The 72,089-nt window shown below is 38.1% G+C and overlaps 2 protein-coding genes across 4 annotated transcripts in view; both read right to left on the reverse strand.

Annotated features, from left to right (window-relative positions):
* CFAP299 (cilia and flagella associated protein 299) overlaps positions 1-548 on the reverse strand; it is a 697,187-nt gene extending 696,639 nt beyond the window's left edge. The window contains exon 1 of the mRNA XM_055297202.2: positions 1-548. This exon is cut by the window's left edge and continues 1,884 nt beyond it. The gene's annotated coding sequence lies outside the window, so the exon portion shown is untranslated.
* A 6,301-nt stretch (positions 549-6,849) lies between these two features.
* FGF5 (fibroblast growth factor 5) lies at positions 6,850-35,757 on the reverse strand. 3 transcript variants are annotated; one of them, XR_008660753.2, is made up of 4 exons: positions 35,114-35,757; positions 27,261-27,364; positions 14,790-15,944; positions 6,850-11,752 (listed from the first exon to the last, which is right to left on the reverse strand). XR_008660753.2 is itself a non-coding variant. In XM_055297200.2 (3 exons), exons 1-3 carry the CDS (start codon positions 35,463-35,465, stop codon positions 15,597-15,599), a joined length of 804 nt encoding a protein of 267 aa, XP_055153175.2. In that variant the 5' UTR covers positions 35,466-35,757; the 3' UTR covers positions 6,850-15,596. The 3 variants fall into 3 exon arrangements, 2 of the variants coding, with proteins under 2 accessions (XP_055153175.2, XP_055153176.2); XM_055297200.2 differs by having other exon boundaries at positions 6,850-15,944; XM_055297201.2 differs by lacking the exons at positions 27,261-27,364; positions 35,114-35,757 and adding an exon at positions 16,644-16,854 and having other exon boundaries at positions 6,850-15,944.
* Between the last annotated feature and the right edge of the window lie 36,332 nt (positions 35,758-72,089).

The raw sequence follows: 72,089 nt of genomic DNA on the forward strand, positions 1-72,089 counted from the left end.
ATACTAGATAAAGAAAATGTGGTATATATACACCATGGAATACTATGCAGCCATTAAAAGGGATGGGATCATATCCTTTGCGTGGACATGGATGAAGCTGAAAGTCATCATTCTCAGCAAACTAACGCAGGAGCAGAAAACCAAACACTGCATTTTCTCACTCATAAGTGGGTATTAAAAAATGGGAACACATGGACATAGGGAGGGGAACGACACACACTGGGGCTAGTTGGGGGTTGGGGGCGAGGGGAGGGAGAGCAGTAGGACAAATAGCTAATGCATGCAAGACTTAAAACCCAGATGATGGGTTGATAGGTGCAGGGAACCACCATGGCACACATATACCTATGTAACAAGCCTATGTAAACAAACAAACATGTTCCGCACACAGGTATCCCAGAACTTAAAGTAAAATAAAAATAAATAAATAAATAAAATTAAAAAACAAACCTGGCCGGGTGCAGTGGCTCACGCCTGTAATCCCAGCACTTTCGGAGGCCAAGGCGGGCGGATCACGAGGTCAGAAGATCAAGGACCATACTGGCTAACACGGTGAAACCCCGTCTCTACTAAAAATACAAAAAATTAGCCGGGCGCGGTGGCGGGTGCCTGTAGTCCCAGCTACTCGGGAGGCTGAGGCAGGAGAATGGCGTGAACCTGGGAGGCGGAGCTTGCAGTGAGCCAAGATCGTGCCACTGCACTCCAGCCTGGGCAACAGAGCCAGACTCCGTTTCAAAAAACAAACAAACAAACCTTCTTCAGAGACATGGAAAAAAGGACAAGAGTCCAATAAAAAGTGCACATGGTTTTAAACAAGTTAAAAGTTTCAGAAATATACAAATACTATAATAAATAGGGCATCTTACCTTTAAAAGGGTCTGAAGTTTGCTTGTACTTAAGTTTCTAGTGTGTTCTGTGTAAAAGAAGAAGAGAAGAAATAAACTGAGAAAAAAAAGCTTCTATCATAAAGGAAAGATAAAGAGAAAAAGAAAAGAGAACAGAGAGGAAAAATTCAAAAAAGCTCAAAGAGAGGGACATCAATAGGAGGATGTATGCTGGGCTGCATGACTAGGATAGCAATAGAAAGGGTTGTGGCTTATGAAGTATCGTCAAGTGGTTTGTATTAGCCTTCCCAGGCTGCCATAACAAAATACCACAGACTAGGTGGGCTAAACAACAAATTTAATTTTTCAGTTCTGGAAGCTGGAAGTCCCAGATCAAAGTGCCAGCAGATTCAGATCCTGATGAGGGCTCTTTTACCAGCTTACAGAGGGTTGCCTTGTTGCTTTGTCCTCACTTACTGTTTTTCTGTGCATGAGGGGAAAGAGAGTCCAATGTCTCTTCATTTGTTTTTAAGGACCAGTCCTAATGGATTAGGGACTCATCCTTCTGACTTCATTTAACCTTAATTATCTCCTTAAAGCCCACATCTCCAAATACAGTTATATTAGGGGTGAGGACTTCAACATATGAATTTTAGGGGGAAACAATTTAGTCCACAACATGTTTGAAGGAGGGGTATCTGATGGAAAATTGTAATGCCAGGTATGAATAGGTATGGCTCATTGATCTCATGAGGTATGTGTATGTATGTATTGCGTATTCCCACATAGCTCAGTTCAGCTGAAATATCTAGTGTTTCTCACAGATGAAATTGCATATGAGTTAACACAAAATTTACATTATGCTCAAATTATTTCCTAATCTATCAATGGAGTTGGAACAAATTAGGGTTTTCAAAACAACTGTTGTAGCAAAATGAGTACTGACCGTACTCATTCATTCAATCAAGAAATATTACCTGAAACTATAAAACTACTGGAAGAAATGCTTCACAGCATAATTTTTATAGGAGAAACACTTCACGACATTGGGCTGGGCGAAAATTTTTTAAGTAAGACCTCAAAAGTGCAGGCAACAAAAGCAAAAATAGACAAACGGGATTACATAAAATGAAAAAGCTTTCATACAGCGAATGAAACAAGAGTGAAAATAAAACCTACAAGATAGGAGAAAATATTTGTAAACTATACATCTGACAAGGGGTTAATACCCAGTATATAAAGGGAACTCAAACCACGGCAAAAATAATAATAATAATAATAATAATCCAATTTGAAAGTGGGCAGAAGACCTTAGCAGACTTTGAAAACAAACAAATGGCCAACAGGTATATGAAAAAATGTTGAATGTCATTAGTCATTTATGCTAAATACAAATGAAAACCACAACAAAATACCACCTCACTCTAGTTAGAATGGCTATTATCAAAAAAAGGCAAAAGAAAGCTATTGGCAAGGATGAGAAAAGGGAACACTTACACATGGTTTTTGGGATTGTAAATTAGTACAGCAATTATGAAACACAGTAGGAAATTTCCCCAAAATATTAAAAACAAAACTACCCTATTATCCAGCAATCCCCCTACTAGGGATATATCCAACAGGAATATACATGTTGAAAACGTATCTGCACTCCCATGTTTATTGCAGCACTATTTACAATAGCTAAGATATGGAATCAAATTAGTGTCCAACGATGGATAAACACATGAAGAAAATGTGGTAAATATACACAATAAAATACTTTTCAGCCATAAAAGAAAATGAAACCCTGTCATTTGGACAACATGGATGAAACTGGAGGATATAATTTTATGTGAAATAAGTCAAACACAGAAAAACAAATATGAAAGTTGATACTGTAGAAGCAGGTAGTGGAACAGTAATTACCAGAGGCTGAGTGGGGAGGGGTAGGAGGAAGGAAAGATGGCGAGAGGTAGGTCAACAGGTACAAAGTTACAATTAGATAGAAGGAATAAGTTCTAGTGTTCTGTTGCACAATAGGGTGACTATGCTTAACAATAATGTATTGTATAATACAAAATATCTAGAAGAGAGGCTTGTGAATGTTCTCACCACAAAAAAATGATAAATACATGAGATGATGGAAATGCTAGCTGCCCTAATTTGATCATTATATAACATATATGTGTATTGAAACATCAAATTGTATCCCATAAATATGTACAATTATGTGTCGATTTAAAATGTTTTAATATTGGAAAAAAAGAAAGTATTATATTCACATTACTTTTGATGGATTATCCTAAAATTAATCAAAGAGTAGTTATGCATTTGTATATTTGTTGGTAAATGTCTCAGTTTTAGGCCATACAGATATTTATTAATATTAATATGCTATTTTGTGTTGATCATAAGGCAGATCCTTAGAATCTTGACCACATCCAGAAACAGCATAGATAAATTGTCTACGGGAGCTTGCAAACATGGTGATACCACATTAGGGTTTAAGACTTTCCTAATCCTTCTACAAAATTTACCTTACTGAAAAATTGGTAAATCGTTGTGAGGCTTTTCATTTTTGGCCAGAGAATTAATTGCACTTTCAGACAAACTTAGCATTCTAGTTGGATAGCTTATTAGAATTAAACTTGACTAATTATTCTGGCTAATTGTATAGTTCACTTACTTTCAACCCTCCAGACTTTTCTAGAATAGGGAATATTGTCATTTCAATAAATAAATAAATATCGAGTACCTCCTTTGCGGCAGGTCGACACCAGGCACCAGAAATCCTGCAGTGAAGAAGCCAAGCAAAGTGTCTTTACACAAGGTGTTTACATCCTACTGGGGGAAAACAGACTTACTTATATAACCCTGAGGAAATCAATAAACACAAAAGTATACAAGATAATTAAGGAGCATGAAAAATGCACTAACAAAAATAAGAAGGGGATGAGATGGAGTAAGTAGGGGAAGACACTTCAAACAGTAATCAGGGAAGGCATCTCTGAGGAGGGAAAGAGTAGAATAGCTGAACAACTGGGGGAAAGGCATTCCAGGCATTGGGTTAAAGCGGAGTTAGTGAGGTGGAAGAGACTAGGGGATGGAACAGGAGAGTGAGGAAAGGACTAGCTCCATCTTAGTGGGCTGGGAAGCCACTGAAGCGTTTTGAGCAGGAAAAAGTCGTGATTTCTGTTTTTAAAATTTCACTTTGACTTCTCTGTAAAATCCACTGTAGTGAGAAGAAGAGAGACCAGTTGAGAGGATATAGCAACAAGTCAAGCCAAAGATGAGATATAGAGTAGAGACAGAGAAAGGTGACAGAACTCAGAATTTGTTTAAACGTTTAGCCAAAAGGAGTCGCTGGTGTACTGGATGAGGGTTATGAGAGAAAGGAAAGGCACAAGAATGATTCTTAGATTTTTGGGTCGAGTCACTGAATAAATCATCATGCTGGTTATTAAACTGTAGAAGTCTGGAAGCTTAACTGGTTTGGGAACAAGAGTTGAGTTTTGAACATGTCAGGCTTCAGATGCCTGTTAGATATCCTGTAGCAATATAGAATTTCTACAACAGGCAGTTGGCTACGTGAACGTGAAATTCCGGGAGAGGTTGAGGCTGGAGATTTAAATGTGGAAGTTGTCAGCATACATCTGGTATGTAAGGCAGAGGTGAAATCACATAGGAAGTGAGTTTACAGAGAGAACACAAAAGAGGCAAAAACTGAGCCCTGGAGTCCTGCAAGGTTTACAGGTCAGGTAAAAGAGGAGCTAGCCAAAGAGACAGGAAGAAATAGCTGCTGAGGTAGCAGAAAGGCCAGGTGCATGTGGCACTTTGTAAAACATGTAAGAAATGTGTTTTATGAAGGAAGGGTGATCAACTTTTTGAGAGACTTTAAGAAATATCAGTAATAAGTCCCAAATTGATCACATGCTTTGCATAATTTAGAAAAAGACAGTCCATGTGCCTTAGTATTATAGGCACAAACACATACAGCTAACGTTTTGGGAGGCTGGAGCAAAGAATTAAGGCCTCCAGATCACGCTTTGGATAAAGAATATTTTAGGCTTTGTATAGGCACTGAAACTTTTGAATTTTGCCTTGCTTATGAGTATAAACTTCTTCATGCACCTGAGAATGTTGAAATATGCCCTCATCTCTGATTGCAGAAAGAGGATCCTCTTCTTATTCCCCTTACACTTTTCTTTGGCAGTCCAGGCCTTCCCTTGTGCTTCCTGACCACAATACCTTTTCCCAGAGAATGGATTCCCCAGCAACACTCTGAGGCTGAGAGTAGCACACAGCAGGTTCACAGGCAGTGATCTTCAGAGTTACGATTGTACGTAGTAGTGCCAGACCTAGCAAATAAAACTACAGGATACCTATACAATATTTGGAACATACTTACACAAAAAGTTATTAATTGTTTATCTAGAATTCAAAATTAACCGAGAGTATTGTCTTGTATCTGTGTCCCTGCCTGTAAGGAAATGAAAAAGGCAGGGTGGAGGGAGAAAATTATCTTCTCTATGTCGGCAACTGAGGCCTCAGCTGATCCTAGGGGTGCCTTGAAGCTGCTATGGCCCTTCATATTGATTAAAAATCGTGGCAAGGGGGTCAGGCCATTGTATTTCTGAATCAGCTAGTTATTGGCCTCAGGGTACCCTGGGAATGAATGTAACCTTGGCAGTTGCCTAAGGTAAGAGGCACAGCCTTGAGCAGCTGCATAGTCAGCAGCTGACTTACGAGCACTGAAGATGAAATCTGGACCAAGCATCAAGGTATCTTAGGTTTAAATGCTAACTTCTTAGAAGCCATTCATTTCCTTTTAGGTGGTTTACTTCTATATCTAATTAGATAAGGCAGCTAAATATATTCTGAATGCTTTAAGTGCTACATTAAAACTAAAAAGCGCTGTTCAAAAGTAAGGTGGCAGTACTTATTACAGTAGTCCAGCTCTGCTCCCATGGGATATATAGAGAATATTTTTTTAATTGTTCATCTTCTCATCTAGACTACAAGCTTCTTGAGGGAAGAAACCAGGTCTTATTTATCTCTACACCCATCACTTGTGGCATATTTGGCATATAGTAGGTACTCAAACAATGTCTATGGAAAACAGACAGGTAATAACTAAGCAAACCATCCAAATGATAACTAACAAGAGTTAGACCTACCCTCTGCGAGGGTGGAGGGAAAGTGATATTAGGCCCCAAAATCAACATGTGACGCATTTTTATTTTTCCTCTTATTTTCTTAAGCAAAGCAAAACTGGAACTCTTCCTGGCCTTTGAGTCTCTTTTTTAGGCAATTAATAAATCTTCACCAATCTCTGAATCATTCGGTTCACTAGCTGTTCACTCAGCCACTGAGTGCATTATTGTTTGGATGCATGATTCATGACATGTTTTAAAGAGCTAAGGAGACATGGATCCTTTCCCACTTGGGTCCCTTTAGGAACCTTTGGAAACTTCTGGAAACTTTGAGGGTCTCCTTCCTAAAGGGAAGAAGATATTCTACACTCTGGTGAGAAGAACAACAGGCTTCTATTTCTCTCTTAACCTGAAACCTCACCTCTTATGAATGTTTCCTTCTATTAACCCTTGAGTGAATCACACTGATGCTTAATGATAATCTTCTGATGGACATGCTTTCTCTCTTAGAATGAGTGTTAACATGAAATAGTCTCCAGATTCCCTAAAGCCAGACTAGTGATCCCAAATTTTAACCACATTGGATCTTGCCTGCAAATCCTGCCTCTGGCTGCACACCCACCTTTACGCCCACGGCATGAAGCTGTGACCACAGAGGCAGAAACTTGCAGGGTGGTCTTCTGAGCACACCCTAGGGGAAAGAGACATGAAATATTTATTGACTGCAGGCCAATGTTACAGGAACGCTGGCTGAAACCACTGCAAGGGTGCCTCTATAACTACCAAAGTAGACACAGCAACATTTGCCAGCCTCCTTAAATGTCCTGGGGGAGGTTTGTTTGCACTAATCCTAGCAGTCCAAAAAGCAGCAGCTGTTCTCAAAGGAAGTCTGATATATATATAATCCTTTATTTAAGACCAACAGTGGGAGGTGGTGTTTAATAAAAAAGGTGCTAAATTGTTAACAATGTTCTTGCTTCCAGCAAACAGGTAGAAAAAGAACTGAAATGTTAAGCAATACTCAGGACCATATTTAATAATACATCTTGATTTTTTAATTCATGCAATTGTTTCTGTGCTAATAGACATCTTTGTCTTGGGAAATAAATTTGGGAAGCACAGGTCAGCTTTTTTTCCAATTTCTGAGCAATCCTGGAATCAGATCGTATTGCTTTTCCAATCCCAGCTGTATGGTAAATGTTTGTTATAGCAGATGAATTAGAAAAGCCTACACACAATTTTCTTATGTTCTATTCGATCCCTAATTATTTTAAAATAAGCATAGAAACATCTTGCATCTTTGATAACATCCTGTAGGTTAATATTCAACAAAAAATGCTATAAATTCCCAAAGGGAGCATCAAAGAAACTTGCGAGTTACTTCTAAAATGTGTAATGTAAACTACAGTTTAAGGTTTTGGGTCTATTCTGGTAAACAGTGACCCAACATACTAAATTCCTTTGGCAAGAATAAGTGTCATTTTTAACCTACCAAGAACTGGATATCATATTCTAAAGCTATAGTTCACTTCCCTAATATTATCAGCAAGAAAGTAAATTTCCCTCAAACCAATGTGTTTAATTCTATTCCCAGAACCCCAGCATAATACCAGGTATAAGGGGTTAAATGAACACTGAATGCTTTTATTAGAAACTTATTAGTCGTTTCTGCCATAAATTATTAGCAATCAAGAAATCATTATTCTTTTAGTTTGCTTGGCTCCTTTGGACCTTGGAGTTTAGTAGACTGAGTTGATTTCGTGTCATTAAACATTAAACTCCCTTGACTAGTAGAGAAATCTTGTGGTTTGTGCTCTGCACCAGCAAGGTGGGATGCGTGTGTATTTTTCTCATTTGTTCGCTTGCTCACTAAATGGCAAAGGCTAAGAATCTTAGGCAATATGATATCTAAAGTGAAAACAAACTCTCTGTCAGAGCTGATCTGTTGTTTTACACAGTGATACAACTAATGTGGCAACATAAATAAATGGGCATGACTTTTCCTTCTAATCATAACTTACAGGAACTCCAGATCTCAGATAAAATTTATGGTAGTTATTGCCGTAACTGTTATTCTTTCATTACTTAAACAGAAAACATTTTTTTCTCTCCTTTGAAATGCGAAATAAAAAACAAGAATTGACTGAGAACATAAGCTTTTACACTACTTTCTGTTTCCAGAATTGAAACTCATTCTCTCACATACTCCATTAAGACGGTGACTGTTAGAGAAATCTTTGCATATTCTCCTTGTACAATTAATATTTTAGTATACAGGTATGCTTAATCTCAGACATTCTGTGTTAAGGCGAATGTAGGGCAACTAGCTAACTTTTAAAAGTGTAAATATATAACCAGTGTCAGAGTATAGAAACAAGTTATAGAATGCACACATCCTACAATGACAACCCTATCATAAAATGGAGTACTGTCGGGGAAGCTCAGCCATAATTGCACTCAGGAAAGTAAAAGACATTGGTGTTGCCTCCTCAGCAGAAATTCACCTCCCTGTACGAAAATCTGATAAATTGTCCAGTTTCCCGCAGAGGGAATGACAGAGAATTTAATGAGAAACACATTGGAGCTGGACCTGTCACTGTGTGATTATGCATTCACTAATCTCTCTGTAGGGTACAGAAAAATGTCAGTCTTCTCTGAGAGAGTTTATCTAGGGAAAGGGACAAACACATCTAGAAATAAATTACCAAAAAGAAATGTCTTTACTCTCCCACTGATACCTACTGGCATCCTACTAGACTGCTTGTTTGGCCTACAAATAGCAAAAGCACTGGGATTTGCATAGTAACCTATTTTTATGATTGCTAGTGAAATTGAAGTGGCATATGATGACATGTATTGATACTTAAATGCGGCTGCAAGTGCCTAATATTTTTAGTTTGGTCTAAAAATTTATGTTTGAGAACTTCAAGTACAGTAGGAGGGGCAGTGGATGTTCTTACTCTTATTGTAGGAAACATTTCATATTTAACATGAAATTCTCTTACTTGTCATCATTTTTGTCCAATAAATCTTATTTAGCACCTGTATACATCCTAAAAGCACTTCTGAGCAACTAACATCAGCCAGGAACCTATAATTATAATTATACACTAAGTTTTGTGAATAACTAGAATATCCAATAGCCTCTACAAAGTGTTTAAGCCAGAGGAACACATCATTCAAATCTGCTTTTTGCTGAGAGCATTTATTAAGTTATTTTACTAGCCTGATTTTAGGGTGGGAAATGTGCAATGAGGGCAGATATATTTTCTCCAGAAGTTCAACATGTGAGAGTACACTGATGCAAATATCCACAAAGAACTACTAAACAAGCACTGAGCAAGTCCAAGAATGTCTTGCTAGCTGAGTGCCTTGTGCAAGGAGGGATCTCAGAAAACACTTCCTGAATTTTGGGGAAAGTAAGGGAATGGTGACAGAAAATTGTGTCCTGAGCTATCCTTATTTGGAGGTGTGATGTCAAGAAGAAATTACTCATATTTCTTCAAGAATTTCTAGAAGGCTTCATGGAGAATGGGGAACTTTAATCACAAAAAAGCTGTTTTTAAAATTGCATGTTTAATTAAGTAGGGCTATTTATTATCAAAAATGATACCACTCTGACCATTTTCCCTCCAGGTTAATTCAAATTTTTTACATCCTTCATAAAATGCTAAGCCCAAAATCTATCCCAGCTTTGTAAATGTCTTGATCAAATCTCATACACTAACTCAGTGGATATTTTTTAAACTAAGAAAAGATCATTTGAAAAGATCTATGTTTATAACTTCATTGACAGCATTTTTTTTTCATGTGGTTGTCCAGTTTTATCTGGACATAAATTTAGTTTCATTAGAGAAGGAACCATGTCCCTTTTTCATAAATCTCATAGAACTTTCGACATTGTAAGGATCCTACAATCACTGGTAATAAATCTAGAAATCATGTTAGAGATCAAATGGTGAAGGGCAAAACAGGTGCTAGAGAGTGACTTGTGATATTTATGTCTAAATAAAGACAAAAACAATTTAATAAACTAAAACATAAATGAGAGTTCTTGGTTTATAATCTAATATTATTTTTATTGCATAAAATTGCTGAAACACTGATTGATGATGTGTAGGCCAGTTGACTGATTCAATGTCATAAAAATTCTTAGATGTCTACAATGACTTTCTTCACAGAATTGGAAAAAACTACTTTAAAGTTCATATGGAACCAAAAAAGAGCCTGCATTGCCAAGTCAATCCTAAGCCGAAAGAACAAAGCTGGAGACATCACGCTACCTGACTTCAAACTATACTACAAGGCTACAGTAACCAAAACAGCATGGTACTGGTACCAAAACAGAGATACAGACCAATGGAACAGAACAGAGCCCTCAGAAATAATGCCGCATATTTACAACTATCTGATCTTTGACAAACCTGACAAAAACAAGAAATGGGGAAAGGATTCCCTATTTAATAAGTGGTGCTGGGAAAACTGGCTAGCCATGTGTAGAAAGCTGAAACTGGATCCCTTCCTTACACCTTATACAAAAATTAATTCAAGATGGATTAAAGATTTAAATGTTAGACCTAAAACCATAAAAACCCTAGAAGAAAACCTAGGCAATACCATTCAGGACATAGGCATGGGCAAGGACTTCATGTCTAAAACACCAAAAGCAATGGCAACAAAAGCCAAAATTGACAAATGGGATCTAATTAAACTCAAGAGCTTCTGCACAGCAAAAGAAACTACCATCAGAGTGAACAGGCAACCTACAGAATGGGAGAAAATTTTTGCAATCTACCCATCTGACAAAGGACTAATATCCAGGATCTACAAAGAACTCAAATTTACAAGAAAAAACAAACAACCACATCAAAAAGTGGGCAAAGGATATGAACAGACACTTATCAAAAGAAGACATTTATGCAGCCCTGCTGGCAGCAGACACATGAAAAAATGCTCATCATCACTGGCCATCAAAGAAATGCAAATCAAAACCACAATGAGATACCATCTCACACCAGTTAGAATGGCCATCATTCAAAAGTCAGGAAACAACACATGCTGGAGAGGATGTGGAGAAATAGGAACACTTTTACACTGTTGGTGGGACTGTAAACTAGTTCAACCATTGTGGAAGACAGTGTGGCAATTCCTCAGGGATCTAGAACTAGAAATACCATTTGACTCAGCCATCCCATTACTGGGTATATACCCAAAGGATTATAAATCATGCTGCTATAAAGACACATGCAGACATATGTTTATTGCGGCACTATTCACAATAGCAAAGACTTGGAACCAACCCAAATGTCCAACAACAATAGACTGGATTAAGAAAATGTGGCACATATACACCATGGAATACTATGCAGCCATAAAAAACGATGAGTTCATGTCCTTTGTAGGGACATGGATGAAACTGGAAACCATCATTCTCAGCAAACTATCTCAAGGACAAAAAACCAAACACCGCATGTTCTCACTCATAGGTGGGAATTGAACAATGAGAACACAGGGGCACAGGAAGGGGAACATCACACACCGAGGACTGTTGTGGGGTGGGGGGAGGGGGGAGGGATAGCATTAGGAGATATACCTAATGCTGGATGACGGGTTTATGGGTGCAGCACACCAACATGGTACATGTGTGCATGTGTGACAGACCTGTGTGTTGTGCACATGTACCCTAGAACTTGAAGTATAATAATAATAAAATTTAAAAAAAAATTCTTAGATGTAAAGATGCCTTACCTGACTCCACTCAGGTTGGATCGGCATCTTGTTCCCTTCTCTCCCCTGAGACTTTCAAATAGGGCAGAGTAAGATGGAGGAGGTAACTCTTTGTCTCTGCTAATACCTAATCATATAATCTTATTTCAAAAATTGGCCAGTACAGTTAGATTGACTACAAAAAAAAATAGGCCTTGTCCATTTATCCAGAGGTTTCCTTCAAAACTTTTAAAAAATTTTATCACCTAAAATAGATTTTAAATTATCAGAATTTAGATGTAGCAATTAAGTAAATCTTAAAGGAGGTGTAGAATTCCTTTAAGAAGTTATTGTTTGCTTCCCATTGCAGCAATGTCTGCAATACTACTTTTTTTTTAATGAGCCCAGAAACAATTCTCTGCAACTGTAAAAATTATGCCAGAATGCAAGTTTTTGGTTAGTGCCATAGTTTCGTTTTGTTATTGAAAATGGGATACGTCATGATTTATTCCCTCCCTTCTATGGAAGGGTAAAAAAATGTTAATGGTAAGAAAATTATTACATTTTCTATTTCAAAATCGATTTAATAAGAAATTTACCTACCAGATTTACGATGTTTTATTTTTAGCTACAAGAAATAAAAGCTTAAAAATAACAGAAATAAAAGTCTTAGTTTTATATATGTAATTTTTATAATATATACACAAACTTGGAAATAACTTCTGTCAGTATCCCTTATTATTGTCACATGATTTTGAACTTCTGGACAGACATAATTCAGCTGAAAGAACCAAGAAAATTAATATACACCTGTACTCTCAACTTAGTCTCTTTAGAAGGAAGTGAAGAGAGACTATGAAAGAAAAATCACAGTGTTACTATATCTTATTGAAAGCTTCTATTTATCTCTATATATGTTCCATATAAAGAAATCTTAAATAATTAAACATAATATAATTGATAAAACCGACATGTTAGTCTGGAGATGTTTGTCACCTATAGGCAAAATAGACTCCTAAATATTAATATAAAAGTTATTGTTGTTTTTAGATGAACATAACCATAATCAAATAATTTTATTTGGTATTTGGTGGTTCTAGTTAATTAAAACAATAAAAAGCTACCTAAGCAAGAACCCTCTTAGAAAGTTGTAAGCATTAGTATAGACTTATATTTATACATGTTTTCTGTACATAAGTTCATTTAATTAATTGATGTAGGTAACTTTATGCTTCACTAAGCATTAATAAAACATCATTGTCCCTGTAATCCCAGCACTTTGGGGAGGCCGAGGGGGGCGGATCTTGAGGTCAGGACTATCAAGAGGCCAGGATCGAGACCATCCTGACCAACATGGTGAAACCCCATCTCTACTAAAACTACAAAAATTAGCTGGCGTGGTGGCACGTGCCTGTAATCCCAGCTACTTGGGAGGCTGAGGGAGGAGAATCGCTTGAACCAGGGAGTTGGAGGTTGCAGTGAGCCAAGATCATGCCACTGCACTCCAGCCTGGTGACAGAGTAAGATTCTGTCTAAAAAAAAAAAAAAAAAATCATTGTGTATGGCCAGTGAAGAGAAGTGTAATTGTGTAATTTAACATTTTCTTTTTAATTTATCATGGCTTTAAATTTTGAAATTAATGATTTCTGACTTGCATAATATATATTTAGTAGCTATCCTACTTTCACGTTCATATGCTAATCAAATCAAACCAGGAGTATAAGATAAACTATTACATTTGAGTTTAATGTAGCCTACAAGCAACATTTAGCCTATACAACTTATGCATTAACATGACTTGTTGTTGACCATCATTATTATCTTTCCCTTCACTAATTAGGAACATATGTTTACTAGTTTTGTTTGGCAACTAAAATTTTTCATGTGCCCTAAGAACTTGGTATATAGTGCACAATACTTAACAACAGATTAGAATAAACTAGAGTAATATTTTTAGCTTTATGCTAAAAACAACAGATTAGAATAAACTAGAGTAATATTTTTAGCTTTATGCTGTGTAAACAAGGTGATATGCCATTTGGATGAGAGTTGGAGATATTAAAAAATTTCATTTCTTCATTTAACCCAGAAATACGCTGAAGTATAAATTAGTTCAATTTTTTGTAGCATTTCATTTTATGCTATTTAAAAATTATGCATTAAGTGGAAATAATGTTTAATCAGATAATTGGCTTTACAATAAAACACTATACCAATGTATACATATAATGTTTTAGTTGATGGATGGGTTTTTTAATATACTATTTGTTGTATATATATGTGTGTACTGTTTCCCCATTAAATTAAAGCAATCTGCTTATATGGTAGCTAGTTCAATTTTGATAAGTTTCCACTTTGTATTTGTGCACCAAAATAAGTCGTAGTTTGCTTTAAGAAATAAATAGCTTATAAGCATATTTTAAACATGTTTAAATGCAAACCATGAAATTTCTACGAACTCTTTTGTTACTACTAAAGCTATACGTTTAACCATTGGCTATACCTTTTTTGCCACATTTCTGAATGTAAGATAAACATTTGTATTTTGCAGAACTTTATTAAAATGATTACCTGAGAATAAATTTTGTAAATTTTCTTAAGTTAAATTTTCTGTGATTTATGTCCAGCAGTCAGTATTTAGGTTGAAATTAAAAGCCATTTTCAACACATCGAATTCCCAAATTAAGTTACCTCTATCAAAAGGCCAGTTTTTTAAATAAACATCAGAAGTTTCCTTATAAAAGGGCACATCTATTCACTGGAATGGTTACCTTTAGGAAGGGAAGCTCAAAGAGTGTTTGACTGAGTAATAAGAATATTTCGGACAATGGGACTTGGCATGGATAACTGTTAAACCATTGATCTCCTTCAGTTCTCTATCATTTCTCTCTAAGTGTTTGCTCCCTGTGGATCTATACAGTGAGATAGCAGAGAGTCACAGAAGTATTTTTAAGCACTCCAATTTCATAGTGTATGCTTCACGGACAGAATAAAATGTATTCCTCCAGCTGTTCAAGAACAAGGGCAAGGGGGAGATAAAAAGAGAAATGAAGGCAAGACAGACTTAGATCTCAATAAATGTTGCAAACTTAGTGTACTTTTACCTCTAAATCCTTTTCCTTACCTCCCACATTTAATTCCATCAAAAAGTCCTTATATTTTCTCCTTGCTTTTAACCCATCATATCCCAGCCACCAAAGGTGCAGGACGCCACATAATGTCATGAATTTACATACACATACAAACAAATCCAAGCTGAGCCTTTGGTGCTGTGGAAGAGAATTTAAACATTTTAAAATGTAAAACTAAACATATTATCTGAGGTATGGCTAGAAATAAAAACAATAAAAAAGTGCAGTGAATAGGAAAAATGTAAAAGATTTCCACATTACAAATGAGCTATAAACACATTTATAATTCATAAACAGCATAAAATGATTGCTTATGTCTTATTAATTAAAATAATAAAAGTAAGAAAATATGCTCAATGCAGAAGTACTTTTAAGAAAACAAACAAAAAAACAAAAGTTAACAAAATATTTTATCTGCATCAAAATATTCTTTGGAAACCAAAAATAAAAATGTATCATGTATGTTCTTTCGGGTTGATCTGTAAAAGTCAGAAAAATACAGAGTCCGTGTTATTTAACTTTCCGAAAATACAAAGTTCTAAATATCCTTCAAGCATAAAGCAAAAGGCTTTATGTCTTGCTGAACTGAAGCAGTGTGCTCCCTGTATTAGTACAAAGAATTCCAGTTTCCTTCCTATCAAAAAACATTTTGTTTCAGTCACACTGAAACAAATGACCTGACTTCAATACAGTGTAAGTATAGCTGAAGCTGTGTCCAGAAATTTTTCTTCAGAACTCTGAAGACACCTATAGAAACTCCTGAGGGGAAAGAATGGTTTCTCACAAGGCCAAGAGGAATATTATCCAAAGCGAAACTTGAGTCTGTATTTCACTGAGTTGGTATTTTTCCGAGGTGTAGAAAGGGGAACCTTTGGCTTGATAGGGCTAGGTGGCTTTTTCTTTTCAGGAACAGTAACCGTGAAAGAAAGTTCTGGCTGCTCCGACTGCTTGAATCTTGGCAGAAAATGGGTAGAGATGTGCTGGGGTTTAACCCGGGGGCTGCACCCTCTTTTGGCTTTTCCTCTTTTATTCAGAGCCACATACCACTCCCGCCCTGTTTTTTCAGTTCTATGTATTGCTGAGGCATAGGTATTATAGCTGTTTTCTTGAAAACGCTCCCTGAACTTGCAGTCATCTGTGAACTTGGCCTAAGGTGGAGAAAAAAAGAGGAAATTTAAGTTGTGGCAATTTTTTCAGCATGTAATAAAATATAAGGTATTGTAGGAAAAAAAAACAATAATTTTGTTGATCTCGGTTCCTCCTACTCCATTCCTTTTTATAAAGGCATGTTTGCTTATTTTAAGGTTGCTTTAAAACTACTATTTTTCTTTCTATATTTCTACTTCATTTATCTTTGTAACACATTTCTGTTCCCTACTTACTTGGTGACATAATATCGATGAATATAAAAGTAACCAGAACTCTTGATACATTTAAACCCTGTTACTGTTGTTTAAATACTTTGAAATGTATAGTTACAAATATTTTAACATACTGTTTTTCCTCCTAACTCACCAAGAAAATACATAGAACTATATTACTAAGAAACAATTGCCTGGTAAAATATAAATTCCTGTTCACAGAAATGGGGTCAAAATTATTCCTTCGAAACAAGCTTGCATTTTTTCAATGTTATCAGTGTGATTGAGGCTGCTGAGAGAGAAGTAGCATATGGCCCCCATTAATATTGCAGGTGTTAGAGTTCTTTAGAAAAAAATAATGTATCTTTACTCAGGCATTACAGGAAAGTATATACGACTCCAAGAAGAAAAAAGTCACTCCAGTTACTAACTATACTTTGGCCAGATCTTACACACACGCAAAATATCTGCCCTTGAAATACTTACAGAATAGTGGACAAGTAGACATCCATTATGGTGCAGCTTGATAAATGGAATTATGACAGCGGTATGCAGAGGGTACAATGGCAGCATAGAGGAAGGGCATCTAAGAGGGTGGAGGTGGCCGAGAAGAGGGCAGAAAAGTCTTCCTATAAAAGGTGACATTTGAGCTGAGTCTTCAAGTACAACTAGGAATGTACTCTTACTAGCATTAGAGAGGCAGACAAAATCAGAAAGGATTTTCAGGGAGAAGGCACAGTGTGTTGAAAGGTCAACATGACACTTTCAAATACCTGTAAGTAGTTCAGCGTGACCTCTACCTAGGATGCATGTGGGAAGTAAGGAGATGAGCCTGACAATGTAGGTCAGCACCAGCTCTGAAAGGGCTTAGTTTGCCATATTGTGAAATTTGAAGGAATATGTGGAAGAATGGGGGAAGAGTGTGAACTTGGAGTCAGACATGCAATCAAAAACCAGTTCTGCCAATTAAGCTCTTAGCCTTAGCCTCCTCATCCATAACATTTACAACAATAGGGCTGTTATGAGAATCCAAAGGAGGATTCCGTAGCTTTCATTGAACTTGAAAGATTCCATAACTCCCAAAGAATTAAGAATTCCTGTACTAGTTCAGACTACCAGGTTTCATAATTTCAAGGAGTACTATTTACACAGAATTCCTGTGTTTGAGAATACCAAATATTTTGTCCCCTATATATAAAAACACTAAAAGCTACATACTTCTATATCAAACCAAGAAGTTTTATATGGGAATAAAATGGCCTTTTTTTTCCTTGTTCTTTCTAATAATGCCAAACTTTTCTTTGAAATACTGATCATAACACTGAAATCTAAAAATCTGAATATTGCAAGGCAATCTACATAGATCCACTGTTGAAGTCCACATGGAATTTTTGAGTAGTGCAAGGTACTGACAGTATTAGAAGCCAACCAATATCAGAGCATTTCCAACAGCACATTAATTTTATGTACAATAGTTTACTGGAGTTACTTATATTTAATTGTAGTTCAATCAACAAAGTTCTATTGGCGGGTTATGAAGCCATATATGTAGATCTTCCACAAGTCTGCTGGTGAATCTCTGGATATGATCTCCAGCAGGCTGAAGGCAGGTATTTTTTGTTTGTTTGTTTGTTTTTTGTTGTTGCTGTTGTTTGCTGTTGTTTGTTTTGTGAGACAGGTTCTTGCTCTGTTGGCCAGGCTGGAGTGCAGTGGCATGATCTCGGCTCACTGCAACCTCCGTCTCCCAGGCTCAAGCAATTCTCCTGCTTCAGCCTCCTGAGTAGCTGGGATTACAGATGTGTGCCACCACACCCAGCTAATTTTTGTATTTTTAGTAAAGACAGGGTTTCACCATATTGGACAGGTTTGTCTCGAACTCCTGACCTCAGGTAATCTGCCCGCCTCAGCTCCCAAACTCCTGGGATTACAGGTGTGAGCCACCGCACCCAGCCAAAGGCAGGCATTTTAAACAATCACCACCTATGTATGGCACACCTTTCACCCTGTCTACGATACACCTTGCCAGCCTACGTTTAGGCCAGGACTGCTATGCTGACATCACTTTCGAAGATCACCATTGATTATTCCTATTTTTTATTAGAAAGACGTGCTTAGAAATTCATTGTAGATTTGTCTACAGCTGCTTAGCTCTTAAAATGGCTTTCCCATTTAATTAGATAATCCCAGTATTTTATTTCAAAATAAGAGCTATAGACAGCTAGAATGTTTCTGGCTCTATAAACAGATAATGAGAATTTTAGAAATGTGTGAAACATTTCATTAAAAAGAGTATCAAGTATATTTACCTTGTCTCAGGGTTTTTTTTTTCTTAAAATGCAGTTGAATGACATTTTTGAAAATGTGTAATACATTATGCCTTGACCTGACTTCTAGGTCTGTTTCACAAAAACAGCGGTGATTGCTTTACTCAATTTTGACAGAGTTAGGTTTTTAAAATGTACTACATTATTTAATATTTTCCCCCAACAGTGCCCAAGAAAATAAAGAAAGAGCATGTCATTTTTAATTGATGTAGATGACAGGCACACACACACATGCACAGGTGCATGTGCAGACACACACCACAGCATTTCTTTTTTTAAAACAGAAATCTGTATCATTTCCATTTTAGGGTCTTTCATATGAGTGAAACCCACCTGCCTCACCCCCTACAATTGTTTCATCTAAAATCTTTCTCTTTTCTTCCTCTCTTTTCCTCCTTTTTTCCTCAAGATTCATATTCTAAAGTTCTTTCTTAAGAGGAGCCCTTTACGGAGATGGCTATTTGGACTTCAGATTTTTCAAAGGTCACCTAACTGTTACCCAGGGTAGAAGTGTGTGGAGTTCTCAGGACCCACACACTACACACAGCCCCTCAGCCGTCCGAATCCTACATTCTACATTAATACAGGAGTAAACGCAGTTAGACTGTTTTGGCTTTCTTAATTGACTTTTAATTTAATGTTTTGTCTGAAAAATTCTTCCAGCTGTGATGGAACACAGAATCATTTGAAACAAACATTTCAGTGAATTTATTCATCTTGAAGGATCGACTATTCCTGTTAGTATTCCCGCTTTGGCTAAAATAAGATGGTGACCCTAAGCAGTATATCTCTGTACATAATGTTGTGCATTATGTTATAGCAGTCATAGGTCTTAGCTAGAGGTACTAAAATACATACATTTACCATTAGAAAATTTTGGGCAATAAATTTTCCAGGCTGATTTTTATTTTTTAAATCTTTTTTTAATTATAAGAAGTCTTCTAATAAAACATACACTTTTAAAATGATAGAACTCCATTATTTTTCTAGAAAAAAACCCTGAAATTAACAGACTTTTTCTATAGTTAAAGAGTATGAGGTGAGAGGTGAATCAAATTTCAGATAAGTTGCTGAAATCAAGACTCCTTCATCTAATTGCCTTACCACCATCAGCCACTACAATGAAAGCAATTGTTTAAATATTTGTTTAAAAAATGTTTCATACTCATTTTTCACTAATTTATTCCACAGATATCACATGCTAGGCACTGTGCTAAGTGCCACTTTTACAGTGGAAAACAGTATTAACACGGTCCTGCCCATGTTTTCGTTGACTTAGATTACATTAAAATCTCTTTAATTTCTCCTTGATCTGGCAAGAATAATAACAGGTTACATTCAACAAACCATAAGTGCAAAATAAAATGAAATGTTTAAAATCAGCATTTTTTGTAGTTTAGTGTATACTCCTAATTGACAAAAAAAAAAAAAAAAAAACTTTAAACAACTCGAACTATTTTTTCTTGAATATCCAAATTATTACAAGGAGAGGAAACACACTACTATTAAGAGAAATAAGAACTTTCTACTGGGCACGGTGGCTCACATCTGTAATCACAGCAATTTGGGAGGCCAAGGCGGGTGGATCATTTGAGAGCAGGAGTTCGAGACCAGCCTAACCAACATGGTGAAACCCCGTCTGTACTAAAAATACAAAATCAGCCAGGTGTGGTGGTGCACGCCTGTAATCCCAGCTACTCAGGAGACCGAGGCAGGAGAATCGCTTGAACCCGGGGGGTGGAGGTTGCAGTGAGCTGGGATCCTACCACTCAGCCTGGGCAACAAGAGCAAAACTCTGTCTCAAGAAAAAAAAAAAAAAAAATAGAACTTTTTCACTAGAAGAAAACTGTGGCTCTACTCATCCCTTCTCACAGTGAAGGATCCATTTTAAACAACAGATATTTTTTAAAAGGTCAAATTGAATTCAAAGAAAGCACAACTCCGATTAACTACAATATTCCAGAAATGACTAATTCTGCCAAACCAAAATTAAATAGGTCAATTAAACCAAATAAATTATTTCCAAAATGATATTGTTTAAAAAAAAAACTCTCTAAAATCTCTTCTTGTGGTTTTGTTCCTTCATAAATATCATGATCTATGATGATTGAGTACCTTGTATAGTGTGAATTAAAGCTGTGCAAATACCAACTCTCATGTGCAACTATAGAAGTAAATATGTAGTATATGAGATACGGAAATAGGAGTGAATTTGAACAAACACCAGTATAAACCTTGGAGTTTGTGTGTATTTAATCAATTTTAATGATTTATTTCAGCTTGTTTTCTTTGATTTGCCTCTTTCTCCTGAAAAACCTTATAAAGTTAACCAAAAAAAGCCAAATCTAAATAATTAAAATGTTGTTATAGACTAATATTATTAAATAACAAAAAGGTTATCATAGACTGTAATAAAAACAACTATAGACCAAATTTTGCTCTAAACTAAGTTTCCTTGCCACATGCATCACTTCCAGTTCCCCTCCCTCCTTTTAGAGCTGCTTGGTGCCCATCCCTTCCTTCCACCAATGGAGCTACCTGGGACAGGTACCCTAAACTCAGTTCATTTTTTATACTTGTGCCCAGTTCATTTTTATAGCAGGCACCCAGAGGGCTACTTCTTACTCTTTACTATATAAGCTGTGTGTGGGTCAGCTGTAGCCTTGCCATGCTATCTCCCAGGCATGGCCATATCTCCTGCTTGATACTGGACATTCGTTCCTTCTATATCTCAGTTCTTCATACTGAGCAACCAACAAAATATATAAGTTGGCTTTAATATCACCCAACCTGAGATAATGTAGTAAAGAATATCAACTACAGGATCTCTTTTCTTCACTTACGTAATTTGCCTTAAAATTACTCAGAGAGCAGGCTCAAATGCAGCTCCTCAAGCCCTGTCTCCAGGGACTGTGTTTTTCTAAGTCTGAGGTGAGACCCTGGACTTAATGTATCATTAACCAGTATCCCATGTGGTTCTGATACCCTTGAAGTAAGGACCACACCAGGCAAAACATGGTATAGCATGACTTTCTTTCTGCGGCCCTTAATAACTCCATATAGCTGGACTATTGGAGACTACTGTGTGTCAGGTGGTTTACATATATAATTTAACTCACAGTAATTCCATGGCTGCTATTAGGATAGTAGTATCTGATTTTTTTCAGGCAGAGAAGTAAAGAAAATGATCCATCTATCACCCTGCATTTATTAAGTGCCAGAATAGATCTGTGATCTAAATTCCATCTTCTGATTCCTAGACTAAGCGTCTTTCCATAACACTATACAAACCAAAGCTATCTCGTAGGCTTAGCTTATACAGTCTTACTTGCTCTGAAGTTGTTTCCTGTTAAAATATTGATGAAAGACAAGTGTCACTCTTCAAATAATCAAAGAAATATATTACCATCTCTCACTTTCTGCTAAAATGGATTTCTGAATCTACAAGGCAATCACATCCAGATTTCCTCAATAAAATAGGTCTTTTAACTAGACCTCCACAGTGCAAACTTGAGGGTAAACTGGCCTTTACTGCAAAGGCAGAGTTTGAACCCATTTTTGTGCCTGAATAGCTAGACATTCAATTTTATTGTATATTGAAAGCCCTTAGAGGGCAAAAAAAAATTCTTTTCAAATGCCTTGATCTAGCTCATGCGTGGTCTTGACTGGCAGAATGGAGTGCTTAGTAAGTTATTTTTTTATGAGGATGATAAGTATTGCTCAAGCCTCCATTTCCCCTTTCAGTAAATATGCTCAGCTTTCAGAGCTGCCGACTCCTCTTCACTCTGCCTGCAGTGCAGACAGTCCAGTCCGGAGTCTCATACCAGGCAAGCCAGCTGGTACCCTCTGAAACCAGGAAAGGAGGATGTTCTAGTCCTTGCTTAGGACTGATCAAGCACACATTCCATGCCTGTTTTGCAAACTCTGCAATTAGCTTTCCTTTCAAACATGATCCCCTAAAACCCTGAGAAACAAAAATAATTCCACCACATGCTTCTCTCTGGATCTTTAAAATAAGCTAACATGTTTTTCCCCAATAAGCAATGAGCTTTCTGCATACTTTATGAAAAGACTGAAGAATACATGATAACCACCTTTTCCAAGATTTATATTTTTTAGGGAAAAATCAAGATGGACAACAGAGCTATGAAAAAATTCACAAGATTATAACCATAGGAAATCCATGCCTCTTTAAGAGGTTGAGCTTGGAAATTTTGCTTTGAAATTAAGTTCCTTGGAGAAAGGAAAACCTAGTAGATAAGGGACACCTATAAGCACGCAAAGTTTGGATGTGAAGAAGAAAAGATCAGTGATAAATAGGAGTTGGGGGCTGGCCTGAACAATTTAAGTGTCACAGCTGCCTGACCCCAAAATCAGAAAGAAAGAGATTAAGGATTGTCAAACAGCTGCCTGAGAGCAAATTCAGGAAAATCTGTTTAAACATTGCGTGGAACACTTTTCAGGCAGTACTCTAAGTGTTTTACATGTATTATCTTGTTTAAAATACTTAACTATCCCAATAGATTGTGACTTTAATTTTCCTTCTTTTGTAGTTGATAAAACCAAGGAATAGAGGATGAAGTAAAATGACACAGTTAGGAAGTGGTAGAGTAGGATTCAGCCTGGGGCAATTTAACTATGTCTTCACCATCACACTCAAGGCCTTTCACTCCTAGTCTGGACCCACCTCAGATAAATCTAGAAAGGCTCTCTAGGGGACTTTCAGTAAGGATGCCCACCTGAGGAGGGAGCAGGGACAGACAGACAGATAAAGGCAGAAAGAGTGCTCAGTCTCAGAAGCTACCTTAGCAAGGGAATGTGTTGAGAAAGAGGGTACAGGCCACAGCTGTGGCTTGGAGTAGCCCTCATGGCTCTTTGGAAAGTAATTATCTCCTCCTGCTGTTGATGATTCTTGATACATTTGGACAAAGAGAAGACCATACATCCTCATCCTTGTAAAGAATGCTGAAAAATCTACACGATAAGAATGTGGTTGCACTGCATATTTATAGTATACCAATAAAGGTTTGAAGGAGAGCTGCCTGTAGATCAGGGGCTTGAATGAGTCCAGGGAGCCCACATTTAGATGGCTGAAGCTCAAATAAAACTTCTCCGATGGGATTAACAAATTTAGCACAAAAATGGAACCAGCATCAATGCTGCCTGCCTGAATCTGCTCTGGCCTACCCTTTCAGTTTGTCATATTTGTGTCTATGGCTGTAAAATATTTACTAAATGAAGATTTCTGTGAGCAAAACAGATCTCTTTTCTGTTCTGAAAGCTTAACTTGGGAGGCAGGAGTTTCCTATGCAACTCGTCATTGACAATGAATAACCAACATTTGTAAAATTCTGTGGCAGACACATCCCCTCTTCTCTAGATTCTAAAGTGAAGTACTGGAGACACAGGAGTAGACGGGGGAAATGCCAGTTCAAAAAAGGTGACATGAATCAAAGAGAAAAAGAGGTACCTAGAATGGGGAAATTTGCAATTTTAACTATAAGCCTCAAATTGCCTGTTTATTTGCCTATTAGAGTGCTATAAATATTCTAATGATGTGCTACAGTATTCATTTTTATATGTAATACGAAAATATTTTCATGCACATATTAATTTCTATACACTAAGAGGTGAAAACAATGTAACTGGTTCCAAACAAAATTTAATATCTTCTTTGAAGCTAACTTTTATCTACCAAGCACTACAGCGTTTAAAGAGAAAGAGAAAATTCTAAGAGGATATAGTTCTGGTTCAATCACTTGTTAACTGTGTAACCTTGGGAAAATGATTTAACATCTATGAGACTCTTTCATCACCTCATTATCTAATGAGATAATGTGAGCAAAAGGGCTTTTAAAGAACTATGAAAGTACATTATCTCTGCCTAGTAGCTAATTTTTAGTACTCTGATTATTATTACAAAAACTGAGTTGAATATTTACAAGTATCCATGAATATTTCTCAGTACAGTGGGGGATTACTTTTCCCAGAATTCTATTAATATTTTATATTTTTAGTTTACATTTGCTTTGTAGATAGAACTCTAAAAGTACCCTTTAAACGCCTCTGCAAAATTTTTAATTTAAAGCAACTCACAAATTACAAGTTTAATCCTAAAAGTCTATGAGTTTTTAACCTTTTTTGGGGATGATGTAAAGTTGTAAAAATCAGAACTCTTAACTAAATCAAATAATCATATTTAGAATTACAAAAACAATTTCCAAGCATGTTTAACTAGAATGTGAAAACAGGAAAGAAATCAACTGGGCATAAAACTGGTAATTGCTAGCGTTAATACTATTTCTAAATTCAACATCTTTAAAAAAATAAATCACTTTTTAATTTAATTAGGTTTTCACCTAGAGGAAAAGTGCTAATAAATGCTCAGATATGAGAAAGTGGGCTTGGATAATTGATTTAAAAAGAATCCACATGATCATAGGGCTTAATATTTTTATCTACAATTTAGCTCAAAGTCATCAGAATGACTTTTATATCAAAGAGCTTCAGTGAGTGACAAGAGCAAGACTTGCTTTGTACTGTTTAAAAGTCATTATTCTGTTAAATAACTTCAGCCTGCCAAGATGAGAAAGAATAACAGATGCTGTTTTTGCATTATCTGCATTATTTCAACCAGCCATCCTTAGACATTTGGGTCAAATTTCTAGAAATTTGTTACTTGCATTTGACAGAGGAATCATGTATCTTAACCTCTCAGTCTGACCTTTCTAATTGGCTTCCATTTGTAATATGTTACTTTCTGTAGCAATTATCCTTAAGCTGTTCCAAGTTTAGTCTATTTTTTCGCATGTACTATGGCATAAATCAGAATATTTTGAAAGTTAAGATTTTCACTCAAAACAAACCAGTCAGAGAAAGTTTCTTTGCATGCACTGTGTATTATTATGAGGTTAGATTTTGAAGGTGTTTTAATCTTTTATAAACTTAAGGTAGACTGAGGAAAAGTTATTCCATTCAGATGTGTTTAATCGTTGTTTTCTATTCTGTATGTGGATTTTTTTTTTTTTTACTTTTTTTTTTCCAGCCCTCATGAGAACTCATCTGTCTGTGGATTTTAAATAATATTTTAAAATAAAATTAAATGCCCTGAGAATGATACATTGGACTTTGGGAACTCACGGGGAAAAGGGAGGGGGCTGGGGGTAAAAGACAACACATTGGGTACAGTGTACACTACTGGGGTGATGGGTGCACCTAAATCTCAGAAATCACCACTAAAAAACTTTTTCGTGTAACCAAATACCACCTGCTCCTTAAAAACCTATTGAAATGAAAAATAAATTTAAAAAAGTAATACCCTACTTTTTTCACAGTGATGCAGAATGTTGTCCCTTAAATAAATGAAAAAATTAGAAAAATATATTTCTATGAATATTATACTATAGCTTTCTAGAGTATAGTAACCAGCTGAAAAAATGAAATGGTAAATTGTTTAATGGTTCTTGCAATGAGAGATTTAAGAGTTTAACAAAGGATTTCCATTGATATTACTAAAGTGAGATTTTAGTAATTTATTATATTTAGATTATATTTAGATTGTTACCCTATAATAATAGGCAATATTTATTGAGCACTTATAATACACCAAATAGTATTCTTAGCACACTGCATGTATTATCGAATCCTCAAATAACTATAGAAATTGTTCAAATTCTGTCTCTTCCAAAAGATATTAACAAATCACTTTAGATGTTAAGAAAAGTAAAATTATAGAAGTCTTACACATTAAACCAAGTGGTATTCTCACTGAATTTTTTAAAGATCTATAAAATCAAATCATATATGGTAAGTTTCAACTGACTGCTATCAATTGAAACTTTCTATAACTTTGAAAATGGAAAAAGTGATATTCCAATAATTTATTTAATAAAGACTATAAAGAATCAGGATTAAAGGACTAACTTTAAAGAATAATTGCTTTCAAAATGTTTTAATGTGAAGAAAATAAGTATGCCACTGAAAAAGCATAAAGCATCTTTAAGTGCAGTGTGTATATACTAATACAAATAAACAGAATCTGTGAGTGGGAAAACTAAGCTGAACATATTTTGTTATCTTTAAAATGTTTTAATACTTCCCAGGTAATGGGAACTTTCACAACAAAGCAAATAAATAGTTTGTGAATTGATTACAATATATAAAACTGGTCTGAATAAATTTTTGAGAATGCAAAATTAGTTTTCATAGTATTAAGAAGTCATTATTTTTGATGTGACAAAAATACAAGATAAAAATTCTTCAAATTAATTAAATAAAATTTGTCTATGAAAGTTAGAGTCTTCTAATTATTGTTTTTTCCCTCCCTACTTGTTAATATGAAAATACTTTACATTACTGAGACCCAATTTGGTATTATGAGTAGCCTGTAAAATTAAATAAGAACCTCATCTACTTAGCACAAATACAATCACTATAAACTTGTAAGTTTAAAATGTGATGAAATATATTATTGCCATATTTCTTCTTACGTGGGCCACTTCTAAGAAATAAGTGGGTGGCTACCCCTTTGAGAACTCTATTTTCAAATACACTTATGCTTAAACTTTTTATAGACTCTATAATATCTTTTAAGTAAATTAAATATTTAAATTATTACTTCTAGAAGCACACAAAATTATCTTGGTTAAATGTAAAAATACTTTCTAAAAGTTAAGTTCTTTGGGCAAATTTTCCTACCTACGAATTTGGAAAATTATTCTGTTTTACAAATGTAAAATCTTTATAGCACCTTTAACAAATATAAAGTGGTTCTACTTACACTTGCATGGAGTTTTCCTTTTTTTGACATCGCTAAAAATTTGTTGCTGAAAACTCCTCGTATTCCTACAATCCCCTGAGACACAGCAAATATTTCCAAAATACCTAGGATGACAGAAATCCCAAAATAAAACACAGGCTCTTCTTTATATCATTGTGAAGAATTAAATTTCTACATAGATTCTTTCCATTCTTTATTATTGTGATTTAAAAAAAGAACTTAGTATTTAACATCCTTATTGTTCATGACATTCACTATGTTAAAAACAAAGAAATCTAGGATTCAAGGGTTCATTTAAAATAATTTCAAGATTCAAAAATTTGATTCTACTTCATCAGTAATTATTTGGACAAATAAGTTGCTTTTAGTAAACAATGAGCATGAAGTTTTCTCAGGTTTTAAAGAAATTAAAAAGACATTTAAAAAATGTTTTTCAAAATAATTCTCCTCCATTGTTTCTTCATCAAAGATAATACACTACTTTGAATATTAAAGCACAAATCTGTGCTCAAGACTAGTATACTATTTGAAAGTCTGAAAAATAATACTTATTTACATTAAATCAATTCCTCTACTCTAATTATCAAAGTTATAATGGTAGTTACAAATAAACATATACCATACTCAGTCTTTTAGTGACTGCATTTAAAGACTACATATAAGATACTGAAAGCATTATAAATAACTTGAAATTATTGGTTCAATGAAATGTTTAATGGATTATGCTTTGAGACATCTTGCATTTTGAATCATTTCCTAGAAAAAATTAATGAGATAATTTATTACATTGTTGTTTATATTTTGTATTTTATAGTTAGCATTATGAAGTCAATGACCCTCTGTCTCCTACAGTAATTTCAAATTTCACATCCACTGGATCAAGAGAGTTACACACTACAGTTCATAGAGTAGTTTAATAAGATAAAATGCATAGTCTGCACTTAATTAGAAAGCATGCTTATTTAACATAAATTTATGTATTTTATATGAACATGAAAAAAGCATAATGTTTTTTATTAGTTGTCTATTTCAAAATTTTTAAAAAGAGATTTTTAGCTCAATAGAGCTAAAAAGGGACCTGTCTTAGAAAGGAAAAAGGGAAGCCAGGTGCAGTAGCTCACACCTGTAATTCCAGCACTTTGGGAGGCTGAGGCTGAAGGATTGCCTGATACCAGGAGTTCAAGACCATCCTGGTCAAAATAGTGACACCGCATCTCTACTTTTAAAAAGGAAAAGAAGGAAGGAAGGAAGAAAAGAAGGAAACAAAGAAGGGAGGGGAAGGAAAAAAGAATATCTCAATATTTCCATCTATAATATTCTGAGCATATATACTAATTAGGATATCTCAATAGGACTCTGCCAAATAGAGAAATTCATCAGATTTTCTTGAAATAGTGAAATAGCAAACTCTCCCAGCAGTATTTGAGGTACATATAAAATTAGTCTGTTTACCAAAAACAAGAAATATTTTATAAATACATGTGAGTAACTTGATTGAGCATTTATATTGTGCAATGTGAACTAACATCTATAATTCTAGCAAGCACTGCTGTTTATTTATTCAACTTGGTTTCTCAAAAAACTTGATTAGAAAGTTTATGTGAAAAAGGGGATAACTGAACAACTTATTTAAAAAATAGATGTTTTTAGCCCAAAGTAAATAAAACACACTTTAGGGAAACTGCAGGTACCAGTTCATTAATAGGTGTTTCTTTAAATTGAAAAACAGAAATCAATTATTGGAAACTACTTTTGCTTTTAGAAGGAAACTGAAAAAAAAAAAGACTCACTGGTGCTGTATAAATCCTTTCCTTCAAAATGTTTTTTAAATTCTATTTATAATAGAATTTATTATAAACATTATTTGAGTGTGCTTCTAAACATTTAGAAGCATTATCATTTTATCATATATTAACAAATCACACCAAATGCTTTGTAAAGTTACTCTACACAGATGTAATATGTTATAATATTATTACTAAAGCATGACTATAACAGTGATACAAAGTTAAATTTCTATCGGAAATACAGAATGATATTGAGAATAGCATTAATGATTTTAGATATTTGGGAGATGGGGGATGTGACTGTGAATATTTATGTAAACATGTGCTTTCAAAAATGAGAAAGAAAGAAAGTGAGAAATTGTATATGTGTGGAATGATAGATACAAAAGGGGCAACATGGAGTTGATAGAGGAGAGATTTGGTTGTATATTTCTTCCAATTTACTCATGGTGCTAGATTGTTAGAGGCTTTTAATTCCATTCTCTGGAAAATTATCCGGTTTTGAACATGCAGATATATTGTATATTAATGAAAAATACATGGTAGAATAAAAGATTAAAGTCTCATAAGTGTATGTGTTTGTATGCTAACTTTTAAGATGTTGAGATAAAAAGGCTTTATAAATATTTGCTTTAATAGAAATACTACTGCTTTGCTTAAATAAATAGTTTCTGATAATTAGCTTATTCTCTTTTTAAACAAAGACCCATTTAGATGCATTTAGCATGTATTTCAATACAGTGTACACTCTGTGTATATATTATGTACAATTTGCATGTGATGTATTTTAAATATGGGGAAGATGAAATAATATATGTGAAAGCGTTATTATTGTATTACATATTGCAGGGTTTCTTCTTAAAAGTTCCAGGATAAAAATGATATATTGCCTGAGAATTAAAAGATTTTATAACTTTAAGAAAATTATCTTTAACTGAAAGCTTAAAAATAAACTTTGCATCTATCATTCTATTTAATATTATAAAGAATGCAGGAGATGTAAGAGATGAGATTAGATGAATGAATTATTTTTCACATGAGTAACTTTGGTATTGATCTTCTAAATCTTACTATAATTATGACCTAATATTAAGAACACTGTTATGATCATAATTTCCAAAGTAATGTCAGCAGTGATTTCACAATGACTTGTTTTCTGGAGCAGATTCAATGAGTTTCACAGTTCAGTTTCCTGCCCTCCTCCCCAAAACATCACAGGCCTATTGATTTTACTATGACAAATCTCAGTAACTCATTCAGGAATTCTACATAATTTTTTAAACCCATATGCCTTAAATCACAAATATATAAATTTTAGAAAACATTTCTCTGACACTGATTTTTTTTAATTTCAGTAATTTTCTGACCTTTATCATCGGGAGTCACATATATTAAATTTGATGGAAACTTACAGTTCTCCTTATGGATGCCAAGGCAGTATTTCTAAGCAAAATTGTGGAAGGCCAAACTTGTCTCGTAGATGGTATATAGTCAATGACTGTTTGCTAAATTTCGCTGCCTTCTTTGATCCTCTCACTACCTCTCTTTTCTCTTGTCAGGACACCCCATGCATACACAAGTATGGACAAGTGTCTTAGTACTCTCCTGCTACTGTGGCCTTCTCCTGCTTGAGAAGGCACTGGGTGGAGGGATGGCTCAGTGTAAATAAATACACATTAAAGTGCTACTGATAGTGTGTTATTTTTCTTAAGGTGTTCCCATTTAAGAGGGTCAAAAGAAGAGGAGAATGCTTAACAGAAGGAATTATTCTCTCTTTGTGGAATTTCAGCATTGACACCTAGGCTGAAGAAGGCAAGAATGTCTTGGTGTCTCTCAGCTTATACACACAGTCTATTCCACTTACACATTATGATATAAGTTTACGTCCATAAAAAACACATATTTCTAGATTTTTTACTTAGTCCTCTGCAGATTTCTTAATATAATAGGGCTCTATTGATAGTGGTTGATAATAACTATACAAATTTTTCCTTTTTCTCTCTTTTGTTAATGAATAAAATATAGAAAAGCACAGATATTCCATTTATTCAGAAGCTTTCAACAACCCATCTGAAAATCCCCAGACAAAAATATTTTAAAACTGAAGTTTCTCTACTTGCATCCACAAAGTAACAGATATGCTGTGCCAAGTTATCAAATCTGAATCTTGAAATATTCAGTTTAGCAGTCTTCACTGATTAAATTAGCAACAGAAATTTTCTGCTTGATTTTTCTGCATAGTAGATATAGATTCTGATTCATCTATGCTTGGGGACTGTCTAGTGACTCCACATGACCCCAAAATTGGTAGTGAATTTAGATTTTTTTAAAAAGCAGTAACATTGACGATTCTATTAGCCAAAATATGTGCTTGGAATTTTCATATTTTATGTAAACGCTTTGAGTTTGTGTAGCCAAAGCCTTAAACTTTTCTTCCCTAAACTGACAACTACTTGATTGCCTATTCTTCAATGGCCCAAGGTAAGTCAACACAAGCACTGTATTGACATTAAACTTGAAGGCATATATATTAAAGCAAACCCTTTGTTTCCACGCAATAGTTGGGTCATCTATCTTGTCTTGTTCATATTTCTTCATTTTTCCACAGTATTTCCTCATAATAAAGATTTATATATAATCAGCTTGATTTCATTTTCTGTGTTCAAAACTTGGGATAACTATTGTGTAAGAGAAGCTAAGAATATATTAACTGGTCCATGTAAACTAAACAAATTATGTTTGAAAGTCCATGGTCATGGTGTACTTCTCACAGTGAAACCAGAAAACATTTGCAATTTGCAAAAAAAAAAAAAAAAGTTTACTTTCAAATAATATACGATTATCTGTTCTATCAGACAAATACTACAGAATATCATTAGGTTTAAAATAACTTGTTAGAATGCAGTTTCATGGCAAAGCTTTGACTTTTCTGAAGTATCAGGGTTGTAACAAAAAGAATAGGTTTTCTATCATCGCTAACTCACCAACAGTAGAAATAGAGGATGAGATCAAACTGAGGTATCCTCTGTGGCCCTTGATCCAGCCCTCTTTTAGGAGATTTAAACACATTTCCTCACATACTCTAAGAAAGGTCATGGCCAACACCTTAGTTTACACGAATATCAGGAAACATCAAATGCTGCCTTCAAAGAGGTAAATGACCAACTGTAATTAGTAAGTTTCTGTTTCTTTTACAGCTAGATAATGGCAGAGATCCATGTTAAATTCCCAAATTACATGCAAATTCTGCATTGATCAATGGTAGTAAAAATTTTATGAAGTAGTATTAGACACTCCAGACATCACAAAGCAGAAAATCACTATGATTTGAATATTTGCTATGCTTTCTTCTGGGAAAAAAAAAGCACTCTATGGAAGACAAACAACACAAAAGTAACCAAAATATCATGCTTAGTGAGATAGGTATCTTATGTTGGGTACATGATTTATGGCATGAATGAAAGCAAGTCATGTGAAAGACACAGAAACTAAACTCTGAAAGGTTATTGTAAACAGGAATAAATTAGGAAAAAGTTTAAATAAAGTTTTTTGTCGGCACTGTTTTAGGAAACATCCCTGTTCTCTTGTAGATATCTTTCAACATGGATTTTAAAAGAAAATGTACATTTTACATACTGGGTAGTGGTCAATGTCTTGTTTATCTGAGTGCATACTGGGTAGTGGTCAATGTCTTGTTTATCTGAGTGCATACTGGGTAGTGGTCAATGTCTTGTTTATCTGAGTGCATTCTTTTTGATCTGCTCTTATTTTCCCCCCTTTGCTTTTCTACAACATCCCCTCTAGCAAGGCCTAAGCTGTAAAACTATCTTCGTCTCATATAGCGTCTTCGTAGAGAAGATGGTGAATATCCTGGGAATGAGCCTTGCTTTCTGAGATCTCTAGCACACCTAATCCCTCCCCAGAAGCATTCTCTGAGCTCCCTGGGCTCCAACCTGCTGCTTGCTGCCTGCTAGTTTGGGGTCCTCCCTTGAGCTCACGGAAGTTATCCTCTGTTGGTGCTGTCATGTACGTAGGGAGAGCGGAAATGCAGCCAGGAGACAGCAGCGCTCACAGTCACCTGTCTTTCAGTGTCAGCCTGGTTGCTCCTACATGTTTCTAACTTGCTCCATCTCAGACCAGTGACTCCATGAGTCGTTACAAGAAGAACAGAAGAAAGAAAGTTTTCTTGTAAGAGAAGGAAAGGTTGCCGGAAGTGGGAATAAGCTGTGATGGCTGATGGAGTCAAGAGACCGTTGAGACAAAATGAGAAGGACGAATGGAAATAAATAGATGTTACTGATTATTCCTCAAATCTCAGAAAATTCCCCTTCACCCCAACAGATCTTGCCCTTTATCCCCCAAATGAGCAGTTATTCGATGAGTGAAATAAACTCTAAAATATGGAAATAGTTTCCTTTCGGGAGAGTGAGGGAGGCCCTGGGACTCGCTGGTGCGTGCGCAGAGGGCCCTCTCTCCAGCTGGGCGCTCCAGGCGCCCTCACCACGTGCGCCGCAGGCTGCTGAATCAGCGCGACCAGACAGACTAGACAGACACAGACGCAGATGGGCGGGCATAGACCTGCTTTTCTCTCAGCATGAACCATCAGGTCTTCCACATTAGGCCCCCTTAACCCACCGAAGGAGGCTAGCCAGCCTACGGCCTTACCCACTTGAGCGCCTCCGACCCCGCTTTGGAGACTGCTGGCTGCCAAATTTTCAGCCCGCCGGTGGCGTCCACGCTCCTCTGGAGCCTGTGTAAGAAGGAGCTCAATGCCCCGTGGAGTCGCTGGTCTGAGATGGAGCAAGTTAGGAACATCTAGGAGCAACCAGGCTGACACTGAAAGACAGGTGACTGTGCACGCTGCTGTCTCCTGCTACATTTCCGCTCTCCCTGGGTAGGGACAGGGAGACAGGCCCTGGCTGGGGCTCTGCCTGGTGGACCAACCCGCGCTGGAAGAGCGATCTGGCCCTACTGAGCAAAAGCCCCACAGAGATCTCCCCACTCCTACACACAGCCCCAAACCGTCCCTGCCCCCAGCTGCCTAGAGGCAGTGAAGGGAAACCAGAGGAGTGGCTGCGATGGTCTGGAAACATAGATGGGGTGGAAGGGAAGAGGAGATGAGAAAGGAAAAAAGAGAGCGTGCTGAAAGAAAAAACTCAGAGGGAAAATTTAAAACTTTGTTTATAAAAAGTCCTACAAAATTTGCATCCCTACCAAATGTAACCTCTGCGTTTCTTCTAAAATAAGGAACTTTCCCCTAACTGTTCTTGGGGACCAGAGGCTGGTCACTCTCCTAACACGGTGTAGTCGTGGTCTTAAGATACTAAACATTGTTAAATCCAACTCTGGAGTTAGTAATTTCAACGTTTATCAAGTCTCCCTCTCTAAACGCTTTCAGTTTTCCAGAGCACAATCTTCTTCCAAGCAGGAATGTCTGTCTGGTGTCCCTTAGTTATCTGTCTGTCTATCTATCTGTGTATCTATCTATCTAACTATCTATCTATCTATCTACCTATGTGTATACATTGTATACATAGACTTATATACATATATGCCTATACATATACAATATTAATTTGAGGTTTATGGTAGCGGTTGGAAGAGGGAAGTATTTGGGATTTGATTCTTCTTTTCAAAAAATAACTTCAGTTATGCTTAGGGAGAAGGGCCGCTCTTTGATGCCTAATGAAAAATGCCAGACTAGTTCATAAGCAGCAGGTAAACAAATTGAACGAGAAGAAATGAATTTTTTTTTCTCTCCTGTCATGGCTGAGGACTCGTTTTTGAGGCTAGAGCAAACTGGAAACAAGGTACCCCTCTGGGCACCAGCCTCTAGGTAACATACACCTCAGAAATCGCAATTCCTCATGCCCAGGAGAGGGGTGCGTGTGCGCACGCCACATAGATGCATCTCCACCCAACCCGCCCGGCTGTTTCTGAGGATCAGCTTGGTCCCAGTGGCCTGGGCTCAGGAAGGTGAGCCTGTGGCCCGGGGAATACCTGCTGTCCCTCCCGAATCTTCCGCGGCCGCCTAGGACGGGTTCTGTAGGAGAGCGAGTAACTTACTTAACATATTGGCTTCGTGGGAGCCATTGACTTTGCCATCCGGGTAGATCTGCAGATGGAAACCGATGCCCACTCTGCAGTAGAGGCTGCCGGTCCGGCGCCCCGAGGGGCTCCACTGGAAACTGCTCTGCTCCAAGCCACTTCCTTGGCTGCCCAGAGAAGCTGCGGGGGAGGAGGAGGCAGAAGAGGAAGACATAGCGCTACTGCTGCTCTGTCTGCTGCTGGAGCCTCTAGGGTTCCTATCAGTGGCAGCGGGTCCGGGTTGCCCTTTGGGGGCGAGACGCTTCTCCCCGTGAGCCCAGGCGCTGAGGATCAGGTGGCTGAAGAAGAGGAGAAGGAAGGACAAGCTCATTCTTCCAGCCGCGGGGGTCCTAAGCGCATCTTGTAGGGCTGATTCTGGGCTCTGTAGCCCCTGTGCGGCTGCGTGCCTCTGGCGCTGCCCGCCTCGCCGCACCGGGTGGACATAGCCTCGGGGAAGAGAAGGGGAGAGGGTAAGAGAGAGGCCACCCGAGCGGATCTCCGCGCTGGCACCGGGATATTTATAACGCCAGTGATCTCACTGCTCCGTGCACGCCTGAGAAGCTTCCCCTCACCCTCGGCTTTGTGTACTCACTGGCCGGTGCGGGGAGGGAGCCTCGCGATCCCAGGGGCGGGGGATGTGAAGGAGGGAGGAGATCCGAGCGAGTGAGTGGGAGGAGAAGCTGGGCTGAGAGAACCTGCGCCCCGGACGCTGGGTGCGCCCATACCAGGGCCACGCATCCTAGCAGTTCTCTCGCGTCGCGCGGCCACCCGGCTTCCCCGACTAGGGCCAGAGCCGCGTGGAAACGAGCTCGGCGTTAGCAGCTGAGTGCTCCAGGGGCAGCGACAGAAACGGGGGGTTGAAATGTGGAAATGGGTCCTCGTCCTCTCCCACCTCTACAGCACACTTGTGACTGGGCAACGCACTCTTGCCCCCCAGGACACGATTTCCAGGTTCTCCTCTCTTTGCCCGGTAAACCCTGCTATCTCGTCCTCTCTCCGGGAGCCCTTGGAGAACCGCGTCCCACCAGGAGATCCCACTGCTTCTACGGCGTTAGAAAACCAAACAGGGATTCGCAGCCCAACTTGGGAAGCCTTTGGTGTGGCGCGGTTGGGGGAGAAGGCTGTTTTTGTTGTTGTTACCGATTTATTAAAGAGCTAAGGAATGGGTTTATTCAGCGTTTAAAACGCCACCCTGAGTCATCATGCCACGACTGGAGCTGCTTTCTTGTTGGAAACTCTTGGCTGCGCTTGAACATTATGACGAATTTGTTTTTCCTTCTGGGAAGCTCTCGGTCTGTATCCGTGAGAGTGAGGGCACACGCACCGCCGCTCTCCGACTGGGGAAAGAGAGGCAGGCGCTGGCCACCAGCACATGTGACTGACCGCCAGGTTGTCCTCTTTCGCCCCAGGATCCCGGTGGCAGGAAGGGTTAGCTAACTGCTCGCTTTAGCTTACCCAGACCTGCCATTGACTGAGGGACCGACCTCAATGAATGATTAATGACGTGCGCGCTGGATTTCAACCTCAGGAAACCTGAGAACGGAAAATTTCCTTGAGAACAGAAAATTTCCCCATACGCAACGCCCCCAGACCGTTATTTATCTGGGAAATACACCTGACTTGCATTCTTGGAATGTTTCTGTCTAAAAACATATTTGAAACTTTAAACTAAGCTGTGATACATTATTCGTTGGTTATTTTAATGAAACGGCCCGTGTTATTGACTCATAAGGTCAATTCAAATGAACCAAGGTTGATGCTAAGAAACGGCCTTATCCATTATTGAGTACCTACTTAAGGTTTTCCATCTCAATAATGAAAAGCATATAAAACGAATGCAGATTTTTCAGGTTTGGAATCTTCCACCGCCAGAGTAACATCAAAGTACTTGTAAAACAGAAGGTTACCTGGAAAGTGTAGTAAACCACTGTGATACAGAAAGAGGACATCACACATAGATGTGCATAACATGGGCACACTACATGAGATACTGTCCAGAGCTGAACACACCCCCTGTCCACTGTTCTAGGCTCAAGTTATATACTTCTCCCTTAACTAGGGTGGGTAGGCAGATCCTTACAAGGCAACCCTAAAAGTAGACATTGAGAACAGTCACAGTATCTCTCAGAATGGTCTACTTGACCGAAATCACCTTCTTCCGGGGTGTATGATTGTAGGATGGTTCTGAACCTGGGTGCTGTTCCTCCTTCAGGCGATGCCCTGAGGTCTGTGGCAAAGCTGTCAGGGTTTAAGCCACATTGATGCTGCTGAATGCCATTTGTAAGTTCCCCCATGCCACGCAAATACACAGCCCATTCCTCAAGTGACGAAGATTCTCCAAAGCAAATCCAGCTGCTTGTTTCTCCCTTTCCTTTTCCCAAGGAGTCTGCTGAAAGAGGAGGAGAGTGGTTCCTGCCCCAGCTGCACTATCAGCCCCCTGTCTAAACCCAGGAGGTCAAGAGGACTCTGGGGCCCAGTTTCTGGAGCTGATACCAGCCTCTTGTCTTTGCTCCCTTCTCTCAGTTTCTGCAGCCCCACCTGCACTGAAATAACCATCCTTGTTTCCCTCTTGACTCCCGCCAGAGCCAAACTGGGGATCAAATCCTTGCCTAGGGATGACCCAGGAAGGCAAAGACACCTGCTCAGGCTTTACTCTACCTCAAACTGGAGGATGGCAAGATACACTCTTCTGGATTCCAAGGGCTTAGAAAGAGCCAGGGGCTCACTAAGAGGAGACAAGTGACCAGCCGTTGTGGACAGAGATTGAACTTGGCAAACCAGTCCTCAAAGCCCGACTGTCTTCCATACTGGGGTGAGAGGATTGGGGATTGGGCACGCAGCCGAATGTGCCCACATACGCGGGGCTTAAATGGAAATCTCCACTGGTGATCATACGTGTGTAGGGTGGATGCTATTAAACTTTCTTTTTTACAAGAGGGTTATGTATTAGGGCCATTAAAAAAGCTGCAAAAGCCTAACAGTGAAACATGAAAGATAGCACTGCGCTTGTTCCGTGAGCTGAGTTGCCAATCCCCCTTCCTCTGCAGCTCAGCTGAGAGGAAAGGGTCGCGCTATGCGCCAGGGCTGCGCCCGCCCTGGTCTACATCCTGCCTACCACTCTGAGCAGCCGGTCTTCGAGAGCCTCTGTCCACAGCAAATCTGCAGTGGGGAATGTGGGGCGGGGAGGAATCTCAATTTACTGTTTTGGCTACCTCGAGCCCTACTCCTGTGAACTCCACCCAAAAGAGCGCAAGCTTGCACCACACTTTCTCTGGCGACTTTCCGAAAAGTTAATCGCCCAAAGCCCCCTGCTGGGGACATCTCAGCTTTCACCATTAAGCCTCGAAGCTTGGTCCAGATCTCCAGGACATGCGCGGATTCGAGCCCACAGCTCAGTTCTCCAATTCCTGCGTTCTCCCAGCCAGGAAAGCAAGGTTGGGAAAAGGTGCACGCGCCTCGCTTCCTGCAGAGGTAAAACAAATGGCCCCGAAGATTAGTTTCCACTCATCGTCACCTGACAGACGATGGAAAAACTACCCAACAGATTAACAGATTCCACCAGTCACCTAGGCGCCAGGCAGCGAGTGCGCGAACTTCGGCTTAGGTCCCCAACCCCTCTTCTTGGGCTCACTTTCAGCAGCGTCTCACCCCACTAGGCCTCACATTTCCTAGACCAACCCCCTCAGGCTCACTTTTCCTGGACCCCAGCATCTGAACTTTTTTTCCAGGCCTCCCCTATTTCTGTGTGGAAAACCGGTGGTGAATTTCCCCTATCCCTTTTGTAACTACAAGTGTGATCTGGTTACAAGAGACAGAAATCAATGCAAAAGAAGATAAATTTACCAGTAACCTCCGGTTGGAACCCAGAAGCCTAAGAAAAGAGAAGTCAGGGTGTATAAGTCAAGTCAGAGCCCAATATTTCCTTCACTCTAGAGACCATCTCAATATTTACAACACTCCCCTAGGTTTAAACTGAGGCCAGGCCTCACTGAGGCAAGGGTCCTGAAGGCAAGACTGTTCATCCTACAATGTCTCATGCTGGGATGGAAGGACGGATGAGAGATAGATGACGGAATAGAATGAACAATCCTGGCAATGCAAGCCACTGTCCTGGGAGGCTGTCTGACCCAGGAACCAGGCTGCCACTGTGCCAGGCCGATCTTACACAGACTTCTGTTCCAAGAGCTTCAGTCACCCCAAAATCTCCACTCCTGGAGGTGCAGGTGCTATGAGAAATTTGCCTGTTGTGAGCTTTAAGATGCCTGTACAGTTTGAAGGCAAGGCCAAATTTTCTTTGTTTGATCCAACGAAAGCCCAAGGATTTTTAAAATGCTTTCCTGGGAGAGCTGTTTCAAACGTGGCCCTAAAAGCCTCTGCACTCTACCCCTACCCAACTCTATTCCTATCACCCTTTCATATTCTCAGGCTATACCCAGATAGTACTATCTTTTGTTAATCAGGTCCTGGGAGCCCCACAGTGGCCTCTAATTGCACACTCTTTTTAGTAGAGACTGCTATGGACTGAATGTTTGGGTACCCAAAATTCATGTTAAAACTCTGTTCTTTTATGTGATAGTATTTGGATATGGGGCTTTGGGAGGTGATCAGGTCATGAGGTGGGATTAGTGCATGCCCCTCTGCCTCCCCCTTATAAAAAGAGGAGAGAACTTTCTTCCTCTCACAACCCCAATCCCTCAAATGAGGAAACAAGGAAGGAGTCCCTCCATGCTGGCACCCTGATCGCAGACTTCCCAACCTCCAGAACCATGAGAAATATGTTTGTTGTTTAAACCATTCAGTCCATGGTTTTCTTGTTATAGCAGCCCAAGCCAACTAAGACAGAAGCACAGTGCATTGCAGGACTTGGAAGCTAACCTGGCGGGGGTCCTCAGTCCATGTTCTTGCCAGGACCCTCTATTTCCTCCAGGCCTGGCTTCTCACCAGCCGAGTTGGCAGCAACTACAGCAACAAATAGCCTGTGGCTAAAGGAGCACTGAGCTGGGAAGGGCCGGCTGTGTGAGGAAGAACCAACGACCAAGAGGGACAGAAGAATGTGCGCAGTGTCTACTTTTGGGGTGATGAAGGTATAGTTACAAACTGTGCAAGTCCTGAGGTTAGACTTCTTTCTCCAGGGTCCAGTCCTTCTTTCTGAGGAGAGGCCTGTTTGCAAATGGCCATTGGCCACTGGGCATTATATCTGTGAAGTCAGAAAGTAAAACAGCATTTGCTACTAAAGAGAGGTACTTTGTGACCTAAGTGAACTCAAGGCAATCAGTTTTTCTCATAAAGCCCAACTCCTGTGCTTTCCAATTATCCCAGTGACTATTTTTGTTTTAGCTTCTGGTACATCCATGCACTAAGTCCCAAAGCACTATAGACCCCCAGTTATCCTAGCCTGCATTATCCAGTTGTAGGGAAATACTTGCTCTTAAGAACTGGAAGGCTTTTATCCTGTCTATGGCCAGCCATAGAAGCTAAAGGATACAATTCCCTGTACTTCTTACACATGCATATGAAAATCATGATTTAAAAATCATACCACCATTCCCTGCCCCCCAAATAAAGTCCTCTCTGCTCTTTGTAATGGGTTTTCTTACTGGTACAGTCTTTATCTAATAATGTCAAAGGGGACATTCTAAACATATGTGCAGGGGTGCAGCACTTCCAGTCTTTTTTTTTTTTTTTATGAAACAGGGTCTAACTCTGTCTCCCAGGCTAGAGTGCAGTGGCACAATCAGGGTTCACTGCAGCTTCCATCTCCTATGCTCAAGTGATCTTCGCACCTTAGCCTGCTGAGTAGCTGTAACTACAGGCACACACCACCACACCTGGCTAGTTTTTGTATTTTTCATAGAGATGGGGGTTGGGAGGGGTCTCACTATGTTGCCCAGGCTGGTCTTGAACTTCTGGACTCAAATGATTTGCCTTCCTTGGCCTCCCAGAGTGCTGGGATTACTGGATTGAGCCACCAAGCCCGGCCTATACTTCTAGTCTTAATTCCTCAAAAGGAGTGCATTGGGTGGAAATCCGACTTTTCTTATCTATGAGAAAAGAAAAAAAAAAAGATAAATTAGCATAGCTGCTATTTGAATAGCTCTAGCATTTGGTTTGTATCCACAGAGACAGACCATAAGCAAATGGGTACTCATTCAAGAAAAGTGGGAGTAGAGGATGGGGGGGAAAGGTGTGTCCTCTTCTAGAACATATTTCCTGTGCCAAATGGGAAGGGCAGGAAGAGAACAGAAGTGAGACCAAGCCTGGTACCAGCAAGAAAACAGGTAGGAAGCTGCTGGAACTATGATGCACGTACTATCCATTCACCAACCCATTCAAAGGCTGTTTGTTCAGAAAATAATTTGATCAAAGGTGAATTTTCAGACTAAGTCTGAGAGCCAGAACACGCAGACTGTGTTTTATTTATTTATTTTTCAAAATAAAGTGCTTAGGTTTCTTCAGGGGGACAATAATTGGAGATGCAACTCCAGTTATTGTGGTGGGAGTGCACCGAATCTGAAAGAGGTCCTTAACAATAGCAAGTGGATAATTTGCTTCAGTTTAGTTTTTGGTGTGTTTTGTTGTTGTTTTCTTTCAGGAAAAGTTTAGGCATCACATTCTAGAGAAATATTCCTTGCATACTTTTTCTGAAACCAGACACTTTGTGTGAAGCCAGAAAAATGATTTTGACTTAAACGAAAGCTGCTAACAAAAAGAAAGAAAGAAAGAAAGAGAAGAGAAAGAAAAGAATTCCTTTTCCTGTGTCCTCTAAAAAGGGAATTATTTTTAAACTGCACTTTTGTCACCTTTAATCATGTTTTTTCAAATTGCAAATTAGCTAGCCCAACAATCTTGGACCATTTATTCAATAAGCACATTATAGGAGCATTTGATAATCATGGTATATAACAACTAAAATCGAACTTACTACAGGTCCCCACTTTAGCTCCCATGCAGTCATACACAAAATGAGATTTAAAATGGAGTAGAAAGACATGACACATACAACTTAGTTTTAATGTTGTGATCATTTGCTCATGTTATGACAATCATGCTGATAAATTCTGTGACTTCTCATATCTGCTGTGTCCACACCCTTGGTCCATTTGCTTTTCATTTCAGTAGCTGGCCCAGGTCAGAGCAATGAGAACGTCCTAGATTAGCTCCTAAAAAAAGAAAAAAAAAGTGACTAATCTTACATTCACAGATTTTTTTTAAAAAAAAGAATTTACTTCATGCAAATCACCCTGCTGTCTTCCCTATCTTTGAAGCTCCTGTGTAATCCTTAAGGGAGGGTTTTAGGAGCATGCAGCATATTACAATACGACTTTTCTTGGTTGTAAATGAGCCAATTTTCTGCTGGGAGCTAGAGGAGCACACAGTGGAATTCTGTGTTGTAACCAGGGTCACCATCAAACATATTGTGATTTGATTATTGCTTAGCTGTTTCACTTTTCATATGCTATATATGGTCTCAAGTAAATCGTTAAGTTCCTCAAAGGAAATCTGTCAGTATACACTGCCTTGTAATACCCCGAATGCACAATAACTGAAATCCTAAATGAAGATCCTTATAAGGAATGGCTTCAAAAGATGGCTTAATAATTATTTAAATTTTCTCCCCCAAAGAGGTGAGACTCTACAACATTTAAAAGTATACTGTAATGGAGAATTTTTTCTTTTTTTTTTTTTTTTTTTTTTTTTTTGCCTGCTGTTTCCTTTTTCTAGGCGAGTGAGGATTTGAAAGAGTGTCAGTGTGAGTGTGTGCGTGTGGCGGAGGGAGGGTGTACATACAAGTGTTTTCATCGTTTGCATCACCATGGCTCTTAATTACAGTAATCATTTTTGCAAATAGGCTTTGTTTTCTACTCAGAATCCCTGGCTTTTGGCAGGCTGCATTGGGCAAACACCTGTTGTCTGGTAAAACAGAGAAACACCTGCCAGTGAAGCCACTAAGTACTAACTTAGGAGCTGTCATGGGGGTCTAGGGAATCTTTGCAGTTGTCAGAAGAAAGGAAGGAGTACCTGCTTAGGGCCCAGGAGGGTCAAATGACAGCTTATCGACTTCTGACAGAAGATGTTGATGAATACATTCCCTTTCCTCTGCCTACTTCTGAGAAATGCAGCCTGTGGCCACAACATCTGTTAATGAATGATTGAATGTGGCCATATTTGAGGAAAAATCGCTTTTTAAAGGAAATAGTTTAAGGAATATGAAGGCTTTGAGGCATCAAAAACTAAACGGCTTTTATAGGAGCATATCCAGCTGATAAGAGTGAAAGAGGGAAGTAATAAGAAATGGGAGAGGAAACAAAGAAATATTGACATGAAGAAAGGGACAAAGACGATTTTTTTCTATGTGATCATTTCTTTCAGAAAGTGACATTTTGAGTGCATTAGTGGTTCTGGGCTAGTTCTATGTATAGATATAGATCCAGTATAATAGACATCCTTGGAAAAGTCCTTATAAATTCCCTCGACAGTTTAAATACTTAAATGCAGCTTATGCCTACATGTGGAAATGGAGGAAAACAAAATGAAAAAAAAAAAAAAGAAAACCTTTGGGAAGGAAAGAGAAAGAGAAAATAAAAAAGCTCACATTTTTTCAAAGATAAATTTTAGTACCAGTATTTATCTTTAGAAATCCTAGTCTTTTGTTGCTCATGCTTAAGATATATACAAATCCATATTGGCTCAAGAAGTTTTCCCTTTTTTAAATTTATTTTTATTTTCAATTTCTGTGAGTGCACAGTAGGTGCATGTATTTATGGGGTGTGGCTCAGGGAAATTTCTTGAACCTCCCTGATCCTGTGAAAGATTACCCACAGAGCTGGATGTTACAAGGATCGGGCACTTGAGCTTTTCCATCTGTATCTCTTTCCAGTTGGAATTATTCTCCACAATATTCTGTGGGAGGAGCTGCCAGCCTGAATTCTTCCTCCAGATGGAGATTGCTTTTCTCTTCTGCCCCATTGTCTCTCATAAAGCCACTCTACTTTCCTTATATTATTATTTTCCTAGTCTTGGGGGGTCTGTTAGTAATAAATACAAAGGGAAATTGGGGGTGGATGAAAAAACTGTAGGCAGGAAGGAAGACAGGCAGGAGAAATCATTAAGAGAACTTTTAATCTTGAATTCATCCTTAATTTTTCTTTTTCCTGCACTCTCTGTATGCAACCCATTAGAAACTACTTTTGGTTTTATCTTCCAAATATATCCAGAATCCAAATACTTCCACCATCTCCACTGCAACCGTCATCACCTCTCACATGGATGACTGCAATAATTGGTCTCCTTGCTTTTGGCCTTGGGCCTTTAAAATTTATTCTTAATTCAGCAAGCAAAATAATCCTTTAAAAAATAAAAGTCAGTTTATGTCACTCCTCTTTCTTTTTCTTTTCTTTTTTGTTTTCTGTTTTTTTTTTTTTTTTTTTTTTTTTTGCACCGTGTCCCTCCATCACCCAGGCTAGAGTGCAGTGATGGAATCACAGATCAATACAGCCTCAACCTCCCAAGTTCAAGTGATCCTTGAACCTCAGCCTCCTGAATAGCTGGGACTATATGCTGCCACCACCATTCCTAGATATATGTTTTTATTTTTTTTGTAGAGATAGGATCTTGCTATGTTGCCCAGGCATTGTTCCAACTCCTGGGCTCAAACAATCCTTCCACCTCGGCCTCCCAAAATGCTGGAGTTACAGGCATGAGCTACTGAACCCAGCCCACACCTCTTCTTTAAACCATCAATCAATTCTTATTTATTTATTTGTTTATTGAGATGGAGTTTCGTTCTTGTTGCCTAGGCTGGAGTGTAGTGTGTGATCTCAACCCACTGCAACCTCCACCTCCTGGGTTCAAGCGATTCTCCTGCCTCAGCCTCCTGAGTAGCTTGGATTACAGGCATGCACCACCACGCCCAGCTAATTTTTATATTTTTAGCAGAGATGGGGTTTCTTCTTGTTGTTCAGGCTGATCTCAAACTCCGGACCTCAGGTGATGCACCTGCTTCAGCCTTCCAAAGTACTGGGATTACAGGTGTGAGCCACCACTCAATTCTTACTTAACTCAAAAGCTAAAGTCTTTCAGCGATTATGAAACCCCTACCTGCTCCCCTGGTTCACTCCTTTCAAACCATGCTTGCTTCCTTGCATTCTTCCAACTCAGCAGCTAGGCTCTCATCTTCCCACATTCACAAAGGCCATGTCCTCTGTTGGGACTGCTCATCCCCAATATATTTGTCTGGCTAACTCCTTCTCCTCCTTAAGTCTTTGCTCACGTGTTTTCCCCTCAAATGATACCTACACCCTCTATACAGTCCCTCACATCCATACTGCTTATCTTTTACATTTTTCCACAGTAATTATTTTTGAATAAGCAGTTACAGTGTTCTCACTATAAGCCAGATATTCCAGCACTATTGCCTTGTCTATTTTATAGGTCATAAGAAAATGAGGCACAGAGAGGGTAAATAACTTACCCAAGTCACACAGCTGGGAAGTGGTGGGGCTAAGGTTTGAATTTTGACAGTCTGGCTCTAGGATTAATGCTTTTATGACTTTGTTTTGCTGCACTCATCGCCTTCTAACCCACAAGGGAACATTCTTCCGTATTACATGTATTGCTTATTGTCTGTTTCTCCCTGCTAGCATGTAAGCTTCAGAGGGTAGAAATCTTACATTTGTTCACAAGTATGTACCAAACACCGAGAATGATACTTGATATATTGTTGGTACCCAATAATTATTCCTTGAATAAAGAATAAATTTGAAGATTGAGCGTCTGCTCTCCAGCTTGAGATACATTATTTCAGGTTCATTGTCAAGAACTTCCACTTCTCAGGAACCTCAGCTTTACTCCATGTGGCTTCAGGCAGAGTAGAATGAGGAGAAACAAAATTCTAATCTAGGCATTTTATTTCAGCCTGTAATTTTTGAATGCAGGAAATTTCCTCAGAGGTGCTGCTCTTATTTCCCTCTGCTTTTATCATGTTTCTTTTACAACTCCACCCATCCCTCTCTACCCCATAAATGAAGTAGGTAAATGTGAGAGGAATCCAGGAGAAAAAGGAGAAGTAGTAGGGTGTTCACCCTTGTTCTTACACACACCAAAATCACTTGACCTTTTAACGTCTTTTTCTATATGAATTTCTTCGTAACATCAAATAGATAGAGAGATTTTGAATCAGAAAATTGGAACGTGTGCCAGAAATGCCACTGGTTCTTTGCGGTACCCACAATTGAAAGCAACACAAAGAAAACCTTGTCATCCAGATCTCCTGAAAATGCCAGCAGGGCCGAGTAGAAGCCTGCGGTGCTTCAAAACTTAGTTCATTTTGTAAAGACAGCACGGGGAATATAGAAAGTGCTAGTATAAACCAATATACATGAAGTCTAATTCTATAGCCCACTCCCACATATAAACATACACACACAGTCAGAGTAGCTGCATAGCCATGGTCAAACTCCAAAGCCTTATTTTTGTTCTCTGTAAAAATGGGAGTTACAACTTTTGCTCTGGTATTCTTTGTTGTGAGAAGAAAATAACACACGTGTGATTATGAATGTGAAATCATTACACAAATATAATTATGTTGTAAGTATGTCAAAATAATGCACCTTAATATACAAAAAAGCCTAATGAATGAGTATAAAAGTATTTTAATCAGTTCATTTTGTCTTAGGGAAATGCGAACAGTAAAGCAAATAAAATTAATCTTTGTGGCAGAAGAACTTTGTCCAGTAGTTTTTTACAAGGTTGATATGATTCTCTCTTGGTATTTCAGCAGCTGAAAGACAGTTCCAGTGAATATTCGTGGATTATAGAATGAATGAAATGTATCTACTTTATTTTGAAGGACAACACTAAAGGAAAGGAAGATAATTAAAGAAGTCCACCTGCATTTTCAACCATCTTCTTCAAATAGTAGTATTTTTGTCGTTGTTGCCAGAAATATATAAAGGTGGCAAGTGTCACCAACCTGTCATCTCTTTTGACTCTGATCCATAATGATAACCTGTCCACTCTCTAAAAGAAAGGGAGTTCACTTCAGGTTTCCATATCAGAATACTTTTATAGCAGATACCCTCATTCCATGGTAGTTAAAGCTATGTGTCTTAAAACAACGTCACATTGATTGAGTTAAACTTTGCAGTGGCTAAGCTGCAACAAACTTTAACCCATTTTCGCCTCAGTTCTTCCATTAGTAAAACCAAGATACAACCTTCTCAACTTTGTTTTCCTCATATATGATTACTTTTTAAAGTTTTAAAAAGTACTTTTGGGCCTCTTTACTTACTATGTACTTTGATTTGTTGGAGAAAGATAAGCAACAGGACTGTATGTTTACTATAGCAAGTCATATTAGTAAAAGTTTTAAGCACGGCTAAGATTAAAAATTAAAAAGATTACATGTTTCAAGAAACAGAAGAATCATAAAGAGTCTATATCAGGCCGGGCACAGTGGCTTGTGCCTATAATCGCAGCACTTTGGGAGGCCAAGGCAGGTGGATCACCTGAGGTCAGGAGCTCGAGACCAGCCTGGCCAACATGGCAAAACCCTGTCTCTACTAAAAACACAAAAATTAGCCGGGCGTGGTGGCATGTACCTGTAATCCCAGCTACTGCAGAGGTTGCAGTGAGCCGAGATCACGCCACTGCACTCCAGCCTGGGCAACAGAGTGAGACTCTGTCTCAAAAAAAAAAAAAAAAAGTTTATAACAATGTGAAAGACCACCATTGGTTTGTTATTAACATTTGAAATTGCTACTAAGAATTTGTGGCTGGATGTGGTGTCCCATGCCTGTAATCCTAGCACTTTGGGAAGCAGAGGCAATAGGATCATGTGAACCCAGGAGTTAGAGACCAGACTTGGCAACATAGTGAGACCCCCTATCTCTACCAAAGTTTTTTTTTTTTTTTTTTTTAATTATCTGGGCCTGGTGGCATGAGCCTGCAGTCCCAGCTACCCAGGAAGCTGAGGTGGGAGGATCATTTGAGCCCAAGGGTTCAAGGCTGCAGTAAGCTGTGACTGCACCTACTCCAGCCTAGGCAACAAAGCAACACACTTTCTAAAAAAAAAAGATTTGTAATATCTTTTTATTTATTAATAAGGCAGAGGGAAACTCTTACACTATTCCTTTGCAATTGTTTCATAGTTAATATACTGCCACTGAAAGCAGGATTGTTAACTAAGCAAAACTCTGGGGGACTCTTCGGTTGGAGCTCCTTAAAGGGAATCACAAGAAGCTCATTACAGGAAATGTTAATGCTGAGAAGCAGGAAATACTAAGGTCCTAATATGAATTGACACAAGATTCAAGCATCTGACAGGAAGAAATCAGCACACATCTAAGCATCAGCAATGGCAGCTGCTTGGGTGAGCTATGCAGCATTAGCCCTCTCCAGCAGCACACCTGAAACTAGAAGACAAAGCATGCGAGCCTCGGTGACATGCACAACTCTCAGAACACTTCCTGGCCCTGCCACCTGGAGCAAGTTTCTTCTTTTTTTTTTTTTTTTGAGAAGGAGTCTCGCTCTGTGACCCAGGCTGGAGTGAAGTGGCACGATCTCGGCTTCCTGGGTTCACGCCATTCTCCTGCCTCAGCCTCCCCAAGTAGCTGGGACTACAGGCGCCCGCCACCACGCCCGGCTAATTTTTTGTATTTTTAGTAGAGACGGGGTTTCACCGTGGTCTCGATCTCCTGACCTCGTGATCCGCCTGCCTCGGCCTCCCTAAGTGCTGGGATTACAAGAGTGAGCCACCGCGCCTGGCCTGGAGCAAGTTTCTTTACCTCTCTGGACCTTAATTTCCTCTTTTGCAAAATTGAAACACCAATAACCTCTGCTTCAGAGAGTATGGTTTCAATTATTGTTGTGAAAATTAAGGAGCTAATGCCTATAAACAAATCAGTACTGTCAGTTTCTGGCACCTTGTAAGCCTCACGACCATTAACTATCAAAACAGAATCCCTGTTTCTCCCACGTGGAGATTCTGGAGGGTATCATTTTGGAGGAAAGAGGAATTCACATTTCAATGCAAGTCAACAAATGTATCTAAATAGGCTTTCCTTTCCTAAGTCAGATTTCTTCAATCCAGTGAAAGATTAAAAAATGTTATTTAATTTGAGTGGTAAAAATCACAAGGTGCTTCCTTTGTCATAAATATCAGAGATAATGTCATCAGATGACATTCAGTAAAATGACAGGCCTCCAATTTAACAACAATGGTACAGAAGTTTTTCAGGCTAGGAAATAATAGTCTCTGGTGTCTTGTCATTACTGGAGTGATGACTTTCTGGTACCTGCATTATGTGTTCTACCAGCAAGTGTAGCCATATCTCTTCTAGACAACAAAGGTGCCTGTCAGGTAGTGCCAGAATAAAGCCTTAGAATGACACTCCATTTGTCAAATCAGTATGTTACAAAACACATTTTTCTTTTGGGGATTTCCCTAGCCTGTCTACATATTAAAACCATATTAAAGAGTCCCTCTTGTGTTTGAAATGGAAAAAATCAGACAAGAGCAAATATTTTAGTAGCAAGGGGGAGACTAGAGTTTCCATGAAACACACATAATCCTGTGCACACTTACATTTTACTTGTTGCTTTTCAGTATAAAGGTGAAAGAGCAACTGGACAACAGTAGTCGATGGTGTCAACTTAATTTGTATTTTCTTTTATTTTGGTTTTATTTCTTTTTAACATTTATCTATAGTAAATTCCTCAACACATACACCCTCGCAAGACTAAACCAGGAAGAAGTTAAATCTCTGAATAGACCAATAACAGGCTCTGAAATTGTGGCAATAATCAATAGCTTACCAACCAAAAAGAGTCCAGGACCAGATGGATTCACAGCCGAATTCTACCAGAGGTACAAGGAGGAACTGGTACCATTCCTTCTGAAACTATCCCAATCAATAGAAAAAGAGGGAATCCTCCCTAACTCATTTTATGAGGCCAGCATCATCCTGATACCAAAGCCTGGCAGAGACACAATAAAAAAAGAGAATTTTAGACCAATATCCTTGATGAACATTGATGCAAAAATCCTCAATAAAATACTGGCAAACCGAATCCAGCAGCACATCAAAAAGCTTATCCACCATGATCAAGTGGGCTTCATCCCTGGGATGCAAGGCTGGTTCAACATACACAAATCAATAAATATAATCCAGCATGTAAACAGAACCAATGACAAAAACCACATGATTATCTCAAGAGATGCAGAAAAGGCCTTTGACAAAATTCAACAACGCTTCATGCTAAAAACTCTCAATAAATTAGGTATTGATGGGTCATATCTCAAAATAATAAGAGATATCTATGACAAACCCACAGCCAATATCATACTGAATGGGCAAAAACTGGAAGCATTCCCTTTGAAAACTGGCACAAGACAGGGATGCCCTCTCTCACAACTCCTATTCAACATAGTGCTGGAAGTTCTGGCCAGGGCAAATAGGCAGGAGAAGGAAATAAAGGGTATTCAATTAGGAAAAGAGGAAGTCAAAGTGTCGCTGTTTGCAGATGACATGATTGTATATCTAGAAAACTCCATTGTCTCAGCCCAAAATCTCCTTAAGCTGATTACCAACTTCAGCAAAGTCTCAGGATACAAAATCAATGTACAAAAACCACAAACATTCTTATACAACAATAACAGACAAAAAGAGAGCCAAATTGTGAGTGAACTCCAATTCACAATTGCTTCAAAGAGAATAAAATACCTAGGAATCCAACTTACAAGGGATGTGAAGGACCTCTTCAAGGAGAACTACAAACCACTGCTCAATGAAATAAAAGAGGATACAAACAAATGGAAGAACATTCCATGCTCATGGGTTGGAAGAATCAATATCGTGAAAATGGCCATACTGCCCAAGCTAATTTATAGATTCAGTGCCATCCGCATAAAGCTACCAATGACTTTCTTCACAGAATTGGAAAAAACTACTTTAAAGTTCCTATGGAACCAAAAAAGAGCCCGCATTGCCAAGTCAATCCTAAGCCAAAAGAACAAAGCCGGAGGCATCACGCTACCTGACTTCAAACTATACTACAAGGTACAGTAACCAAAACAGCATGGTTCTGGTACCAAAATAGAGATATAGATCAATGGAACAGAACAGAGCCCTCAAAAATAATGCCGCATATCTACAACTATCTGATCTTTGACAAACCTGACAAAAACAAGCAATGGGGAAAGGATTCCCTATTTAATAAATGGTGCTGGGAAAACTGGCTAGCCATATGTAGAAAGCTGAAACTGGATCCCTTCTTTACACCTTAAACAAAAATTAATTTAAGATGGATTAAAGACTTACATGTTAGACCTAAAACCATAAAAACCCTAGAAGAAAACCTAGGCAATACCATTCAGGACATAGGCATGGGCAAGGACTTCATGTCTAAAACACCAAAAGCAATGGCAACAAAAGTCATAATTGACAAGTGGGATCTAATTAAACTAAAGAGCTTCTGCACAGCAAAAGAAACTACCATCAGAGTGAACAGGCAACCTACGAAATGGGAGAAAATTTTCACAACCTACTCATCTGAGAAAGGGCTAATATCCAGAATCTACAATGAACTCAAACAAATTTACAAGAAAAAAACAACCCCACAAAAAGTGGGCAAAGGACATGAACAGACACTTCTCAAAAGAAGACATTTATGCAGCCAAAAAACACATGAAAAAATGCTCATCATCACTGGCCATCAGAGAAATGCAAATCAAAACCACAATGAAATATCATCTCACACCAGTTAGAATGGGCATCATTCAAAAGTCAGGAAACAACAGGTGCTGGAGAGGATGTGGAGACATAGGAATACTTTACACTGTTGGTGGGACTGTAAACTAGTTCAACCATTGTGGAAGACAGTGTGGCGATTCCTCAGGGATCTAGAACTAGAAATACCATTTGACCCAGCCATCCCATTACTGGGTATATACCCAAAGGACTATAAATCATGCTGCGATAAAGACACATGCACACGTATGTTTATTGTGGCACTATTCACAATAGCAAAGACTTGGAACCAACCCAAATGTCCAACAACGATAGACTGGGTTAAGAAAATGTGGCACATATACACCATGGAATACTATGCAGCCATAAAAAATGATGAGTTCATGTCCTTTGTAGGGACATGGATGAAATTGGAAATCATCATTCTCAGTAAACTATCGCAAGGGCAAAAAACCAAACACCGCATGTTCTCACTCATAGGTGGGAATTGAACAATGAGAACACATGGACACATAAAGGGGAACATCACACTCCAGGGACTGTTGTGAGGTGGGGGGGAGGGGGGAGGGATAGCATTAGGAGATATACCTAATGCTAGATGACGAGTTAATGGGTGCAGCACACCAATATGGCACATGTATACGTATGTAACAAACCTGCGCATTGTGCACATGTACCCTAAAATTTAAAGTATAATAATAATAAAATTAAAAAAAAATTTATCTATAGTAAAAGTCATTCTTTTTGGCGTGTGGATCTGAGTTGGGACAAATGCTTAGTCATGTACCTGTCACCACAATCAAGGTCTTAATTTGGTTTCAATTGGCACTAAGAAATATGTAACATAATTTGAATGATAAAGTGTGCCTTGCTCAGTCCTTCAAATGGAAAACATAAAGAATGGGGAAAAATATCAGAGGAAAGTTCTGTCTTCCAAGATGTACTTCTGTCTTCTGCAATGAAGCATCCCCTTCTCACAATTTTTTTGATTGATTTCTTCTATTTTATTTACTTTTCTAATATCTGAGCTTAAAAGCCATTTTCTCACGAGACCCTTCCCTGACTCATCCCCTACTCCAAATTTGGACGAATCTACACCTAAGTTTTTCCATGATGTGTTTTTAAGTATTCTCTTCTTTTTAAAGTATCCCTGATTACCACAATTATATCTATATACATTTATATATATACATAATATATATATAAACTTATAGCTTTTATTGGACTATTTGTCTAATGTCTGTCTCCCACACTGACTCAGCTAAAAAAGGAGTTGAATGTTGATTGGTCCTCTATTCTCTCTAAAGAACACCATTTGTTTTAAAAATTCTTTTAAGGTACTAGGTTAAAAGAAGCCTAATTCTTTTCATTAAATTTTAAATTAACCACTCACCCACTTCTCTGGTAATTAGATAAAAGCTGTGAGAAGTAAGAGTCAGAGTGTATAACTGCAAATCAACAGTGTGATTTATAAAGCATGTAAATGAAGTTAAATGTGGAACCTTCTCTGTATGAACTTATTGCCCAACTAACAAATGAGGCAACATCTGCCTCTAGTCTCACTCCCTCTAGGTTAGATTCTACAGTCTACTGCACTTTTTAGTAGCTTTTACTGAACAATATGCTCTAAGCTAGGCTGGCCCACAAAATTTGGCCTGGGTTCGAAAACTGGCAAAAGAGGCAACTCAGACAATAGCAAAGGTTTCTTTCATTTTGTTTTACTACAGAACCTGCAAATAAGTAAAGGGCATGCATCACATGAATTTATGAAGGACTGTATGTGACTGCTTATTTCTTCCTAAGTTCTTCATATTGGTTGGTGTGTGCAAAGTATGTTGATTTAGTCAGTCCTTTAAAGTACTAATGGGGTAAGAGGAGCCAAAAAATAAAAATAAAAAACTGAAAAAACAAAAACATAACACTACCACCATGTATGCTTTTTAGGGGGAAAAGGCCACACCAGCACTGAAGGTTCTATCAACTAGGAATTCTTGCTACTCCATGATGAAATGCTCTTGAATTATCTTGTTTCCATCATCATTGATATGTAGCAACCCAGTCATGGCCTACAATGAACTTTATGCCATTGAGACTCTATTTTGTTTATTATTTAATTGAATCCCCATTACCTAGCATAATACCTACAACAGAGAATGCACTCAAAATATTCATTGCATGAATAAGCAAATGCACATATAAGTCAGTGCTAGTTCTGGCTCTGCCATTGATTAACCACATGGTTGGGTAAGTTACCCTCTCCATGTGTCAATCTCATCTATAAAATGCAAAATATGTAAAAGTTATTATTATTATTATTGTTATTGAGAAAAAGTTTCCCTCTGTTGCCCAGTCTGGAGTGCAGTGGAGCCATCATGGCACCCTACAACCTTCACCTGCTGGTCTCAAGCTATCCTCCCACATCAGCCTTTAGAATATCAGGGACTACCAGCTCAAGCCACCATGCCCAGCTAATTTTTGTATTTTTTGTAGAAATGGGTTTTCATCTGTTGTCCAGGCTGGTCTCAAACTTCTGAACTCGAGGGATTCTCCCACCTCAGACTCCCAGAGTGCTGGGATTACAGGCATGTGCCACCACACTCAGCTAAAACCTTTTAAAAACTAGATAGAGGACAGGCACAGTGATTCACACCTGTAATCCTAGTGTTTGGGAGGCCTATGCAGGCAGATCACATGAGGCCAGGAGTTTGAGACCAGCCTGGTCAACGTGGTAAAACCCTGTCTCTACTGAAAATACAAAAATACACCTGTGATCCCAGCTACTCAGGAGGCTGAGGCATGAAAATCACTTGAACCAGGCAGCAGAGGTTGCAGTGAACCAAAATAGTACCACTGCACTCCAGCCTGGGCAACAGAGTGAGAGTCCATCTTAAAAAAAAGAAAAAGAAATCATAACATAAACAGGATCAACAAGAAAAAGTCACTTGTGCCTCCTCTTAATCTCAGGGTTTATTGATCATATTAAATTGATTCAATTAAATTAAACAATATTAAATGACAGAAAGAGTGTGTTTTAGTTCTAGTAATGCTGATTATTGATATATGGCTTTGGACATATTATTTAAATTGCATGAACCTTCATTTTCTTATATATAAACAGGAGAATAATGAAGATATTTCTGATATTTTTCAACATCAACATCAGATTATTCTAGTTTCTTCTACAGGTTTTATTTAAAATTATGAAAATTCTTTAATTAGGCCACACATGGTGCCTGTAGTCCTAGCACTTTGGGAAGACAATGCAGATGGATCACTTGTGGTCAGGAGTTTGAGACAAGCCTGGCCAACATGGCAAAACCCTGTCTCTACTAAAAATACAAAAATTAGCTGAGTGTGGTTGTGCAAGCTTGTAATCCCAGCTACTTGGGAGGCTGAGGTGTGAGGATTGCTTGAACCTGAGAGGCAGAGGTTGCAGTGAGCTGAGATCACGCCATTGCACTCCAGCCTGGGCAAGAGTCAGACCCTGTCTAAAAGAAAAAAGAAAATTCTTGAATTAATGTCTTTTAACTGTCCAATTTCTAATGATCCTCTTTAAACTTCAGTGAAATTAATAAGTCCTCTAAACTTTATGATGAAGATACAATTCACAGAAAAAAAATATTTCTGAAAAATACAATAGAGGTAGGTATAAAACTGGGAGAAACGGCCGGGCGCGGTGGCTCACGCCTGTAATCCCAGCACTTTGGGAGGCCGAGGCGGGCGGATCACGAGGTCAGGAGATCGAGACCATCCTGGCTAACACGGTGAAACCCCGTCTCCACTAAAAATACAAAAAATTAGCCGGGCGAGGTGGCAGGCGCCTGTAGTCCCAGCTACGCGGGAGGCTGAGGCAGGAGAATGGCGTGAACCCCGGGGGGCGGAGCCTGCAGTGAGCCGAGATCGCGCCACTGCACTCCAGCCTGGGTGAAACAGCGAGACTCCGTCTCAAAAAAAAAAAAAAAACTGGGAGAAACAAAGCATAGGGGGAAAATGGTATCCCAGGAGATGGGGATCATTATGCTTGCAGGAGGATTAGTGTAAAGAAACATGATCACAGCATCTACTAAATCAAAAAGAAGAAGAGTACTCTAACTTACAAGAGTGGATTAGTCATCATTTTATCTTCCAAACTTTTCATTTTTGTTCTCTTTGAAACAACAATTTGGATTTAAGCAGAATAATTTTACTCCTCCCTGGACACAAATGACAGCTTTCAGTTCTGCAAAGATTTCTTTTAGCCTTTGAAAAAGTGCCAAAGATCCAGGAATTTTTCCAGATTTCAACCACATTTCTGACATCGTGCATCAAATAAGATATGACACATGGACAGAATGGGTTCCTAGAGTTATTAAAAAAAAAAGAAAAGAAAACCTACCTCTTTGTTATAAGAGTAAACCTCTCTTAGACTGACAAGACCAGGCTGAGCCAAAATATCTTTAAGTTTTTTCACATTCTGTTTAAAGGATACTGTTTTTTTTTTTTTATTTGATGAAATAAAGTTGCAGAGAAGGCAGAGAACATACCATTATTCAGAGCAATTATATTGAGAAGCAAATTAGGTATGGCCCTCTGGCCAGAAACTCATGAAGGACAGAAGAGTCGCTGAAAAAAAGCTAGAGCTTTATATAGTCACAAATGATCCATTTGAGGAAGAGAAAGTTTAGGCATTTTAGACAAACTTTCTATTCAGTGAACTTTCTTAAGGTCTCTGACTTTAAAAAAAAAAAAACTAGTAAAATAGGAGAAAAAGCACAGAAACAATGACAAATGTAAATGAGTGGCAGAAAGTTTCTGGAAGATGAAGAGCAGAATGGATTAAGAAATGGAAAAGACAGCTACCTTTGAGGTGACACTAATTAATTTCTAACTTTCTTTTTTTAATTTTTTTTTTATTTGTTGAGACAGGGTCTTGCTCTACCACCCAGGCTGGAGTGTAGTAGCTTGTTTATAGGTCCTGCAGGCCTTGAACTCTTGGGCTCAAGTCATTCTCCTGCCTCAGCCTCTCAAGTAGCTGGAACTACAAATGTGAGACACCACACCAGCTAATTAATTTTTTTAATATATAGAAACAGGGTCTTGTTATGTTGTTGGGGCTGGTCTAGAAATCCTGGGCTCAAGAGATTCTCCTGCCTTGGCCTCCCAAAGTGCTGGGATTTCAGGCATGAGCCACCATGCCCAGCCAATTTCTAAGTTTCTAATGAACGTCTTCAACTAAATTTCCCAAAGATTCCTAAAACTTTGCATGTCCTAAATATTCCACATATTTTCCTTTTTGTAACTTTTATTTTAAATTCAGGGATATATGTGCAGGTTTGTTACATAGGTTTATGTCATGGGGGTTTGTTGTACAGACTATTTTATCACCCAGGTATTCAGCCTAGTACCCAATAGTTATTTTTCCTAATCCTCTCCTTCCTCCCACCCTCCACTCTCCAAAAGGCCCCAGTGTGTGTTGTTTCCCTCTATGTGTCCATGTGTTCTCATCATTTAGCTCCCACTCGTAAGTGAGAACATGGGGTATTTGGCTTTCTGTTCCTGCATTAGTTTTCTAAGCATAATGGCTTCCAGCTTCATCCATGTCCCTGCAAAGCACTTGACCTCATTCTTTTTCATGGCTGCATAGTGTTCTATGGTATATATGTACCACATTTTCTTTATCCAGTCTATCATTGATGGGCATTTGGGTTGGCAATCCTGTTTTTACTATTGTGTATAGTGCTGCAATGAACAAATAAATATGTGTGTGTGTCTTTATAATATAATGATTTATATCCCTTTGGGTATATATCCAGTAACAGGATTGCTTGACTGAATGGTAGTTCTGTCTTTGGGTTTTTGAGGAATTGCCACACTATCTTTCACAACAGTTGAACTAATTTACACTCCCACCAAGTGTATAAGCATTCCTTTTTCTCCACAAATTTGCCAGCATCTGTTATTTTTTGACTTTTTAGTAATAGCCATTCTGACTGCTGTGAGATGGTATCTCATTGTGGTTTTGATTTGCATTTCTCTAATGATAAGTGATGTTGAGCTTTTTCTTCATATGATTGTTGGCCGCATGTATGTCTTCTTTTGAAAACCGTCTGTAGTTTTAATGAAAACCTGAGACAAAGTTTGGGTATATTAATATATATTTTATTTGGAAGATTACTCTAAGAATCAGGACAAAAAAAAGCTTTCAGAGAATGAAAGCAGAAATGGAAAAAAAAAGACAAAAAAGGCAAGAGTGGGGTGCATTATTAAACTGGTTACCAGCAACAGCAACTGGGGCTAAGATCCATTGGGACATATTGGGCACCCTGTAGAAACTGCCTGAAAACAGTATCCGAGTAGGATGGGGAAGTAGGATCAATGATCCATTGATTCCTCTTCCTCCCACTTCCAGGCTGCATCTGTGTGTTGGTTTGGAATACGTGTGCCTTAGGAGAAAGCCCTGAAGTAGGAAAGCAATGACGCACATCTTCTCATTAAGATGGGACCCTAGCAATGTGCATGGAACTGCTTACCAGAGCAGTGCTGAAATCACTTGGGCAAAGAAGTGATTTCAGTGTCTATTATAATCTTTACTTCAGATTGCTCCTCCCCATATATATTCACATTTTGTTTTCTGTGTGTTTGTTGTTGTTGTTGTTGAGATGGAGTTTTGTACTCTGTCACTCAGGCTAGAGTGCAGTGGTGCGATCTCAGCTCACTGCAACTTCTACCTCCTGGGTTCAAGTGATTCTCCTGCCTCAGCCTCCCAAGTAGCTGGGATTACAGGGGCGTGCCACCACACCCGGCTAATTTTTGTATTTTTAGACGTGGTTTCACCATGTTGGCCAAGCTGGTCTCAAACTCCTGGCCTCAAACGATCTTCCCACCTCAGCCTCCCAAAGTCCAGGGATTACAGACGTGAGCCACCATGCCCGGCCTCACTTTTCTATTAATGCAGTCACCATTACCAAGTTGCCCAAGGCAGAATGCTTTGAGTTATTGTGTACATCCACATCCCTCAATCCCTCACATCTATATCAATACATTTTGCTCTTTCTGCTTTTTAAATTGTAGTAAATAACACTTAACATAAAATTTCTCATCTTATCTACTTTTAAGTGTATAGCTCAGTAGTGTTAAGTACATTCAGAGTGTTGTGAAATGGATATCCAGAGCTTTTTGATCTTGCAAAACTGAAAATTTATACCTGTTAAACAACTCCTATTCTCCCCTTTCCTCAGTTTCTGGTAACCACCATTCTACTTTCTGTTTTTGTGAATTTGACTATTTTAGTTCTCGTACACAAGTAGAATCATATTTGTCCTTTAGTGAGTAGCTTATTGCATTTAGCATAATGTCCTCAAGGTTTATCCATGCTGTGGCATATGACAGATTTCCTTTCTATTTGAAGTCCAATAATATTCTACTGTATGTTCATTTTGTGTATCTATTCATCCATTGATGGACATTCGGATTGCTTCTACCTCTTTGCTATTATGAATAGCACCACTGTGAGCATGATTTATTTTAACAGGTAGGTATATTTTTCATGTAGTGGTAACCATACTGTATGTACAATATAGTTCCTTTCTCATTTTAACATAGTGTACATCATCAGATTGAAAATGGATAATGGTAAAGTCCTGCATTTAGGCTAAAAAAACACAAGTTGCTCAAACACAAAATAGATAATAGAAGACTCAACAAAGCTGTGTTAAGACATTAAAAATTACAATACAACACACATTTGCTATACTATCAGTGTAAATCTCCGTTGAGAGAAGTCTTCTAAAAATCAGTTGCAATATTGGGATACTTTAAGAAAGATATAGATAAATATCTCCAAAGCAGAATAACATATCTTAAACTGGAACCAGAGAATGACAATCAACATGATGTAAAGGATCTGAGAATGTTTTCTTTGTTCAAAAGATGTTTAGCCTAGAAAACAAAATATTTGGGGGGACCATACCTTTTCCTGCAGAAATAACTTTTTGACATTTACTTAGATGTATTCTCACTTTCAATCCAAATATAAAAGAGTGTACTTCTAAAATAATCGAGGCCTTACTGCCATAACTTTATTAAAGTTGAATAACTACTAAAGTTGAATAACTATTAACAAGATCCTTAGTGATTAATGTATGAAAACCAAGGGTTTCTTGGGTATAAGTTGTCTGTGACTAGAAAATGAGCATACAATTTTCAAACCACAAGAAATTTTAGAAGCAAATATATTTTCATGTAGTTATGAAACAGCATAGATTGAGCTTTATTTTTTAAAATGATTTACATTTTTAAGTATTAGATAATGTAATTTTTTAAAAAATGTAAACTTATTCGAACAAAAGAGATGTATATTTTTAAAAACATAATGAACAGTTAGCAGTGTATACTATCCTCTTTCATGTCTTTTCTATGCTATTATCCCCAAATATATATTTGGATTGTTAGTTTTAAGAAATTGCATTTTATAATACAAATAGTTATGCTTTCCTCACATAAAAATATACCAAGGGCAAACTAGATCAATACATATGGATATAGTTCTCTTTCTTAAATACTTGCTTTATGTTCAATAGAGTTACATAGAATAAATATATATACATTTTATAATTATTCAAGTTGTTTCCAATAATTTTTTACCGTTTGTTTACAATGCATTAATATACATTGGTACATTCAAATGTACCAATGATTGTATTTCTGTGACCTAGATTCCTAAAACTTGGATAGCTGGGTCAAAGTTTATGTATATTTCATATTACAATATGTATTGCCAGATTACTTCTCAAAAAGCTCTCCACAAACCCCTTGAGCAATGTATGAAACTCTTGACTCCTCACTTCAAAAGCAACATGGCTCTTCTAGATTTTATAATTTCATAAAAGTGTCTTCAATTATTTAACGAGCTTTGTAAACAAGATTAGACTATTTTGTGTCACTCAGAACGTAGAACTAGTATAAAGCAAAGTAGCTTCTGTCTTAGTATAATTTTTCTAGCATTAGAGCTACTCATTAATGACATAGACTGCCTTATTAATAAGTTATTTTACTATTTTGGAGGCTGTGCATTGGAAATAACCTTTCTATTAATAATCTTCATATTTACACTATAATTTATTGTTTCTATATAACATTAATATATTTTGATTTCCATTTATCTATGGATCTCCACTAATCTGTTATTTTATATACATTTTAAAAACAATTTTAATTTATATTGGTATAAATAGGAAATTTACATTAATCCCAAAATATTCTCCCATTCTCTCTCTCTCTCTTTCACACACACATCTCCAGTCTTCTCCTTCGCACTTTGGAAAAATAGAATATTATGGGACAGGTTATTTACCTAGAAGTGTGTAATACAGTTACCAATACCCTAATTAGTTATCTTTTACAGATTATTTACCAACTTAATATTCATGTTAACATGTAAATGTTTAATTCAGGCATACCTGTAAACATAATAGAGAGCTCTTTGTTTTGATATATTTCTATTACCTTAGATAATGTCAGTGATGCTGGAACCAAACTTTTAACCACTACGTATTCCTCCCTCCCTCCCCCATAACTAAATTTTGGTATGACAATCAAAGGAGAAGACTTTGAAAACAAGACAATGGAATAGTTTAAACTAAAGGTTAGAATTTGTTTTAATACAGGCTGCAGGTCTTAGCCAGGAAAGGAAGGTAGTAGAACAGTAAACACCACAGACCCCAGAATTTGATGGTAAAATATCTTGGCAACAATAAGAGTATACACCATCTCACGGACAGATGACTTGATATTTCCCAGATGTCACTGTTTAGTGTGTCACTGTCCAGCAGCAGCCACTGATTACAAAAAGGCCTTTCTCCTCCTGAAGGAGCATGGCCGGCATTGAAGGCAGTAGGGGAGATGTTGGCAAGGTACCGGAGCAGGTGGCAGCAGCAGGTGTGATAGGCTAGAGATGACAAGGGCACAGAGTGTGCTGTTGGCAAGCTGTCGGTAACCAGAGTTCAGGAACTAGTGATAGCAGAGAAATTGCAGAGACGGTGGCACAGGGATAAAGAAGCAGGACAGAACAGACTGTCATAGCAGGATGATAGGTACCCCCCAAACAAGCACAAACAGGGAACGTGATGAGAGTGGAAGTGGTGGCCTGCAGCCCCAAATTGGCTTGGGAGGATCATACCATGATGACAGGGAAGCCTGCAGTACTCCAGCAGACACGAGAGTCACCTAGAGCTTATACGCCAGAAGGCAGGTGATACACTGCAGCCACCATGGAGAGTGGAAAACAAAGAGAAATGAACCTTAATGATATTTTATTTTTCATTTATTGGTGATGCTTTGCTCTTTTTCCACTCCGGGGACAATGATCTAACAGAAGCCCTTGGGCATCCACAAATACTTTAAGAACCCAGAGTTCTTAGCCTAGAAATCAGAGATTGAACATGTTGTTAGAGCTCCAATTCTATAGCCATGTTAAGACCATATATCAAGATGGTTAATTACAAATGATTGTAAAGTAATTCTGTCATATGATTCAACTGAGTAAATATTTACTGATTCCAGCTTGCTGCATTAAATTTCTAAAAAATAGCAAGTCACTGGGGACTTCTGCAATGCAGGGTTTGGGTTCTTCCCTGACACTATGTAACAGTACAATGTGCAGACATTTTAATTCAATGTAATGGAATTCCATCCATATTTTATTATGTTTGCCTTGACAAATGGTCTCACACAAGAAGGTAGTCCTCAAGGAGGATAGTATTCCAAAAGTGTCAGTCCTGCTCAGGGGAGGATTGAGATGCAAAGCAGAGTTTAATTTCAGTACCTTACGATATGTTTTCTGAGACAATAATAATTTTAAAGGTGATGTTTTTAAAACGTCAACTTGTAATGAAAAAAATTTTTAAATGTGTTAAAAGTGTTTACTAAAATAATAGTACCCAGGTATGATTCTGGGTGCTGGAGATATGATAATAAATAACAATAACAACAAAACAACCATGACCTTTATTAACTAAATTCCAATAGAGCGAGGCAAATGATAAATAAACCACTTAAAAAAAATTTGGCCTGGCATAGTGGCTCATGTCTGTAATCCCAGCCCTTTGTGAGGCCCATGCAGGAAGACTGCTTGTATCCAGGAGTTCAAGACCAGCTGGGCAACATAGCATGACCCCATCTCTATAAAAAATAAAAAAATTAGCCAGGCATGGTGGCACATGCCTGTAGTCTCAGCTACTCGAGAGGCTGAAGTGGGAGGGTTGCTTGAACCCAGAAGGTTGAGGCTGCAGTGAGCCATGACCGTGTCCCTGAACTCAGCCTGGGTAACATAGCAAGACCCTGTCTTTAGAATAGAATAGAATAGAATAGAATAGAATAGAATAGAATAGAATAGAATAGAATAGAACAGAACAGAACAGAATAGAATAGAACAGAATAGAATAGAATAGAATATTTTTCACAGTAAGCAGGATGGAGATATCAGGTGGGAGGAGGAAGTGTTGTTAAATAACAACTGGTGGTCAAAGGAGGCATTTTTAACAAATTGCCATTGAACAGAAACATGGAAAGTGAGGAAGCAAGCTGCACAGCTATGGAGAGAAAAAATGTTCTTGGAAAAAAATAAAACATGCTTGATGTAGTCCAGGAAGAACAAGGAAGCCAATGTGATTGACAAAGAGCAAGAGAAAACAAGACTGGTAAAAGAAGAGGTCAAAGGAAACAGTGATCATTATCATGTGTGATCTTACAGATAATGGCAAGGATTGCAAATTTTATTCTGAAAGATAAGGGAAGCCAATGAAGGGTTCTGAGCAAAATTACACGGTCTGAATTAATTTTCAAAATGATCTCTCTGGAGTTGGGTAGAGGATAGACTGTACAGGACACAAGGGTGAAAGCTGGAAGTTCTATTAGGAGACTATTGAAATAATCCAGTCCTAAGAGAATGCAGCTTTGACTGATGTATTTGCATTGGAGGGGATTGAAAGGTTGGATGTTGGACACATTTTGAAGACAGTGCAGCAGGAGTGGCTGATAGATAGAAAGTGTACAGTACAAAAGAAACAGAGGAAGATAGGAATGACACCAAGTGTTTTGAATTAAGCTACTTTGCAGAATGGGTCCATTAACTTAGGAAGGACAGATTGCTGGAAGAATAGGTTTGGGGGATAAAATTAGGAGATATGTTTTGGCTATCTATTAGGTAAACACGTGACAATGTTAAATAGGTGTTGATTATAAAAGTCTGGAGTTAGAGAGAAATAGATCCTAGAAATATAAATTCAGAAGCCATTAGCATATAGATGAAATTTAAAGCCATGAGACTAGATGAGGTCATCCAGGAAACTAGTATAGTTAGAAAAGAGATCAAAATATTTTAAAGTTAAGCCATGAATAAAATGAAAGCAAGACACTGAAAATCCCCAGCCAGTGAGGTAAGAGACAAACTGAGAGAGGTGGCCAGCAACCAAAAGAAGAAATTATTTCAAGAAGCAGGAAGTGATCAATCATGCTAAATGTTAATAGTTGTCAGATGAGAAGAACTGACCATTAAATTTGACAACATGACGTACTATTATTGTGAGTGATGAGAAAGTTTGGTTGAACTCTCTGAGCTCAAGAGAGAGCAGAAAGAAAAGATTTGGTGATTTCTAGAGCAGAAAGTTCTCTCACTCATTCATGAATTTTGTTGTTTATGGGGATCAGAGAAAGGGGGAGATAGCTAGAAGGAAATATGGCAATGAGAAAAATCTTTTTAAAATACAAAATATCAACAGTACAATTGTATGAAGGTATAAATGATTCGATAAGAAAACTTGGGGATGTAAAGGAGGAAGGGGAGCGGTGCTGGGGAGGGGGAGGTTTCAGTACAGGATTTCTTTGCCTTGGCACTACTGACTTCCTGGACCCTCGACCAGACAATTCTTTGTTGTGGGGGTTCTTCTGTATATTGTAGGATATTTAGCAGCATCTCTGCCCTCTACCTACTAAATACCATAATCACCTGCTCCCTCTCATTGAGTTGTAACAACCAAAAATGTACTAGACATTTGCCCTTTGAGGGAAAAGTTACTCCTGGTTGAGAAACATTTGTGTAACTTGCTCTTAGGTAAAGGTACAGAGAGTCCATCTATCATATCAGGAGGAAAAGCAGAGAAATGGTCATGGATACTGGTAACCTTGAAGATGGAGTAGTGGGAATATATGAAATTACTTCTGATTGTTTCTGTTTCATTTAAGAATGAGAATGGAAAAAAATGCATTGGAGATTGGAGAGGAGAAGAGCAGCATCTAGGAGAGTGGGAGGGTGAATAGTCTAGGAAGATACAGCTGGATTGCCAGAGAGCTAAAGGTAATGGTAATGAATTTAAAGTAAAAACCAGTCAGCATGCTTAAGGCATTGTATCTATGGTTGTGGGTGGAGGACAAGATCATCAGAGGGAAGCAGATTGAAAAAACTGAGAGGCAATCATACTGAAGGATATACAATATGGATATGGAAATAATTATGAAGAGAAAGAACAGAAATAATGAGGGAAAGAGAGAAACAGGGAATAATATTTGTAAGAAATAAGGAGATCTGAGCATCTGTATTGTCCCCAAGAAGGAGGGTAGCAAGTGGTATAATCTGATGGCAAGAGGTCTGAAGTCGGGGGTTTTAGGAAGAAGTGAGGGACAGTGGTCTGGAAGAATACTTACCCCACTTCTGGCCTAAATTGCATACAGAGCATGAGAGAAACAGCTGTGACTTGAGAGGTCTATAGGGGAAGCATGATCATTGAGGGAGAGCAAGGATTAAGTTGGGATAAGACGACAAAGTGGCATTTTTAAATGCCATTGAAGATATAATGGATTTTTCTCATGAGGAAGTGAGTTCCAGAAGGCACAGTGGAAAATGAAAGGGAAGAAAGGGAAAATAAGGGTTAGATGAGAAAATGCTCAGAATTATATGGAGATGAGAGACTTCTTATGATGACGTAGTAAATTGGAATGTAGGGCATGATGGGATGAGTCCTAATGGTTCCCTGAAACAGTATCTTTAAAACAGTTTGCTTTAAGCAGTACATTGTATGTGGCTTCCAGTACACACTTTCACCAAGTAATACTTAAGTTAGGCATGTGTCATACATTTGATATATTCTGTTTTCTTTTTTCATCTGAACTATTCTCTGTAAAATGTTTTAAGTTACTGATTTGATTTCACAACCTGCTAATAGACCATGCTTTGCAGGTTGAAAAATATAGTTTTAAACAGATTGTGTGCAGGTGAAATTGTGAATGGTTGGGGAAATATGCTTTTTCCTTAAACACTTTTCACTAGTAGGGAACTAAGTACAACTCTGTTGTAAGAAATAACAATTTCCAAATCTACAGATGTGAGCAATGTAATTTTTTAAATTTTACAATTGAGTAAACCTGGAGGGAGGGATGGAAAACCCAAGAATGACTCATTAACATAATTTTTGCTAATCCAACATAATGAAGAAGCAGAGACATAAACTCAATGTTCATTGTTCTCTAATTCTTCATTATGTCAGGTTGACCAAATATCAGCGAGTGTCTCTTGGGTTTTCCATCCCTCCCTCCAGGTTTGGGGCAAGCTTAAGGTAATTTAGGGGACCTCGATTATTAGCCATTTGTTAATATTGATTGCCATTGGAATGATTATTGTTGTCCTAAACTATTCCTTAACAATTGTTAAACCTCTGCTATGTGTGTGCTGTATCTGCAGTAGGAATCTGCCAGACACTGTTCTCTAAGTCTTTTTCCTCTCTGACAAAGCTACCAGAGTTTTACAGCCCCAAGATATTTCTTTCTTCATATATTTGCCTCCTGACCGAATGCTCCTACAATGTCCGAGGTTGTTCTTTTAGTTTGTGGGTGGAAGTTAGTGTGTTGTTTTTTTAGTTTCTGCTCTTGAGTAAGATACCCTGCTGATATCTGTGAATCCCCTTGTCCCTTTGTCTTCATCCACAAACCCTCTAACTTCTTCTAAGTGTTAGGGTTTTAACTACAAATCCCAAAAATATTGTATGCTGCTCTTGTTTCTACACAACCATATAGTTTCTCTAACTCAATAAAGTGAAGAGTCAGCCACTTGCTTGGATGGAGATCATGGAAAGAGGAAATATAGGGCTAAAGGAATCTAAATTAATAGCTCAAGCTCTTATTCAGACAACCTATTTGTCACTATTTCTAATGGTGAGACATTTCTAACAAGGACCATATTTGGAAAATTGTAAACACACTTTTCTCATTTATTTCTGTGAGCCGTTCATCAAGCTTGCCCAAAATATCCAACTGCCTGGGTATTGGAAGCAATGATAAGGATTTATAGAAAAGATGAAAGAAAGAATGAAGCAATACAGCAGTCCCCCCGCCTCGTCCATGGTTTTGCTTTCCCCAGTTTCAGTTACTCATGGTCAGTCCTGGTCCAAAAATAGTAAATGGAAAATTCCAGAATAAGTAATTCATAAGTTTTCAATTGTATGCCATTCCAAATAGTGTGATGAATCCCATGCCATCTTGCTCCATCCTGCCCGGGACGTGAATCATCGTTTTGTCCAGCATGCACTCTGTACTAGTCACTTAGTGCTTGTGTTTGAGTAACTCTTATTTTACTTAATAATGGCGCCAAAGCACGAGAGTAGTGATGCCGGCAATGCAAATATGTCAAAGAGAAGCCAAGTATATGCCAAACAGTGGTTGTTAATCTCTTACTGTGCTTAATTTAGAAATTAAACTTTATCATAGGTATATTTGTATAGGAAAAAACAATGTAGCATATACAAGGTTAAGTATTATCAGCAGTGTCAGGCATCCACTGGGGATCTTGGAACATATCGCCCATGGATAAACAGAGATCACTGTATTTGGTTTCTAACATGCAAAATGGGATTAGGCAGCAGGACTAATTAACCAGGACATTGTCCTGATAAACCAGGGTATCTCATCCTCAGCACTGTTGACATTTAGAAATGAATATTTTTTTGTTGTGGGGTACCAACCTGTGCCTTGCAGGATGTTTAGCAGCATCTCTGGCTTCTGCCTAGTAGCACTGCACCCCAAATTGTGACTACCAAAAATGTTTCCAGAAACTGCCAAAAGTCTTCTGTGAACAAAATTACCCCTAGTTAAAAACTACTGTGATAGAAGGTTTAATAAATTTCTTTAAGTTCTATTTAAGCTATCAGGCCAGATCTGAAGGACTTTATGATAGGATCTCCCCCAGAATGGAGAAAAGACTCCTTTCCCCTAGAGTAGCTAAGCCGTAGAAAAAAGGATATAACCTAAAGATAGGGAAACATGTACAACTAGGCAAATTCTCCCCCGTTTTCCTTATAGCAGTAAAAATATTCTTTTACTTTTGGTCCTATTACTATGGTCTGGAAATAAGTTTAACTATTTATTTAATTGCTACTCCATTTAATAACACTTCAGCTACTTAAAGACACGTCCTTCAAGTTCTTCTTCTTTTTGAATTAATCACTTTTAATTACATACTAGTGAATTTTTCTTATGAATAATTTTCATTAGAGGCCAGGAGAATAAAGTATAAGATGTCTTTATCTCTGTGTGAATTAAAGCAAGAATATACATCCTCAAGGCATCTTTAGGCTTGCAACAGACATGCTTCTTAAGACATTAACAATTTCCACAAATATTGGATAGAACAGAAGAAGAATTGTTTCTTCCATGAATGCATAGTTTTTTGTTTGTTTGTTTGTTTTTTGGGACAGAGTCTTGTTCTGTCATCCAGGCTGGAGTGCAGTGGCACCATCTTGGCTCACTGCAACTTTTGCCTCCCGGGTTCAAGTGATTCTCCTGCCTCAGCCTCCCTAGTAGCTGGGATTACAGGTGTGCACCACCACACCCGGCTACTTTTTTTATATTTTTGGTAGAGACAGGGTTTCACTATGTTGGCCAAGCTGGTCTCAAGCTCCTGACCTCATGGTCTACTCACCTTGGCCTCCCAAAGTGCTGGGATTTCAGGGGTGAGCCACCGTGCCCGGCCAATGCATAGTTATCTTACACATTATTGGCGTCACACCAAAAGCAGAGCACTTCCTTCTAGTGTGCATTTTGGCAGTAGAAAGCCAGAATCCACCATCATGACTCTTAATATTCAAGAAGTATAAAAGTTTTGGAACTGCCTGGGGCTGAGGTTGCCAGTCTCCCGCCTAAGCCCCAGTATTAATGGTCAGTGTGACCTTTACTCAGTGAGTTTAATATCTGATGTTTCTTCTTTTTAACAATAATTGTATCTTTTAGCCTTTATGCTTAAGCTGTAACATTAAGAGTACCACATGGAAAAATAACTCGATAATGATTTAAAAAATTCCAGTGGCAGTTATGAGAAATTAATAATGGGGGCAATAATAGAGAGAATGTGCTGGAAAAGGAGTTAACAGTCACAGGAAGGTAGGGGGTTTGGAGGTGGAAAAAAGGTGGGGTTGACAGGATGGAGAGAAGTAGAAAAGGAGCAACAACAGGAAAGTAGCCAAAAAGTATAGGGTATGAACGTGCTTTCTCCCTCTTCTTTTTGGGAACTGATGACTCCCAGTCAGCTATACCAGCTGGAAGGAAGGAGCAGGGAGGGAGAGGGTATGGAAGGATCTGAGAGTAGAGAAATTGAACACCTGAGAGAGGAAAAGGAAGGAAAATGAAACCACAGAGAGAGGAAGATGGGTGTTAAAAAGTATTCCAGCTGTTGGTGTGTCCCAGCTAAAGTTATGGAAAGTTAGCAGAAGGAAAATAAATCTAAATTTAAAATAGAAATTGGTCATCAGAATAAAATTTAAAGAAGGCAGCAAGCAGTGAAGTCTTTGTTACAATTTACCTAAGAATAGATAGCTGAGGATCTAACAAATTATTTAAGTATAAAGACATATTTATATATTATGTATCATGTAATTATAGATATGATATGTTACATGAAAATAATTTCCAAGAAAGGTCAACAGGTGACACAGTCAGAATACAACTATGTTTAGAATTCTATGAGCTATTCTACTATGTAAACAAGGAATGTTGATTCACTTGACTAGAAGTTAAGTTTGAACTGTTCTCCAAATTCTCCTTGGATTTTGCCGTAGTAAGAAAAAATATTTTACAGCAATTCTGATTTCAAGAATGAGTATATGTAATTTAAATTTTGAAGGAAGGTAGTATATAAAATATTTTCAAGAAAATTGGGGCTGACTGTACATCTGGAATTACATGTGCAATTCCAGCACTTTGGGATGCTGAGGCAGGATGATTGCTTGAGTCCAGGAGTTTGAGACCAGCCTGGGCAACATAGAGAGACCCTGTTTCTACAAAAAATAAAAAAAAATAGTTGGCTGGACATGGTGGTATGTGCCTGTGGTCCCAGCTATTTGGAAGGCTGAGGCAGGAGGATTGCTTCAGCCCGGGATGTCAAAGCTGCAGTGAGCCATGATCATGCCACTGCACTCCAGCCTGTCTCAAAAAAAAAAAAAAAAAAAAAAAAAAAGTGGGGCTTGGGTTTGGTTTTGTGATATTTTTGGTTTTGTGTTTTATAACATCAAAATGCTAAGTCTGCTTAGCACCAGAGGCCTCTACAAAAGAACTGGACCTAATTACTCAGCCTCCTTTTTTCCTATGCTCTACATTAACCTAGTATATAACACAGGGCAAATTAAAAATATATTGTAATAAAGAATCATTTATTTTAAAGTTATTTGTGATTATAGATTGTGACTAGCTGCAGTCAGCTACCAACTCAACTGGCTGTAATGACTCCGAAATGACTATTTTATTTCTTTACCATGAAGCCTTTAGAGGCTTTTAGAGGAGAAACTAATTTATCATTTCCAAAGAAGTTCTAATAAAAGTTTAAACATTAAGATGGAAGAAATGAACATGTTAATATGCTATTTAATATATTATTTATTAATTTTAAGACTAAAAAAATTTGTAGATCAGTCCCAGGATTGCCATGAAGATCAAATTTTAAAATATATCTGAAATGTTTTGGCAACTATAAAACACTAAAGACATTTAAACTCTATTATTATTCATATTTCTCTTGAAATGAGTCATTGTAGATGTTCATCACTGATACTTCAACTAAACAAGAATGTTAAATGATAAAATACAGCTGAAGAAGGAAAATTTATTTCCCGCACGTTCAGGAAAAAAACAGGAAGTTTAGTGAGCACTGTGAAAGCGCTACAAAAGGGAAAGCAAAGAAATGCTTATCAAAGTTTCAAGAGGCAAAACATTTACTACTGCTACTTCTATAAGGAGACAATCACCCCCCCCAACATGAAAATGTATTAGATTTATTCTGGGTTAAAAACTTGTGCAGAAATAACTTGTATTAACAATGTTAATACTTCTGAAAAGATTGGAAAGTGTGACAGACTGCTTCATGCAGTTCATATGACTGGTGAATAATAATGCTAAAGAGAAATCAAGTAAAATTAACACACGGCAATATAAAATAAAAGGTCAGTAAGCAGTGGAAACTAGCAGTAGAAAGTTAGTGTCAGGTGTGAAGGAAGAGTTTCCGGATAAAAGCTTCTTGAAAGAATAAGAGAAGAAGAGAAGAGGTAACACAAGGCAGAAAAAGTTTGTCTCACTGCATAGGCAACCCAAGTATTGGCCTGATTCTTTGATTTCAAGAACCTTTGAAGTAGGGTCAATTTCATGAGCATGCTATCTGTGCAGTGTCACAGGGTCCTAGGCTCAGAAAGACCTCATGTTAGGTTTAAAGCTCTGCCATTGCCATCTTGAAATTTTAAATAAATTTATCTATAACTTATGTTTTGGAAATGAAATCTAATGGGACAATGGAGCCGAGGAGTGTGCACAGCAGATGCCTCAATATGAGTATCCACCACTATTCCTTGCTGCCACATTTATATATAGCATTTGTGATGCCCCATGAGCACAGAATTCCAGTGGACTCACAATGCATAGTAAGTAGTTCAGTGAGACATAAAGGTAGTACGAGGTCAGTTTGTTAAATCTAAGATTGACTAAGGGTGGGGTGGGGGTGTAGGGGGGACTTGCTGAGGTCCCTGGGATGCCACCCTTTCAGTTTCAACTCGAACTTGTTTGGAATGCAGAAAGAAGGCAATGGTGTTGGGCTGCTTTTTTCGTATTAGCCAACCACTTATGTTGAAAATAAGATCAGAAGAAAAGGGAAAGATAGGACAGTCCCCAATTCCTTTTGCTTTCCTTCCTTACTTATCAGTAAGCCA

This window comes from Symphalangus syndactylus, chromosome 10 (assembly GCF_028878055.3).
Source record: "Symphalangus syndactylus isolate Jambi chromosome 10, NHGRI_mSymSyn1-v2.1_pri, whole genome shotgun sequence".
In the NCBI taxonomy this organism is placed as follows: Eukaryota; Metazoa; Chordata; class Mammalia; order Primates; family Hylobatidae; genus Symphalangus; species Symphalangus syndactylus.

Coding starts and splice junctions, on each gene's coding strand:
- FGF5 (XM_055297200.2), bottom strand. CDS start 35,465: ATGAGCTTGTCCTTCCTTCTCCTCTTCTTCAGCCACCTGATCCTCAGC. Junction 27,365..35,113: donor CCACGAAGCCAATATGTTAA/GTAAGTTACTCG, acceptor CTGTCATCCTAG/GTATTTTGGAAATATTTGCT. Junction 15,945..27,260: donor AAGGAAAACTCCATGCAAGT/GTAAGTAGAACC, acceptor TCTCCACCTTAG/GCCAAGTTCACAGATGACTG.